At 31.6% G+C, this 72,089-nt stretch overlaps 3 protein-coding genes across 3 annotated transcripts; 2 read left to right on the top strand and 1 right to left on the bottom strand.

The window, feature by feature from the left end:
- Positions 1–721: 721 nt before the first annotated feature.
- On the bottom strand, positions 722–1,450 carry LOC149908414 (uncharacterized). Its single transcript, XM_090102272.1, has one exon. The coding sequence runs from the start codon at positions 1,448–1,450 to the stop codon at positions 722–724; it is 729 nt and encodes a 242-aa protein (XP_089958398.1).
- Positions 1,451–23,159: 21,709 nt separating this feature from the next.
- LOC149908413 (uncharacterized) lies at positions 23,160–24,611 on the top strand. Its single transcript, XM_090101634.1, has 2 exons — positions 23,160–24,078; positions 24,196–24,611. Exons 1-2 carry the CDS (start codon positions 23,160–23,162, stop codon positions 24,609–24,611), a joined length of 1,335 nt encoding a protein of 444 aa, XP_089957760.1.
- Positions 24,612–39,687: 15,076 nt separating this feature from the next.
- On the top strand, positions 39,688–70,835 carry Scr (homeobox sex combs reduced). The gene is made up of 3 exons (XM_090102271.1): positions 39,688–39,881; positions 44,285–45,198; positions 68,629–70,835. Exons 2-3 carry the CDS (start codon positions 44,439–44,441, stop codon positions 68,931–68,933), a joined length of 1,065 nt encoding a protein of 354 aa, XP_089958397.1. The 5' UTR covers positions 39,688–39,881; positions 44,285–44,438; the 3' UTR covers positions 68,934–70,835.
- The last annotated feature ends 1,254 nt before the right edge of the window (positions 70,836–72,089 follow it).

Below are 72,089 nucleotides of genomic sequence, written 5' to 3'. Positions count from 1 at the left end.
AAATTTTTTGATACATTGGAAAATACCGCGGCAAGCGATTTGTCTAGAGCAACATAATCTGTGCTGAGGAAACTATCATTCAAGCTATTGCTCGAACTTTTTATACTATAAAAGGAATCACTGCATTCGCTATCACTAATTGAAGCAATAGTTGAATTTAATCAATATAATTTTATAACTAAATAAAAAGTACAATCGTAATAAAATAAAATTAAAATAAGAAATATATTTAAGTAAATAAATAATAAATACGTGTATAATAAATATATTAATAATATAAAAATTAAAATATATATATATAAATAGTTTTCCTATAACCGCCAGCAGCGCATGGAATAATGAGTAAATCACATTATAAAAACATACAACGGAACGGAACATATTATTAATTATTAAAAATGGCAACATTGACAACCATGATTGACAAAACTGAGTTTGACAACTTTGACAGTTCACAATCAAAACAAAACAAAACATTGAAATGTCAATTGACTTATTTTATGATTGAAATTAATATCAAAGTCAAGAGTGAACAAAATACAAAAATACACGTGAATAGAGGGTAAAAGAATAAGGAGCTATAATACCACAGCTTAAATAGAATTTTGTGAAGTGAATGAAATAAACAGATTAATAACTAGAGTAACAAGAATGAAATAAGAGGAAATATTATAGTACGGGTGCCGTGGTATAACCTCACAGATTTGAATCACCTTAAATTTCACTTTTTAACACGCTTGGGACGTGAGCCGGCTGTAGCCTTGGTGTCTTTAGCATTGTTGGATGCAGCAGTAGATTCCTCCGAGCTATCACAGGCGATTAAGTCAAGATCTTCGGATGAAACTACTCGGTGCCGGACTCCATCGGAGGTCCGGATGATAATACTCCCCTCATGCGTCCAACATCTTGGAATACCAAACTTTTTGCGTGCAGCCATAAAAGTGTCATGTCTGGCCTTTGTTAGATACTCCGAGACAGTAATACCAGTGTTCTTGAAACAAGTTTTAGAGAACCAAACATGATCCCTCATTGGCAGACTTTTAAATTTGACTACAATAGGCCGGGGCTTGTCGGTATTGCCACGACCCAAACGATGACAGCGACTAAAGCTTTCGGGTACAACATCAGGTTTTTTAAGCCGGTCAGCGAGCACTTTGGCGACCAGTGCAGCGGTATCTTCCTTTCTCTCCTCAGTAACTCCATGCACAAGTAGCATTTTGCGGCGAGATCGAGTTTCCTGCTGGTCGGATATTTTAAAAAGTAACTCAACTTGTGCGTGCAAAGTCTTCAGCGAGGTCATCACAAAAGAGCGGAATTCATAAAATTCAGAAGACACAACATTTGAATTAGGTGAAGTTGGTGCTGTTCCATGTAGGGTTTTTTCAAACTCTGCCATCTTTGAGGTGAATAATTCAGTCATCTCTGTCAGTGATTGCTTGATAGAGTCCATTGTGACTTAGTGGTTGATTAATATTTGAAAGTTGTGAAAAGTTTTATAAAATAACTTAAGGATATACGTTGCTGGTAGGTATAGATCTTATTCGGCCATAAATTCACACTTATTAAACACTTTAAATATTAAATATACAATTATTTTTGAGAGCACAGAAAAATACGTTAATCTAGGCACACACCTACCCTCAAAAAAACGTAACGGTATTGATGTTTAATTATAGAGAGCGACCCTAGTCACTTTTAGCGTAATGTTTTGTTTGTAATTTTTCAAGTTTGAAAATAACTATTTTATTACACTTTCACACTTTCATGTTTGAAACAAACTGTTATAAAAGCAGTGATTAATGCAACCATTATTATATTAAGATGGGGCTTGACAGATGTAGGTACATAATATTAATATGGTATAAAATACAGTCAATGTAGAGTCATCAACATTTTCGGAAAAGAAACTTAAAAAAAACTTATTCAAGAACAATTACCTAAAACGTAACTTCACGTAAGGTATGTTTACGTAAATGAAGTAAAACTAAAATGATTACCCAAATATCATTTCATTTGATATTAAATATTCCTACAATCATGTCTCACGAATTAAAGTACCAATAATGTAGGATTCTATTGGTAAAAGATTTTTTAATCGGTCCAGTAGTTTCGGTGCTTAATTTATTCAAACAAACCAACAACATTTACGAACTTGTTAGCATGTTTCACAAGATAAAGTCATATACTAAGGTATTTATATACACATATATCTTTGAACGTCTTCGTTACGGAACCAATTGTTCTTTTAATTATGAGAAGATATTATATTACAATCTGCTTTTATGTACATGCAATTAAAATCTCTCGCATCGATTAACCTGTCATACGAGCGTTCCAAAAGAATACCTTACATGGAATCCAGTAGGAATTCGTGTTTCGGTGTCACGTAATCTTCGACGAAATCATCTGAGTATAAATACATGATTTACATATAGATACGTATCTGTTCCCAAATGAGGAAAATGTAATACAGGAATACGGCCCTGGTCGAGAGTGGCGCCCCTTGCCCGCGAATGACACTGACGGATAACAGCACATTAGTCATAGTCGAGACCTCACCCCCCGCGCCCCTCCGTGCCTCCATACGTACCCTGTTTATTTACTTTTTGTAACGGTATTGATGTTTAATTATAGAGAGCGACCCTAGTCACTTTTAGCGTAATGTTTTGTTTGTAATTTTTCAAGTTTGAAAATAACTATTTTATTACACTTTCACACTTTCATGTTTGAAACAAACTGTTATAAAAGCAGTGATTAATGCAACCATTATTATATTAAGATGGGGCTTGACAGATGTAGGTACATAATATTAATATGGTATAAAATACAGTCAATGTAGAGTCATCAACATTTTCGGAAAAGAAACTTAAAAAAAACTTATTCAAGAACAATTACCTAAAACGTAACTTCACGTAAGGTATGTTTACGTAAATGAAGTAAAACTAAAATGATTACCCAAATATCATTTCATTTGATATTAAATATTCCTACAATCATGTCTCACGAATTAAAGTACCACAACGAACGATCCGTGAAATCTTATAAAGATGCATCACATTAATTGAAGCATTATCGAAATATTAATGATTATGTATTAAGAAACAAATCCTCGCTACCGAATCATTAATGATTTACATCTATCAATCATTAATTCTCCATCATCGCTTACCTGAGCCCTCCCTTACCTTATCACATGACGGAGATAAATGACTCCAGCCTATCTGTTAATTAAGATTTTCGCAAGCTCTCACCTACGACGGATGCTCGCAATTTAACTTAGATTATTTGATCGCGTTGAGTGTATATGATTCAATTAAGCTGATTTAAATGAAAAATTAATGATGCTGGTTTGTAAATAATAAAAGTTTTGCTTGTAAATAGAAGGCAGTAATTAGTGTTAGGTTTTCACGGACATATTGTCTGTGTAGGTTTTAGTGCTAAGAAAATGCTGCGATACGTTCCATGTAGGTATGTATATGGATTTTTTCTATAATTTAAATAATGCTCGTTAACTATAAATAATAATAATAATTTTATTTCTTTCTTTCCAGAACATGTACAGTTTTCAGATAACATTAAACAGGCAAACTATGTCCAAGCTTTTACCTACTCTTTTTCGTATTAACTCTGGAATATTGGTTATAGTAGAGCTCTCAAGGTAAATGTCACCTTCGATTGAACTAAATTGATTCGAAGTGATAAGAGCGAGATTACCATCTTATATTATATCCCAAGGGCTCACCTTTTTATATTTCTGATTTTATAACTTTACAAATGCCTAGATACAAGAAGGTGGCATTGACATTTGCTTCAGAAGTACACTAGATATTATTTTTAAATTACTCTATTTTAAATCTATTATATTAGGCTTTAGAGCCACTAATTCATCTTCTTGTGCAATAAGAGAGATTTACTTACATTCTGTGATACTTTGTAAAGGTTAAAAATAATTTATTTGGTCTTAGTGAGGTTTAGGGAAGAATATTTTCTTCATAGGCGAGTAAAATTGCTAAGAATATGATGCGAAAGACTACAAAATGAAAATTTCATATTTCTTATTAAAGGAAAGATTTAAGTTTGATACTTATAACAGCTAGGTATATGATTATTAAAGAATCAAAGTTACATAGATTCTTGCATGTTTTAAGACAAAAGTTAGAAAGTATGTAGAGCCAAAGTATGATGTACGATAGTGAACTAGCATCAGGTCAGTGGTTATTATTATTTTTACACTTAAAAAGTAAATACAACGGTCAATTATTGTACTTACTAAAATATCCATAAATAAAATCAAGAAACAGTTTAGTGTACCGATTTAGCGGCCTTACAACTTAGTAGTGATCTTTCCAAGGCAAACTTTTAGCGTCCTAAGAGCATTTATATTGCCTAGCTATGATAATTTTTCTACACACTTTTACCAAATTTAGCAAAAAGTTCTACAGAATAGGTACTACAGAAAACTAAAACTAAACGATCTCATGGACATTGTTAATCGTTTACCTATCGTACACGTTAACAGCAAAGACTGGAGCAGTATTTTTTCGTCGTATTGCCAACTCTTGTTGGAGGAGTATAGATTACCTTGTAATGTTGATTGCCAAATGTAAGAACTGAGGTTACACTTGATACTTCGCTGATCACCGATAGGGGGCGGGCTTCGTGGCGATTTGTCAAGAGGACTCTCATTAGGGGTCACTCTTGAATCCCTATGGGTTCTAAAATCCATTAGGCTTAAGCCTTCGTCTTTAAATACGTTTCTGACTGAGGAAATGGGTATTTTGTATTATCAACGACTGACAACATTGCTTTAGGTATATGGTTCGTAACAAAAATCTGCGTTATCGTTATCCTCGAATGAACACATACCTATACATATAATGTGTACAGGTGCACCAATTATTAATAAAATTCATTAAAAAAAATAAGATTTCCCAATAGAAAACGACCCATAGGGCGTCAAAATCGTATGTTTTTTCACAGATTTCTATTGTTTAAATAAACATACATATCGTGAATTTTATTACTATCTAGATTCTAGAACACTGCATTTTCATCCACTTGTTATCATTTTATTTCATACAGCTTCTTAATAACCATTTATGTATGAAATTATTAATGCCGCTGTCTCAAAACATGTAATTATGAGAGTGTTCCATGTAATACACTCTTTGCATGTAATTTAAGGCCGGTGAAAAAGACTTTTTCGAAAATCACGGGAAAACTGAACACTGCTATTATAACAACATTAACTGATAGTCACAAACTTATCGCGACCGCCAATCAGAAACGAGAACTCGAAATAAATCGATGTTACGTCCAATCATTACTCTACGTCAGGATCGACTCAATTAAAATATCGTTAATGTCCGAAAACTATACAAAATTGAACCTTATCTGATAACTGGTAAGTGGTGTTTTGCGATGTTATGCATTTACCTTGTGATGGTCATTATGGTAGATGTAATATACTATAAAACCACGAAATCGGCGTGTCGGAATCAGAATAAAGGCAAAATAAACAGTGGATGAAACCGCGGTAGGCTAGGCGTACGTTTAAAATGAAATAAGGTTGTCATTAAAAAAATATCAAGCTGAATATGTCGAAATGACAACCTTTATTTACATAATCGTTTGTATTGAGGACGTGGAAAATAAGGTTCAAATTTGTGTTTTGGCTCTGTTTGAAATAACATTTATTGTATTTATGCTTATTCAAAAATCAATGACTACTATAATGCTTTGTATCTTTAAAGATGCTCTCAGCTTTCATTGACAATCAAGTTAACTGAGTACAATATTAGGTATATACTTTGCCAGACTAAGATTTCAGCTTATCGCTTCGTAACATTATTGCGTAGCTTGTAGTGTTTTAAGAATAGCAAGTCTTTGACTAGTTTTAAATAAGTCGTCTGAGCTTTCACAAAAATTTTTTTTGCTTCAGTTATTATTATTGACATAAGTACCTAACATTAATCTGATTTAAATATTTTACGTGTGGAAGTTACTTTTTTATTTAAATAAACTTAAAACGAATAATGAAATAAGGCCTGAGGGAGGCTTTCGTCCCACGGCTGAAACGACGACGAATAATATTCACTACACCACAAGCATTATCACATTATAATAACGTTACCCTATAATAGAAACCAACATAAGTATTCCTACTATAAAACCCGCGTATCATTGTCAGTACTTGATAATTCAGTACATATTCAAGATGTTTGCTCCTCACCCATATATATACGAGCGATAAATTATACGTAATTTCGTACACATATGATACCTGGGCAAAAAAACACGAGACATAGACGTCTTGGTGCGTCGCAAATTACCATCATCATCTTCTCATCAGGGTCTTGGGTAAGCGTTGATGTATGGAAGCTGCAAAGAGTAAAAAATATAGATACGTCGTTTTTTTGGTCCTTGGAATGAAGATGTGATTCGTGCATGTTCATGGTAATGTAATGGTTGCAGGTTGCAGATGGTCCTTTGGAAATTATTTTTAATATAGTGGCCTAGCTGAAATATAATTTAAGGTATAAGTAGGTACCATAGTATAAATCTATTGTCATAGACAATAGTTTAATAATATGCATTAAATGCATAGGTATGTGTCTTTTCCACACGATATTTAATAATTAAGTTGCAATTCTATAGTGGTACCTTTCAGTATAATTGAAAGAAACCGCGATAGTCTTTATGATATTATGTAGTTTATCTCTAAGAACTCACTAGAAACTTTAACTCATTTAATATTTATATCACGCATATTAAGAGATGTGATGTATGAGAAATCAAATAGATATCTAAAATGAAATTAATAAAATCAACCGAAAAATATTAAAATGCAATGATGTAGCATCATAATATTCTTTGAAAATTAATACAGCGAAGAGTAAACGCGCGCACAGTTTTAAGTTTAAACTCGAGTTCGCGTAATGAAATAAACAAATGACTGGGAAATGAAATCTCCAAGTCGCTGTATATACGGTGTTTATTATGAGAATATAATGAATATTCCGCTTAAATATTATACCTAGAGAAAGATGTGATATTTTTTGGGAAATTTGTAACTAATATCTACTAACTTGAACTTAATAAAAAGGTTATCAGTTTGAGAAAATTTACAGTAGGTAGTGTTCTTTCACTTTTTAAACAAAGAAAAAGTCTTATGTACAATAATTTTATGTAGGTACTTATCACAAATCTGCGATCTGTTTACGATAAAAATCACATACATTATGAGGAATCAATTATTACTTATAGCCGCCTAATATTAATAACCCGACACTGTCGATAGAAAAATTGGATTATTAAACGTATTGAAAACATTGTTTTTCATAAACATTCAGTTTTGTTATTGTTTGGTTTCTAACACAAGCACTTATTTGAATCAGAAACCTTAAAAATCATTCTCATAAAGAAAAATCCATCAAATAAATTAATTTTTAAAATGTAGCAAACTTTCACAATACGATATGGGTTTTATATTTGGTTACATAAAATAATATTGCGGCAAAAGTTGATGCTAATGTCTTTTAGGTAACGACTATTGGCTTCCACTAATGATGCGAGGTACAACCCACTTTTTTACCTTCAATCCACTTTAATTTTCTTTCTTCACGGTTCTACTGGGAATATGAAATGGGCGATTACAGAGCTATTATAGTTTTTGTGTAATGTAGCGGTATTAAAAATATATCTACTATATGAATGGTAGACCATTGACTAATTTATACGATAAGCTGATTGAATTTTACATTTGATCAATAAAAGTTTGCCCATTCATGTTTATACAATAAAGTCGTATAAATAAATAAAAGTATCTCAATGATTCCTAAATCCCCACTATCATGAAGAAACTTGTCTTAGCAAAACAGAATAATTCTCACAGCCTTATCTTAGTTGCGCTAGAGTCTTCAAAAACGATTATTTGATGTTCCATAAAAGGCCGAATTACTCGCAGATAAAACTGAAAGCGTCCTAGATTAAAACACCCATTGCTACCTCTGAGTACCATGAACAGTTGCTTAAAGTCATTCCAATTGGACACGCATGCGCAGCGATTAGTTACCGTCACCCGTTCCGCCACTGCCTTTCTAATGTCCAGTCAATCAAGAAACAAAGAAATATATTTATTGTAAGAGTTTCTTGAGATTCTCTATTGCTACACCAATAACAAACTTCGATTGAATAAAAATACTTCAGGCGCTTCTAAGTTAATTGCCCCTTGAACATAATATTATGGCCATTGAGATGTTAAAGTCTTTAAAGAGGAAAACGTCCAAATTTGATGAATTTGAATGGTACAGGCTATTCTGCTCTATGCGGCAAAAATTAACTCTTGATATTTTCTTCTAATTTGTCACTATTCCAATACATTATGTTATATTCATAATATTATGCATACTTAAGTAGTAAACCTCTCGTATCAATAACGTTAAGTAATAGTGATTATTACATACACAGTCGAGTAGAAATTTCAAAAACAAGTACACACAAATGAAAGTGCTACACGCTGTTTCAACCACAAACAAAACTCTAATTTTATAAGTGATTATAAAAACAAAAGAACTAGCTAATAATAATCACCGTACGTTGATATCTTGTAAACACATAAATCATATTGGTGACACAATGCTCTTTTTCTACTCGATTGTACATTTTTTCGCAGTAAAGTAACGACAAGCTGCTAACTAATATTTACTAATAAATGAATAATATTTTCAAAATATTTGTATTGCTTTCGACTACCACTAAGTTATATAATATACATGTATAATATTAATGACATATAGAAAATCACAGTTTACTTTAAACCTGAATACATCCTAATGCAGCGATTTTTCCAAAGAAAAACATCTTGAAGGGTTTTGATTGATCTTCTTGTCATAGAGAGACAAATAGCAGACGTTTATCTTGGAATGATCAATCATACACATGTACATAAAGTATAAATGCTAATAAATTTGTGTATATACATGTTCTGGATAATGCAAATAAGTATTCTTTTACTGGTGAAGTTTATGTATGCTGTAGTTTATTTTCATCAAATTAGGAAGAAAAATGTGTGGAAAATACGGAAGGTACTTTTATGTAGGTACTTGTATTTTAAACACAAAGCTTTACCAATTGAAACTACTTCTAGTCATCTGTATGCACTCCAAATCCCTGCTTTCCTTCTAATAGTATTCTTAATAAGTTTTTTTATGAAAAAAACCGATTACAACATAATCTGAATTTATCACTTCAAATTGACAAACACTTCCTGTCCTATTAGTATTTTTTCTAAGCAAAAATATTTTATCCACATTTCGTTATAACGAGCTGACAGCACAGAGTTGTTAGCCAAATGCGAACCAACCCGAAAATCCACTTAGCCTGTCGCAACCGTGGAAAGTAAAGGGTAGAATCAACCCTGTCGAGATAAGTGCTTTACGTACTTAATTGTTGAAATAATTATCAAAGTTGTGTACGGATTATTGGTTGTATGAATTTTATTATTTCGCTAAATATGTCGCTAATATCATATTAAACAAAAGTTCTCTCGCTGTTTATAAAAACTTCAGTTTTTGTCACTAACTCCCAATCGCCTCCTCGAAAATCTTATGTAGTGAGAACAGCCTCTGAAAAAGTATGAAAGTTTTCTAATAAAATTATTATAAAGGATGCCTGGATAATTAACAATAATTTACTAGATCTAGATAGGTAGTATTTTTTTCCACATACAGGCCACATAAAAGTCAGTCAGAATGATAACCAGCACAATTTTCCTCTTCCTCTACATTGTATTTGCTTTTCAAATTAATCTACTTAAATTCGTCGTAAAAGTGTTTTCTGAATGGGAAATGTTCCAACTAGCCTTATGGATCCAGATTAAAACAAGTATGAAGTGATTTCATACAAGAATAATGCTAATATGATATTTTGATAATACTAATTACATATTCGTGTTGGAATACAATTTCAGATTCTATCTTTATATACCAATCAGTTTAAAAGCTTTTATCAAACAAAATTTTCGTAATCCAATAGATAAGTTAAATTTACCTTTAGGTTATGATAAAATATGTAGATAATTTTTTGTTACTACACAAAATGTAGGTAACATTTTGTGTTAAATAGGTAAATAAGAAGTTTAATCTATTCAATTTTATTGTATCAATAAAACGTATGTATGTACATGCGTAATTTGAACTTTATCCATCTTATATTGTTTAAACATTTATCAGCCTTATGAAATATAGCCCCACACCTCCATCGATTTTATTGTTCTATTCTAATTAAATCCTGAATACTTTATTCATCTTGATTCTCGACAAGACCGTTTCATTATTCCAGAAAATACCACGCACGTTTCATAAAACACTTACATAGGTTTTCAGGCAATACGTTACCCTGATTGGCGATTCGTTGGCGCGACATCAAAATGCTAATCGCCTACAAACTACGCTCAGTTGAAATATACTACATTATGTTCGGATGCTCAGATGTTCAGTTTTACAGCTTGGAACAATCCTCGCCTAGGGAGTGCGCGCAAACTTTTAATTGGCGTGCCATTAGAACACGAGGGAAAGCACTAAGCGATTTGTGGTGTACCGGCCTCCTCTCTTGAGCTTTTAATTTCTCACCTATAGGGGTATCTTGATTATATATTCAGTTACTGGATTTAATGTTTAAATGTTTAATCCTTTAGTTAGCGTTCGAGCTACAAGAGTGATGGGTAATTTTTCACTTCGGGTGTATGACGTATTAAGTATAGAAGAGAGTTCTGATTGAAGTCTTCTTTCTATTTTCTTAAATGAACTGATAAGCAATACGTTATTTACTAAGTAACTTGTGTTACGTAATTAAATAGGTATGTTTTGAATAATTTATTTCTGTAAAGACTATGTACGTAAAGTAAAACTTACAGAGTATATACTTTTAGAATATTATGGCAATTAAGTCCCAACAATCGGCAAGGACGAACGTGTTTCTGTTAACGATAGCTCGTTACAGCCGTAAATCTCGTACATTACAACCTATTAAAACTCTAAAACTTCACTCCTCTTGCCATTTTCTCGAACAAAAACTTTCTTACATCATACAGATTAAAATTCAAGTCTCGGAACGTTATTGAAGTCACGAAATAATATGTGAGTCTAATAAGACAAGAGGAAAATGGGTTTTCACAAAATATATATTATATAAACAGAAAAGTGTACTTACTTACTTTGTCTTTATCTAAGATAATAATATTATTATTATCACTAAAATACGATGTTTAATATAATAAGTGACAACAACAAATACATCATTATGTTTTATTACCTACTATAAATAAATATCATAAATCTAATAAGTATTTTTTTTTATTTTAGAACTATATTACAAGATAACCCGTACATTTTTTTTTTCATATAAAATCATAAAATGGCGTACATTAAAACAGTCTACACAATTTCGCAAGTGGCGCCTTTTCGCAGTTTTTCCCTGCAACCCTTAGGAGCTAAGGGATGAAACTAGTTCAATGAAATTCCGCAAGATGGCGGTAGTTTAGCGGGTTTCAATCACGACTTTACTCAAACACGATACAGATGGCGATGAAAGTCATCAGTCAATATTTTTTGATAATACATAAATTGAAAACTATGAATGTTGTGTTTATTTATTAAAATTGAATAAACGTGTATGGAAAATCAGAAAATAAAATGCATTATTTACTTAGTATTAGCTCCTCCCTATCAACCTTCTGATATTTTTCAGTGTTTATAATGGTATAAATATAAAATATAGATCAATATTTATTTTATTTATCTATTTATTTTTATTTATTTATTTATTTATTTACACATAGAACTAACTATCATTACAGGTTAACCTAATTCGACAGAGTTCTTTTATAAATTAAGAAAAACAAACATATCTCATAAAAATATAAAAATAAACACGTTGTAACACAATAATAGCCTATTAAGCCTCAATAATTCATAAACTTAACATTTCTGACCAGTATGAATATGACCAGTATGACTCTACTACAATGCCATTTTTTTTAATTTATAGAGATCTATGATTTACTCGTAAAATATAAGCTCTAAGAAAAACTTTACTCTAAAAAATAGTTATAAGAGTTTGCTGAAACATACATTTGAAAAGAGACATATATTTTAGATTTTATTATTTGATGGATTTTATACACATACAAGGCTTCATGTTATGGAAAGAGTATCTATCGTAAAATATTAGGTACAAATTGTAAATATTCGTATACCGATTTTAATGAAAATTTTGTGTCGTCAGTGGCTTTTTATTTACAATACTGTACGAATACGGATCCGCGGACAAATGGACAGTTCTAAACACTTTAAACAACTTTTAGATACTTACCAATCCAAGCCTAGGATTATAGAGCGCACTAATTAGATATAAGATTAAGTTATATGGGCACTCAAATATTTTCCTTTGTGGCATTCAGATGTATAAGCGCGCACCGGCTGCGGGAGATTAGCCACGCTAGACGGAACAATTTTTTAATATCCCCAAACAAGGAAGGCGATGTTTAAGCGTAAGATTAATGTGGATATATTTTAAATTTCAATTTTCTTTGTTATTTAAGAAAATATACCCATATTCTTGAGGCTTTCACTAAACTAAGAAAGCATGTGCTATTTAATTAAAGTTAAATCCTGCTCTAGACATTGAGGTATTATTATAGAGAGGACACCACGAACAAAATCTGTGCAACAAGCGCAGCGGCCGCGGCGCGGGCTGGCTAGTGAGTAGGCCGGCCACTTTGTAGATATTCTGCCTCTAATTACTTATCAATTAAAACCAATCAATGTAACAAAAAAATGGTTTGAGACGATTGACTCTAACTCGTGGTATAAACAGTGTAGTAGCGATGTCCTCTCTAGTACGTAGTACATAGTAACTCAATGGCTCTAGACGATTTTTTTCAGCTAAAGGGTTAAGTAAACTATTTTAATAAATAAATATTAAAAGTCTCAATCGAATTCAAAATTTATAAACATGATAGGTATTTCAAAACTCTAGAGACAATATTAATTAAGTATACTAAGCACCTTACAAAAGCACAGGTTTACCTTCGATGTAACCACAAGGCGTATCTACATTATGATTTTCAAAACACATTAACAGTGTTCGAGTCTGACAGGAACAATTCGTGTCACCGAAATTACCATACACACTCGCTTCACACTTGACGCTTTGCACAAATACTATTAACGTTTTAACTTACAAAACAATTTAAACAAGCCTATATGAAAAAATATAGCCAATATAGGGCGACTTTTGTTACAATTGATTAAAAAATCTGTTTAGGTTTCCTTGAACTTAAAACGTCGTGAGTAGATGGCAATAAGTGAATTTATTTATCAATTTATATATTCAATATTGCTAAACCAACCAGAGAAGGTTTACACTGAGAAAATGTAATGATGGTTACATCTACACCTATACCTACATGGTAAGGGTGAATTATCCTTTTAAAATTATGCCTAGTATTGTCTCAAGGCATATTAGGCTGTTTATTATCCAAACGTCTTGCATTTAGCAAAATATAAGTACATAAATGTATTTCTTAATCTCAATTTTTTAAATAAAATTTAAATTGAATCCGGTTTAAATTTTACTGAAACTATTTTATCCAAGCCATCATTTAAGGTAATCTTTGTACCCTTTGTCCCACATTTAGCCTATCGATAATTCATTTCAAAACAAAGTAAATCCTTTGTAAAGTTTAATTTTTAGCAACAAAAGCCTCAGGAAACGGGGAGTGGTTTCACAAACACGGATTTCCAATTAAGTTAGGGCCTGATTGGCAGGTCGTTAGTCAACGTTGTACTGTGAATGTACTCCTCACTCTGCCTTTGATGGTTATTGACGACTGATAGCTAGGTAACTCGGCGTTAACTGTTCCAAATTTACGGTGAAATAACGTATTATAATTAATTTGCATTTAATAGTTGTAGAAAAGCTTTCAAACAGCTTTTATTGTTGTTAGGTACATCTTGTTGGAAACGCTTACAAACTGGTATCTACGTATATAGCTACTTAAAATACTTCACCGATAGTTATGATTACATTTACGGAATTATTAAACATCGTCTTGCTTCGTTATATCAACGCCAAATCATCAAAATGATATTATATTCAAGGCGCTGAACATTTTTTATCGAGAACTGAAATTGATAAAAACACAAAAGTTTATGCATTATGGAGCTACGATAGCAGACATGCATAAAGACAAATTATACGTATACACACTTCAAACCTTTAACATTTTGCATAGAAAAAAGTTAATTTCCCACATGTATAAAGCAACTAAAATGCCACATATTTATGAAGAACTAGAGTCGTTAATTACATAGTATATTTGAAGGAACTGTCTCCACATAAAACATGATTGATGATCGATAAAGATATCGCGAATAGAGAAACATTAAGTGTATTCCTATGTCGGTTGTGATATCATTTTCATAGGCCCGTCAAGGTTTCTGCATCCCCCTTACATCTTGAACAGGAAAATGAATGGAGACAAATACAAAAATACAAAAAAGAACATTAAAAATTCAATGGTATATGTTTGGTTTAAAATATTATTAGATTAATAATAATTACATGAACTCCAGAAAAAAAATATTTTATATAAATTAAAAACAGGATCCTCCCTTTAAAATTCAAGAAAAATTATTAATTGGTTACAAATACTGAAAATAGAAAGACATATTCCTTCTATTTTAAAATTATTTTTACATTAAATTTATTGTATTAAATCAAATACATTTAATGCCACCTAAAAGCTTAGAAGGAAAGCTTTTGGTGAAATAATATACATAATTAATTATCTTAAAAAAAATAAGGTGAATAAGTACTATTCCATAATCGTAATTTTAATTAAAATTGTTGTGCCTGCCTATGTAGTATTTTTAAAACTTTATTTTTCACATTTTTCAGATCTACCCCACTTTTGTGCTGAATATATGAAACATCAATGATATGCTAGCAGTAAGGCAGTGGGAAAAAACAGGACGATTCTATCGAAGACTATCTGTCTTCGTCACTGTCCGCCAATTGCTAAAGAAATATGAAACATTTCTGAACTGTATGTATACTTACTTACATACACACAGTTTTAAACTAGTACAGAATAGATACTAGTAGAATCCTAACTTTTTAAAGATTAAAAAGCTTTTTTCTTACGTATCATGAATTAAGGTATTCTGAAAAGTTTTTGTGACATTTTATAACAATGTGTTTAACATTTTTATAAGTAAATATTAAATGAAAATACCGTGAAGTCGCAAATATCTTTAAACTTCCTTATTATTTAGTTCTGAAGATCGCAAATACTTCGAGTTACTCCTAAATAAATAGACGAGATGAAGCCACTTCCACGCATTTACACAATCTAATCATTGATTTATGCGATGTTAAGTATGCGAATGTGTGATAATTTTATATTTTCGAGATTAATTTTATTCCTGGCTACATTTCTTAAATAATATTGTCTCGTAAATCAGTCGGCCCATGTTTTTCTTGGAGCGAGCGAGTCCGTCGTGTTTTGTTTAGAATCACGCACCCCGTCTTCGTTCTACAGCAAATGTGATTTAGTAGTCGTGAATTGTCTAACTGTATCATTTAAGTATTTTGGTATTTAGAACAATATTTGAGATTGCAAAATACGCGTAGACAGCGTAAGAATAGACTGCACACATTTAGACTTAGACAAGGATTTCTGTATAGTTTGCGTTTGTTTTAAATGTTTAATAATTGTGTCATTTGTTTCATCATTAACGTTAACTTTGTACTTTTTATTAACAAATGAAATAACTGTTTGTTCTTGTATCAATATTAAATATCCTGATAATATAATAATGTAAAGTTCAATCTTAATTTTTTTAAAGTGTTTGTACACTTTTATATTACGGCGACATATTGATTTTGATAAATTATTTACATATAGATTAATTTTATACTTATCATTATTTTTATTTTTAAAATTGATAGTTATTATAATCAGCTGCTTTTGCATTTAACATTAATTTACATTTATTAAGTTTGTTTTTAATTGACGCAATAAAAATAAAATTTGGTTCATACTTGGCGTAAACAGTATGATTAAGTGAAAAGTAATAATTGTTATTCTAATGGATTGTACGCGATTCCGAGCATGCCCTTTTGTAAGAAGTCCAGGATCGAAGTTCTGATTAATGATTGTGCAAGTGAGGGGCTTGTAAAGGTCACCGCTCAGTACGGTAACTTTTACTTCAAATAAATTTTACTAAAATTTTGTATTGGTTGGGTGAAGTTAAGTTTTCAGTATCAGGAATAAAACAAGTTATTAGTTGTGATGTAACTGTCGTATCGTAAGTGTACTATTATTGAAAATTGAATTACTAATAATGTGAAACGTAAGTTTAAATTAATTCGTTTTAAATGCCATTCAGTCTATTACTTTAAGGGCCGATTTTTCAATGCTCGGATAAAACTTATTCGTCGAATAATGTATAAAACTACCATTTTAAAAACGTATTCTAATTGCCCGTTTTTGACAGTTTACCTACGTGACATTTTAATATTATCGTGTAATACTTTATTGGACGGATAAGTTTTATCCAAACATTGAAAAATCGGCTCTTAGATACATGATATAGTATAATGTATATATTTGTTAAATATAAAATGTTTAACAGGCTTATTCCTTTTTTTATTTCGAAAAGTATGATATTTTTTGTTTTATGGCATTCAAATGCTTTAAAAATATAATTTTTTAAACAATTAACAGAATTAAAGTCGGAATTAAATTGGAGGCTGAGTTGATGATAATGGCGTCGCTCTGGATTGGGGCAAGACGCGGGTTCGAATCCCGCTTCTTGATCGAATTTTTGTATTTTTTTTTTAAATATAAAAATTTATTTAAAAATTACATACATTCTTATAAAAATATACAAACATTCAGCTATAATGGATCATTGGTATATTTCCTACCTACAAATCGCAAGAATCTACCAAGATATAGGTAAATATTACTCCGACTTCGTACGTAGAACCAGTTAAATATACCTCCATGTACCTACTTTATGTTTTTTTTTTTTCATTTATTCCAACTTAATACAAATTAAGTAGCGTAAGGTATAGTTTAGTTCGAAATGAAAACTACAATCGAAATCAAATACCTATGTGTTATTTCAGTGTGCGCGTGTCCTTAGTAAAACATTATAATGCGGCAGCGTGAGATTATGTGCACAGTTGACCGGCGGTGTTTACCAAAATCGAGCTTTATTAGACCTTTCTGAGTGAGATGGACACGTTCTGAAATAACATTACTAAATTCATCCTTATACCTAGCCCTATTGTTCAGAGCATACATAATAATCATAAATATAATATAATTATAATAATCGATCGTAACATACATCAAAGATGAAAATATTTATACTAAATGTATTTATATTTTATGTACCTATTTATAACATATGAACAGATCAACCTTTGAGTATCAGTTATTAGTTTGTACCCTGCAAGAGTACCCTGTTTTATATTCACTGCTACTTTTAATTGCAGACGTATTTTATACGATTTCATTGATTTATAATTGATGACAAATAATCTACTGACAGACATTTTAAATATTATTTTAATATAAACCAAGAAGCTTATATATATAAACTAATGCGGGCTTAATCGTAGAAGTAATAGATCTAGTTAGTTTTCTGGCTGTTCATAAAGTAGACCTGTATGTAAATTATATTCATAGTAGCTTACCGCCCGCGGCTTCGCCCGCTTTGTCTAAAACCTAATAAATTATATACTAAAACCTTCCTCTTTAATCACTCTATCTATTAAAAAAAACCGCATCAAAATACGTTGCGTAGTTTTAAAGATTTAAGCATACAAAGGGACATAGGGACAGAGAAAGCGACTTTGTTTTATACTATGTAGTGATAAAGCTTCCACTCGTTTTCTAGATTTTTTCAAACTGTTAAGCTACTGACTACAAAGTTAAATTGTTAACGGTTCAAAACGAAATTTGTTATGCATTTCACTCATTATCAATGGCATTGTTTGTTAAAATGCATGTGAAATTGTATGGAATGTTGACAAACAAATTGGTACATGTTTTGATTTGACTTAGAAACTGTATAGAAAGGCATACAATATACTGAAAAACAATCGGTACAGCTTTTTATATTACATAGGTAAGACCAAGTGTTATGAAATATATGATGATTTTCCATAGGTCAGATTATATTCAATAAGTAGCAATAGTCCTCAATCGGCCGTATAGTTCCTAAGGTTGTAAGTATACCTACGACAATCGTATTGGTGTTCCAATCGAATCCCATCCAAAAGGACCTGCAATCAATTTATTTTTGAGTCTTACTACATTATTTTATGTTCTGTGTGTGTCTATAAAACTCCAAAAAATGGACTACAATATGCCAAATTAGTAGCAAAACGGGAAACATTTTGAGAAAGCAAATAACGGGTAATTTTGCAAAAAATCGTGACACCAATCAAAGTGAAATCTCTTTTGCCTCTGCCGAAATCTTATTTGCAATTGTCTTTTTTAGCAAACAACAGGGAATATTATTGTCCTCAAATTATTACTTAAAAGCTTAAAAAGTCAACACTGTTCTAAACAATGGTATATTGAAATATAAACAATGGCGGTATTTTTAAGAAGCAAAACATCTCTGTTTACAGACAAAGATAAGGATTTTTTAGATTCTGCGTCCTTTGTGAAGAATAATAGGAGCAATAATTGTCGATTTACTTCTTTGCATGGTATTTAAAAATGGACACGCGTCTTTCGAAGTGACGGCACATAGAACCTCACAATTTTTTATTATTTATTTTCTACAACCAACTCGAAATAAGGTCTAGACGATTTTCTTCCACCGTCTGTCGTAAACGTCATTTTTTTTAATTTGGGTATACATGACATAATATAATAATTTGGGTATACATACTACGTACCTGACTAGGTTTCTATAAAATTCATCCGCCTTCTGTACAATTTTTTATCACCTTCGATCTTAATGCTCTGTCTTGCTGGTTAGCTATGGAATTCAGATGCGAATTCAAACGCAAAATATTGCCTTACCGTGCCCTTGCCGTGCTCCATGTTTATCATCCCGCAAACATTATTTAATTAATATTTTCAAGGTACGAAAATTGTCATCGCCAAAAATTATTAACTGAACAAAAGTTAGTTAACTAATATCTCCAGCTTTAAAAATATTATAAAATATTTTAAATTTGTCAGAACAGTTTGTCTTCGCAAAATACATTGAGTTAAATTTTATGCGCACTTTAACACTCACATTTATAATAAGTAGAGTTTTAAATACTTTATTGTTCTTAAATCTTATCAATTTTACTATAAATTGCTATAGATTCATTTTAATAATAATATTGAGATAAAATTTGCAAACACGTGCAGGTAAAAAATTGGTCGGCAAATGTTCAATAGGTTAGCTCAAAATTTGCTAGAAAGGCTTTTGTTTTACAACACCAATAAAAGCTGATAACGCTGTTTGAATAGTTAAACGTGCCGCCTTCTGTTTTCAACTATCGGAATATTTGAAGTGTAATAAAAATATGCTACTTAAAAAAGTAGGTACATATTTTACTTGGTATTATAACAAAATCCCCAGAACTATGTTCTTTGTGTTCAAAAATACCGCGACAGATGTCAATTTTTTTAACCAAATACTAGATTGAGAAAAAATCCAAAGTAAATATCGGGATAGGTTCATGGCAAAACCGAATACAATATTCTGAATAAGCCATCGATTGATTTCGCAAGATTAATGGTTGCATATTGTCAGTGCCATAGTATGAAGGTAGGAGCCACCAAAATCAGTTTTATTTTCTGCTGTATAAGAGCTAACAAATTCATTTTTGAAATGCTTTTAGCTTCCGAACGAATATACTATTAACGCTTAAATACATGGGATTATAACACATTTCGCTGGTGGAATAGAGATTAAATTTGATTGAAAAGATATAACTGTTTTATAATCTTTTTCGTTCTATTAATATTTTCTATAGAATTGATTCAGAAATCTGGTGTGAAATTGAAATAAAAACTTTGCACGCGTTTTGGTCACTTTAGAACCATATCAATTTAAAAAGCCATTTCAATTTGTTTAATTCAACAATACAACAATGATTTTAATTTTGTTTGGTTAATAATATTTATTATTTACTGTTCGATTAGAGGTAAAATATTTGATGTTTTATCATTTTATGGCAAGGGTTAGTTAGTATGTTGATTTTCTACAATTTATGCTATATTAATGCATTATATTTATAGCTGTGATTAAGGGCCGATTTTTCAATGCTTGAATAAAACTTATTCGTCGAATAATGTATAAAACTACCATTTTAAAAAGTATTTTAATTGCCCGTATTTGACAGTTTACGTGACATTTTAATATTATCGTGTAATACTTTATTGGACGGATAATATCCAAGCATTGAAAAATCATAAAAACACAATAAAAGTTAAAACCTTTTGAAAATAGAACGTCACATTTCAAACATACTGGAACATTTATACTGTGATTTACCTATAGTATAATTGTACTACTACCTACTAATTCATGGATATTTTAAAAATGGATGTGATTTTTTGTGATTAATATATTTTAAAAATCATATCTAATGGTTTACTGTCACACTCCTCAACTCTACAACACTTTATCCAATAAAAAAAGATCCAATTATTTTATCCAAAAATTTAAGTCACAATTAGACCGCTAAATAACATTTAAGTACAATGAATAAATTATTATTAAATTCAGTATGTACGTGATTTATGTACGTACACAATAGGCGACGGTGGGTGTGTGTACAACAGATGTGACGGGAGGTGTAACAAAGAATGCATATGTTCGCATTGGTCGATCAAATGTGCACACGTAGTATGATCTGCAAATTTTGGTCGTACTAATATGTACTCGTAGTTCAAATAGTGAAAATTGATATGGGTATAGGAAAAAATGTAGGTATGTTATAGTTTGTATTAAATTATACCTAAGTAATACAATTAATTAATAAAATCAAAATTGAAGTTTAAAAATATTTTGTGCAACCAACTTCGCCTTAACGGCACCGAACTATAAAAGGAAAATTCATTCTGAAATGTACCATGTTAGAATAATATTATGTTTATTTTCACTTAACTTGTCTGAAAAATTTGAAGTGAATTTTGGTGCATAATTTTACTCGATTGGAAATTTGATTTATTTAAAGCATTTAAGGCAATACCCACAGAAATATTGAAATAGAAAACTATGAAAGGATACATTTTCAATTACTTACCTACTTAATTTATACTTTGCTTTTATTGAAGTACATGTACCTACATTGTTTTCAAAAATAAAAGTAATACAACTTAGTTTGGTCAAGTTTTAAGAAACATTACGTCATAATTCTTTGAATTCATTCATCGATTTAAGAAACTATTTTGATCCGAAAAATACATTTAAATTAATAACAAGCACAAAATATCTTGTATTTGGTAAAATAAGTAAAGTTACAGGACATATTTATTAAAGGCGATAATTAATTACATTGCAGTCTGCGTCGCACGCGCATAGCATACTGCGCTATTGTCGCGGCCCCCGATTGAACTGTTGGACGTGAGTTATGTGCTTTATTATACAGGGTGTTTCAATAATAAATATTTCAGAATATTTTTTCACACACGGCACGATCTGATCCCATACTAAGCTTTCGATTGTGTTATGGAAACCAAATGGCTGATAAACATACAAATACAATTTTAATTAAATACTTATATAGATAATTAACTCCTAGACACAGAGCAAACATCGATGTTCATCACACAAATATTTGCCCTGAGTGGGAATCAAACCCACGACCTCTGGCTTGGAAGGCAGGGTCACTACCAACCAAAACCAACCGGTCAGTCAAAGGAATGATACATACTTTTTTTATGAAACTATGAGTATGGAAAATTGAGCAGTTTTAAATGCTTGATTGAAATAGCCTGAGTAATTCAATTTATCCAGACAAATCTATGTTATGATTTATTTGACCTATACATACGATAGAAAAATTTTAATTTTAATAACAGTCAAAAGTATTTATTGTAGAAAATATTGTATTAAAAGTTAAAACGTTTTTATTTTCATGTAGCTTTTCTTCATAAATCAATCAAATCAGATTAAAACAAGTTGCTTATACTTTTTTGTTTAGAATAAGCGAAAGTAATAAAAGATAACATTCGTGGTATAATATATAATACAAACTAGCTTAACGCCCGCGACTTCGCCCGCTTTGTCTAAAGCCTAATAAATTATACACTAAAACCTTCCTCTTGAATCACTCTATCTATTAAAAAAAACCGCATCAAAATCCGTTGCGTAGTTTTAAAGATTTAAGCATACAAAGGGACATAGGGAAATAGGGACAGAGAAAGCGACTTTGTTTTATACTATGTTGTGATAAGTAATAAAGTTCACCGATCTAGCTTATTAATTGTAAATTGCCGAATTAAATCATTTTTTTAATATAAACATAATTTTAAATAACTCTCAGAAAAGAATAAAGTATAATTCTTTACTATATAATTTGACAATATTATTCAAAAATATATCAAATACAAAACATCCTGTATAATGCAATCGTCACTGCAGCACAGTGACACACATACGCGGCTTTACACTAAACCAATAATAGAATAAAATCAATCTATACACCCTCTCACACGCATACTAACAAATCGCAATCAATGATTTCCCTGTGTCAATACACGCACACAAGCATAAAGTATTGGAAATATTGGCTTTATAAACATTTATAGAAATTTGCGAAATATATTCCCCTAATATTCCTTCTATTGCTATCTCCCTCTCACTCGACAGACAACCCGTATTAGATAAGAAATGAAAGGGACGCACGATCTGGTTTTACAACTTTGCAGAGGGACAATAGTGACGCTATTGTTGTAGTACCCCAACTTTTTTTAGGTCACATAAAAGTATTACAGTTGTTAGGGTCGTACTTTTGCTGCATTCGTTTCGCAGACAACCTAGAAGGCAGTGCACCTACGCAGTCCAGTGGAAAAAGTGTAATTATAAAGTGTTAATGACTAAAATATTTTTCGTAGTGCTAAAATGTCATCCGTAGCAACAACTAATCGTGCAAATGATATGTGGAACAGTGCGAGTGATGTGAACTCTCAAAGTGCTAAACATACATATGGGTATGGTCACCAGTATCCAGTTGCGCCTAACTTCTATAATTATCCACATAATTATCATCAAAACAGTGAGTATAATGCACAAAATGCAAATAATAAGTTATACGAAACTGTCAACCAGAACTGTGTAGTGAAGTCTGAACCCATTAATTGGCAAAATTATTCAATGAACTACACGAATCGGGATAGTCACGCGAATATGGAAATGATAAATAAGTGGAGGGAAATGAGTTACTATTCACAACAGTACGAGAACTACGAATATCAACATGGCAATGGCAATTTGACAAATAATGCTTATTTGGAAGCACGAGGAGAAAGCGCAAGACCTGTTAATTCTCCTAGTCAATGTAGTATACCTGATACATGCTATGGATCACCACGCAGTGCTTCGAGTGCAATCAAATCTTCAGAAGATGATGATTCCCCGAACCTAAGAGCGCTACTTACAAACCCTAATACAACAAAATCTCATCCATATTTCAATAAATATAACGACACATATACACAAGAAGCAATACAAAAAATGATGTATCATGCAACTGATTTGGAGAAGTGGGAAAAAAATAATGATGTGAAAATTGAAACAGACCGCAATTTGCCGCAATTTCATGGTGAATACAAAAACAGTGTCGATGATCCTAAAATCAGGAGCAAAGAAGTAGGAAAGGCGATTGTAGATTGTGAAGGCGGAACGACATCGGCGAGTGCCATAGAGAACTGTCAGAACGTGACGAGGGTCGAAGCAGGCGGTGACAATGAGGATTATGCAGAGAACAAAATGGCGACTGCACCCGAAGCGCAAGGATATTATCCATGGATGAAGAGTATTGGCAGTACGTATTGCATAATATGTATATAAACATTATACATACATTGTATACCTATTATATTTTAATTCTCATGGATTTTTCAAATGCAGTTTATTTATAATAATTGTTGTATTTCAGGTGACGATAAGAAGGAAGGATCGAAGAGAACGAGGCAAACCTACACCAGATTTCAAACACTGGAACTAGAAAAAGAATTCCATTTCAACAAATATCTTTCGAGGCGACGAAGAATAGAAGTATCCCACGCGTTAGGTCTCACGGAGCGTCAAATCAAAATATGGTTTCAAAATCGTAGGATGAAAGCTAAGAAAGATGGGAAGTTAACAAATTCTCCCGATCCTTATGGTTTAGATGACGTCGGTGCAACCAAATTACCTAATATGTCTGAATATATGGATACTAGGCAAATGCCTGGTCTCACTGAATATCCGAATTACAATCACATGGCTCATGGTCACGCATCTCCTTTAAATCATCCCGTAGGTAATTTACCTCCTAGTGGCTTGCCTCCGTACGGAATTCCAAAAATGTGACGCATATCACGACAATAGAGTATATTTAATTATAGAGTCAATATAAAAAAATAAATATATTTTGTACAGACGCATAGAAAATATTTTATACATATCATGTTGTACCTTTATGGTTGTAAATAACTATAGTAGGAATATTTTTAATACTCTTTCTTATACCGGACTTAATAAACATTTGAAATTGCGCTACCTCCTGCTAAATAAGGACATTATGCTCAAGTTAGATAGATAATTATCTTTTACAATAATATTATTTAATTATAGCTATCTTTAGATAATAGTTATCAATCAGCACTTTCATTGTCTCATTAATTCGATAGGCTTTCTATTTTTTAATCTAATTCTCGTTTTTTGTACAATGTAACAAAATTACTAAAAACAGTAGCGTTTATACTTGCAGTAAATTATAAGATCGTAGTTTTATGTTATGTAATAGGCAATAATTTTATCTTTATCACATACCTATCAAGATGTAAGTAGATTAAAATTAATAAGTGTACATAATATTATTAAATTTACAATAAAAATTGTGTCAAACCAACAGTTCCTATAGTTAGAAATTAAAAAGCTATGTATTATAATTAAGGTTGATTATTTATAACTAATTATTTTAATACTTCTCTAGTCAATTAACATGGTCGCTATAAATAAAGAGGAGTTGTGATTCGAACAATTTTATTATTTACCTTATTAACATACTCTTTTTTAATAACAATTCACATTACATTATCTTTATTTTAACTAAGGTAGGTACCTACTTAAATATTGGTAGAGAAAATAGAAACGCTATTTATTTCGATAACTTTTTTTTTAATTTTGATGCAACATTAATAAAATGTGAAGTGATCATTTTATATCGACCTTCACTACTAGTATCTTACGGCTTACCTCATACGTAATAATTTATAATGTTAAAAAATAAAACATTACCTAGGTAGGTATTATCATTATTAAAATAAATTTTCGTTTTGCCCTAATAATACCATGGGAAAAGTTCAACATAAACGTATAAAATATAATTTTTGCCAACAAAACTGCAATACAATAGCGATACGATACCTATTCAATTTTCCGAAAACACTTCTTCACGTAAAACAGAATGTTTCACAAAAGCGTTGATTCAGAATATTTGTAAACAATGTTCTAATTGCCTTAACTGTAAATATTTTAAACCCTTTCGCGCCGCATACATTCAAGGGGCTTAACTTTAAATACTGGGACCAAAGTACTCTCTGGGGACTGTCGGTAAATGTGCAAATGTTTTCAATAATTTTGACGTGTTTTGACTACTTATCGGATTTGCCCGTCATCACTGGAAGTGGGATTTTGCTTAGTAATCCTTTTAATGGTTTTGTGCTACCTGGTTTAATAACATTGTGTATGAAAAAATATTGTACAAGCCAAGCATATGCCACACAATGGAAGAATAGAGTTAGGTATGTACCTACTTTACATACGTGATTAAAGATGATTTTTTGCATCTATGAATAATTTTATACATATTTTTATTTAATTACTGTTTCTATAGGTAATTTTAATAAAAATTAAATAAGCATTTTCCTTGAATAAGATTTTTTTTATACCTATTATAAAAGTGTACAATTTTGAATTTTATTGTTTGAGCTTAAAAGGAGTAGAGTATTGAATTTTACATACTTTGTACAAGTAGTAAATTCTTCTATTAAAAATCAGAATATAGATAGGTATAAGGTACCTAGACCTACTTAGTAGATACTGATATTTCATTTAAACTTAAGTAATATAATTTAATTGTTGAAATAATTTGGAAAATCCAAAAGTGCACGCCTCATAATTTTTTTTTAATAATTATTTATTAATTATTATTTTTGTTTATTTAATAACAATTAAACCACATCGAATCAGACCCTGAAAAATGAAAGGGTTCTATTCCTGAGCATACTCAAGCGTAAGAGAAAAAAAAAAACTCGATTAGTAAAGTATTTCGGTCGCTATCGTGTTAACAAGAAAATCCTCCGCACATACAGGCACACGGACGTCCAAGACAGAACTTTTTTAAACTGTTTTTTAACTAGTTTAAATAACAAAAATGACATCAAAAATATCATGAATGTTAAAAATAGTGTTTTTTCTTAATATGTGTGTGTATGTAATATATGTATTATCTTACAAGTGCAATGTATGATACATAAAGACATTTTAAGTTTGAAAAATTAGATGTTTTGCGCGAAGTGACAGTATAGTACCCACCTCAACGCTTCGCTTATGAGGCGTGCAATTCACCAGTAATGTAAACTTAAAGCTTAAGTAGGTATGCGCTTTTGACATTATTTTCAAGTTATCAATATTGTTTGTTTCTTCTACAAAGTGTTTCGCTGCTAACTTCACTACGCTCAAACAGGCCCGTGGTACAGACAATGATGCCAAATAACAATAGACATCTCTGAAAGGGATGGACAAATTATCATTGCTAATGTTAAAACAGGACAGAGATAAACCATCCCCAAATTCAGGGGTGAGTTGAAATGCGCAAGTGCAGCCGACATTTTAGAAAGATGGCTGCTACTGTTTAGGTTGTGCTTTGTTTATTTTTAAAATAAAATAAAAACAAATATAACTTATAGATACAACTAAATAGATAAATATGTTATGAATATTATAAACAGTGATTTACGCATATTGCATAAAGAGAATAAGTTGTAAGTATAGAAACTTTTTTGTTTTCTTTTACATTTAATTTTGAAAGCTGGTAAGTTGGTACGAAAGTCTAAATGTCTGACATTATTTTTTTTAAGTATTAACTTATGTTATATTTTAATAAGCATAACCAGTTGTTTCAAATAATACCGTTAATTTAATGTGATCGGTTCTTCGTCTAGACATTATTTTATCGAAAAAATCTTCATTTATTTGGTAGATATTATCATTAAGGCATGAGTATAATAATTTACTATATTATATTCGTGCGATTTGTTTATTCAATAATTTCTGAATTATGATTAGGTATATATTACTTGATGAATGTGTTCACAAAATAAATGAGACTGGATATAACATACATTTTCAGCGTAGGTAAGTAACTTTTTGAGAAAAAAATAACTAGATTAAATACGTACTTCGTACTCTTGAACATGAAGGTACGGAAATATTCTAGAGTAAAATTTTAATTAAGTGCAAGTCTACAAGCATTGCAATATTATTATTTTTGTAATTGATTAAAATAAAACATTCATGGTCTTACCACAAAGTCTATGTGAAATACGACAAAACCAGATTAAATAGAACCCGCGCTTATAGTTAAACCCTGTTTAAAGTTTTTTGTAGTAAGACAGTAAAATTATATACCGATTGACGGCTTAACATTGGATAACTTAAAATTTTGAGCCCTTTGATGAGCCCTGGAGGGAAAGTATCTACTTGAAAAGCTCGATATATAGCAAATTTTGCTAAAAGGAGACATTCATTTATTTTTTTAAAAGAAATAGAACTGCATTCAAAGATTTTCGAAAATTCGCCTGCTTCGACCGGGAATAGAACCACCTAAAAATTAAAAAAAAGTTGTTATTTCATCCTTCAAATTGACACAAATAGGTGATAAACTAGTATGCAAATATTATTTTTATAGTTATTATTAATTAGGTACATAATTATTATAATAATACATAGTGAATATTTTCATTTTTATCAATGGAAGGCCCATTGAAAATTTCCACCCTGTATATAAATTCTATTATTAGGTATATATTTACACGATAACTTAACTTCATTCAAAATTAATATTAACATAGCCGAGATTTTTTTTTCATATTAGTTAATGATGTAGAAGTTAGAACTACAACTACGATTCTTGAAAATAATACTACATAAGTACGTATAAATCTAGTAACAGTAGGTACGTATAGGTAGTTTAAAATAATTAAAACAAAATTATTTCTTTCTGAATACAATACTTTGAATTCAACTCGTTTGAATGGCAGCTCTAATTAATCCTAACGCCGAGGGCACCTTTATTAAACTCGTACCCAAAGAATCTTATAATCGACATTTGAATATATCATTCGGTACTTATTATAAAAGGTATGACGATTTTTTCGAATGAATCATTCTCGTCTGTCGATTACCGTATCATAGATTGAATGATTAGAAAAATGTTATTCAAAATACTTGTGGACAAATGGAGCATAAAGCACAAGCATATACATTTAAAAAACGACATCGTTATAGAATTATACTTATGATCAATTAGCCAGTTGAAAAAAAAAAGATTAATTGTTTATTTTAATTTTACCTGAATACTAAACATCGTAAGTAAACCTAAAACACATTCTATATAGCTTTCATGATTACTATAACTACAGACGTAAAATGTAGAATATTTATTGCTATAGATTTTCATATATGATAACTAGATTCGTTTAAATATAGAAATATTATGAAAGAATGTAATTTAAAAACTGTATTATCGGTCGCGTTACCACATGCAAGATGCAACAGATGCTTTGATGTTTCGTCTGATCAAAGAGATGACTTATCGTGGCCATAAATTCTACTCTCATTATGATAAGGTGGATTCCGAACGGTTGAGAATGTTTTAATTATATGAAATTATCTCTCGTAGCATTTGATGTACGAATACGTAAGAGCCTATTGATAAACGTTCAAAGATGTAATATTAATATGTAATTATAACCGTGCGATTAAGTGCGGATGCGTGGTGTTTATTTATATGTACTTTGGCACGATATTAGTCTCATTAAATCAGTACAATATTGAGCCTAGTTCTCATAAGTAATAATGAAATGTTTGATGAATTTGTACCTTTAACTATATAGCTAGTATTGGTAGGTAGAAATGTTTTGTTATTCGGAAAGCAGCCGTTTTCGGTAGTGTTACATAATTGTCCGCTGTCGGATCACGGACGCGTCACGTTTACAGAAACATCAGTGTCCATACAAAAAGCGGGACACACAAAAGAATCTGCAGGGCGCATTGTCCAGGGTCATTTATCAAGAAGCCTTGGCTGCCATCGGTCGAAAGCAGAGCTGATCAATGCTGTAGTGAGATGAGGGTGATTTGCTTCAAATTTTTGTATGATTTTACTTATTATGGGTAATAATTAGGGTTGGATTAATACTATACGCTACAGATAAAGTTACGTCAACTAGTTTTATAACATATCTCTTATTTTAATTAAATATCTATGTATAAGTTAAAAATAATATGGGAAATTAATAACAGTTAAAATATTAAAATTATACTAATAACACGTATTCGTTGCAATTGAAATGTGTTAGGCCCTTCGCTCATGGAGCTACTCAAAAATGACTGAACCAATCAGTAATTACGATTACAAACCAGTTACAAATTGTATCTCGCATACAACGCTACTCAAGTTATAAGGTTTTAGTCACTTGTCAATGTTTGCTCGTTCATTTTTATCATAAAAAACAAAGAAAATCGGGAAACCAGTAGCTTGGAGAACGGCACGACGCGTCGCGCGTGATTGGTTGCTAACGCGTTACTCACCAGTTAGTAACTAGTCGCGTCGTGTGCGAATCTCCATAGAACATGTATGGGCTGTGACGCTCAGGCAATTCGTTAGTAATTTGAGTTTGTGACTAGTTCTTTTTGAGTAGCTCCATGAGCGAAGGGCCTTAAAGTACATGCATTAAAGATCGCCCATATTAGACCGACCCTTTCTATTGGATATCACCTGCGCTTCACTGCACGCAAAAAACATGCGTTATTGCAGTAATACGAATACAACGAAAATGTATGTATCATAGTGAAATTATTTACGAAAACGATCCAATGCGTGTCCATATTTAAATTTTATACATAATAATAAATATTATGTTTAGCAAATTGCTACTAGTAAATTATTTACACACATTGTTTACACATGAGGTAATGACGAAATAATTTTGCAGTTTCTATTACTCTTCTCTGCATGAATAATTAAAAACACATTAATTGTATAAATTAATTTACAAATTAATATAACACATGATAATATAAATTAATCTATAATCCTATGTACCTACCTGTAGGTAACCCACTTTCGTATTATGAATTGCGTATATTAGTTGCCTCGCTAAGATTGGCTATTAGTACGATAAAAAAATACAAATTCTATTAATTCCAGACCCGTCTCGGGCAGTAAAAATCAAAACACACGTCACTTACCTGGGCATAACCTTACATGACGTGGAGGAAAATCTGAACTGACCTAAAAGTACCAATATAATTCGAGCCCCGGCGTTATTAAGTAATAAGCTATTTTGGTTGGATATTTCTTTTAGTGGTGGATATGGCGGGGGTCAAGTTTGTTTGGTCTTGGCGTCAATGTCACTTACGTGTTTAACCCGGCGAGAAGATGGAGGAAATGATAGACGGCGTTGTAACGGGGCCGATGCTGAAACGCGATCGACCTCCTGGGAATTGTATAGAGCTGTTAATTATTTTGTGATGGCGAATTATTGTAAAGTATAGTAAACATTAATAGACAGTATGGAAATTTGTCAACATTATTTCTTTAATAAATTGTTAATGCAAATTTGAACGTAAGTTTTATATTCATATGTCAACTTCAACAGATCATTATTAAACGTGATTATCGAAATCTTAACATATTTGTTACCTACCATTACACGTATTACTTTCTCCTTTTAAAATCTTTATTTCGTATCAAATATTACTACTTCAGCCAAACAATTTTCGTAATAACAGCTCTACATATTTCTAACCTTAGTCTATATTATCCTCCGCCGACCCTCACCAAATTCCAAATTGTTTTTGACTGACAGCTAAATGTAAGTTAGCGTTGTTTGAGCGACGCACCGCAGCCTTCGGTATCCCAGCTCTTTCTATAATTATTTCTGTTCTGCAACTTTTAATATAGTCCTTGGAATCTGGAATATTATAGATTTTAGATAAGTACTGTATTGACAGTAAACATAACATACATATAGGATTACAGTTCATATTGATGAACTGTAATCCTATATGTATGTTTAGGGTCAAACAATTATGGTGTTTTACTTTGTAAGTGTCGTATGTATTTTTATCAGCATGCTGTTGTAAATATGGAAGAGCAAAAATTTGTTGTTGAATTTACGTCAGAGATATTCATTTAAATGTAACAATATAGGTTGTAACATTATTAATGCAATGTAGGTTCTGGTGGTAGGTATAGGTGTACTTCACATTCGTTTTACCTACTTACTGGTCTTATTTTATTTTCAGATATTACTTTGTATAATCGAGTTTTTTTTTCAATCCAAGATTGGACCAATGAAATTAATAAATTATTAACTAAATGATAGGATGTAGACGCCCTAACCACTATTGATGAATTTTTTTTAATGATAGATCATAAATTATACTTGTTGACAATTATTATAATTTATAATTATTGTTTAACAATTTATATTTAATTTATTTTTTTCTTTACAGGTTCAGAATGCGAACGTGCAGAAGAATCGTTTTATGGAAAAAAAAGGAAACACATTTTTTATTATTTATATATTATAGGAACAAAAATTTTTACATATATAAAGCAATAAATTACATACCTAATATAAAAAATAAGGTGTTTTATTGTGTCTTGTCCTTAACGTAGCTGAAGTTATTCGTGAACAAGTTAGTCAAAATACATATAACTAGTAGTCCCTAAGGATACAAATTGTACCTATGCCTCTATTTATAACTCGCTAGCTAAACCTGCCTACTTAGTTTTTGAACCTTGTTTTAATAAAAGACTAGTTTTTTCAATTATCTCCATATAATACTTTCCTATAATTAAAGAAGTTACAGTGTATATTACACCATTACATAAACAGTAATAGTGACGAGTATAATTATTCGAAAATTGAAGACTATAGGTATAGGTACAAGGAGTGTCACTGATTACAGTTATGTAAAGCTCATTATCATTTCCTTTGGTATCTGCAATCAAGTCAGACCACCCTGCATCAATGTGGTCAATACAATAATTACGTGAAAAATTATGTGACCCGAATACCATTTTTTTTTTCAACTTAAGTATATAAATGGCTTAGTTGGTAGCATCACTGTCTTCGAAGCAGAGGTCGTGGCTTCGATTCCCACCCAGGACAAATATTTGTGTGATGCTCATCGATGTTTGCTCTGTGCCTGGGTGTTAATTATCTATATAAATCTACTATATAAAAATAAGTCGGGTTTTCCTTCCTGACGCTATAACTCCAGAACGCACGAACCGATTTCCACGGTTTTGCATTCGTTGGAAAGGTCTCGGACTCCGTGAGGTTTATAGCAAAGAAAAGGTGTCTCTGGTGGCGAAACGGAGTTCGCCCGGTTTGCTAGTATATAATATTTAAAATTAAATTAAATTAAATATGTTTATCAGCCATTTTGTTTCCAAAACACAAGCGAAAAGCTTAGTATTGCATCAGATCGTGCCATATTATGTGAAAAATGTCCTGAAATATTTATATATTTTTCGAATCAGTGGTCATTGTTTAATCTAAATATTAAAAAATATTATATCAATTCGAAAGTGCTTTTATAAGAAGTCTAATCGAATCAATGAATGTTTGAGTTTAATTTTGAGTTTACATGAGCTTTTGTTTACGTCAAGCAGTATTATGAATTTATTATAGCTTCATAGATTCATACGACCGTAGCTTAGCTTCATAGGAAGTTATGTATAGGTATATCTAGCGCTGATGTGGTTGTCTAATGAATTTCACGATAAAGCTGTAATAACATGGATAATATACTATGATGATACTATCCTACCTGGCCTATATAAGTACTAGCTAACCAAATTAAAATGTATCAAATACATATTTATAGTACATTCACAGGCCACGAGGTGAACGCTTAGTGAGTTAGGTGTCGAAAGGGCAAGTTCACATTTGACAAGGGGCGACAGTTTGAGTAATGATTGTGAACGTTTACTTTCTTAGCTACAATAATACTCCCTCTGTTACGCAATTTAAGTTCCAATATGTGGAATACATTGAACAATGTAACCTTACCTGCATTGCTACAATGTGATCACGAAATTTTAAAGAGACTTGAAGGCAAAACTGAGAATCGAACGAGTGTAAAAAAGGTGGTGAGTATATTGAATTCTGAGATTTAAACTAAAAATATTTTATAATTACTCATCAATTTGTAGAATAAATGAATAATGGAGGGAGATAAATACGAGGGGGATATATAACATTAGAGATACCTTCGAATAATTTTAGGTACTTAAAAACTAGTTTTTAATTTGTGGTGTACCTCAAATTTTTTGTGGTGTACCTAATATTAGGATATAGCGGTTGGTTTTAACTTTTAAAGACTAATTAATGTACTTAAAAATACGTTTTTTTTAAATAATAATTTGTGCTATAGTTCGTCTCAGATACTTTTATATCGCAAATCGATATTGTAATATAATAGTAGCTGATACGATCTATCTGCATTTCAAAATATATACCTACCTGAATGGCACAAGCACAAATAACAACAAAGTAGACAGATGACTATAATGTTATAGTTATGTAACTACAGCTATTTTATTTGTGCGCCATCTAGTGGTCACTGTGAAGTAAGTTTTGCCACGCTCTTGTTACGAGTTTTCACCGTGAAAAGTATTTGCTCAGTGGCGCCACTGCGTGACAAACTTTCAAGTTAAATAGTTATAATAATAAATCGTATAACATTGTTTTATTTTGTGTATGGTTCCCGATATAACTTGTTATGATTTAAATAATAATGTCGAATAATAAAATATATTTTTTGTATTTGCACCTGACGTTCATTTTATTTTTACATCTCTATCGAGAAAGCTCATAACTTGTGGAACTTTGTAAAACTATGAAATCAGGTGAAACTATGTTACGAAAGATTTGTATTGTAACAGATTACCTATATCATTTCTTTATTTAGATTTTAGAGCCAAATTTAATCCAGGTATTATATTATATCAAATAAGGTGTCAATCCCTTTAGTATATTAATTCTTCTGTACCTACCTATAATAATAGGTAAAGAAATCTATGTTGCAGTTTAAGCCTTTTAAGGCTACCACTTGACTTATCCAGTGGTAGCCTCATGAAGTATTTAAAACATAATTGCAAATAAATATAATATTATGTAACCACTAACAGCTAAACTCAGTACATCTGGGTTTGAATTTTAATCTTTTTTGAAGAGATACAAATTAGATAGTTTATATTTGTATACATAATGGCACATTTTTTCTACTTAGAAAATATATTTTCTTCTAGTAATGAATTCCAAAATCTAATTCAGATTAAGCCAGAAGAGACAGCTCAAATACAATATTCTTGTAAGTACTTCAAATTTTCAGCAGCAACACGTCGGTAATTTCAATATATTTTAATGTGAGTCTAAAAAACATATTATATATATATATATATTATAAAAGATAATTTGGTAACAACATTGTATCGCGATGTACAGTCGATATGTTTGCAGATGCATTTTACACCAATATCTCCCTACTTGTTAATGTGTTTGATAGTAGACATTATCATTGAAACAAACACCACATCTCATATTACTAAAGAATGATGCCTTATTATCTACCAAAACAATTTATTAGTTTTAAAATTGAAAAAAGTCTGCTTGTATTTTTTGAAATTGTGAGAGCATTTGTTTTATAAAAAAGATAAATTGATCGTGTGACGTGTCTTTACGTCAATATTTATTGCAGTAATGAGGTAGGTAGGTAATATTTTTATACAGAGCATAATAATATAGGTACTGTGATTATAGGGAACGAATATCCGAATATTTAAAAAGTTATGAAGATTAATTAGGTGCGGTCTAGGTATCGGTGCGGTATAGGTCATATGGCATTTCCTCTCTATGTAGCGGAATGTAGAGTTTAGTTTGAATGTGGTCAGTCGTGAGAATATTTTCTTATACCTACACCAACGAGACCCACCTAACTTGATTGATAAAAATATTTATTTATTGCTAAGATTTATTGATAAAAAAAATCAAAGTTTTCCGTTTATTATAGGAGTGGATATAGCCTAGTCGTAAAATTTATATATGTACCTACTTAATTTCTTATAAGCAGGAAATATTCGATTAAACAAATCGAATGTTTCGGTATACCTACCTACCTAAGAAAATGTATCAGCAAGTCTTATTGGTACCTATAATTTCTAGTTAAATAATTTGTTAAATCTTATATGCCTGCAGTCTTGTTCATTCTGTTCATAACTTTTTTGTAACAAGATAGTTACTTAACACTCTTATAAGTATCTACCAACTGTTTTAGTGTTCTAAAGCTTTATAAATTAGTAGAAATAAAATTAGCATATAAAATTAAAATATCTAATTAATTCGCTATAATATTTCAGAGGGATAGTCTACACCTAGAGCTACATTCCTCTGTAAAAAATAATTTCTACGAAATTAATTTTAGGTCAGTAGATTTAAACGATGTCTAAGACAAATCTACAAATATTTATTCTATCTTAAAAATATAAAAAGTTGCTGCACAATTATAAAATAAATTCCTGAATTATAATATTAGATTAGATATTTTACAGCCTATTTTAATAATATACCTAATACGATTATTTAATCCGATCACGATCTAAAAAAGAAAAGGGAAATTTGTATAATTTTAAAAGTTTTCCACGCTGAAACATCAAGTTTCAAATACATTTGCACCCCTCTTTTCCGAGTGTATTCGTCCAATGAAAGGCTAAGAACCGCGCAAGGGGCCGCGCCCATCGCTGTTGCAACGCGCATGCGTCCACTGCATCTACACTATCTCCATCTATCCGTCTCTTTCACACTCATACTAAATGCATCCGTGCAAGAGTGACAACACACACATTTTCCGTTACATGCAAATTTTTTATTCAGTTGCAAATTAAGTGTTGAATTAAGTAATTATGTATTATTATGTGAAATCAGGAGTGTTTTGTATAATGGGATGAAGTGATAGTGACGCTGTTTTTTGCGTTAATGCAATATTATTAACCTACCCCCTGTGATTTAAATATAATCAGCCATTAACACCAAATTATGAAAAATAATAAGAATATTTCAGCTTTTGTACATGTACATTAATGTTTGTTTTCTTACATGAATCAAAAAAAAATCTTAAATAATATGCAGCTGTACAAGTTATAACATATTTTTTTTTTTAATTTGAATTCGAGTTATTTTATAAATTCATCATAATTATCAGGTAGTAACTTTGTAAAAAAGCCTTTGCAATTATAAATTAAAAAAAAATATTTTCAATAGAAAGTTTAATGTAACTATCAACAGGTATTTATTACCTACATTCCAATAAGAGCCAAATTTTACCAACACACAACTCTATCTTACATTTAGGGCAAATTCTAATACGAAAATAATACCACAATAAATCTTAACCACAATCTTAACTGACCTACGAACTATTCAAAAAGGAATGCAACCTCAACCTCGTTACAATTAAATACCAATAAACGATTTTTAAATCAACAACAATTCTGTCTCTATCTAATTGTACTAGTTAGTAAGGGATGGTAATATTCACCCTAGGTCGTAAATTACAAGAATAAGCTAGCATGTGTATAGATTGTCGCGAGCCTGTTCGTATTAAGTTGTAATAAATTTAAAACCCATGGGATAGTGTATTGGGACCACAATAAGGTGATGTATGTTTTCATTGGTTATAAAAAATTAAGTCCTTAGGCAGGGAGATTTTCTTTGTATAATTTATTGGATTTTACCAAACCCAATACAATCTTTGGTAGAGTTTCAAAGAAATTGTCAGTATGTTAGATAAATATTTAAAGAATATTTAATTTAAAGAAGAATATTTAAAGTCCCGGCTTCGCCCGTGGTACCTAAATGTTTATTAAACTATCCTATCTCTCAAGTTGGATCGAACTGCACATGGTGTGCGAATTTTATCGGAATCGGTTAAGTGGTTTAGGAGTCCATTGAGGACAAACATTGTGACACGAGATTTATCCTATTACTATTATAAAGGCAAAAGTTTGTATGGATGTATGGATGTTTGTTACTCTTTCACGTAAAAACTACTGAACCGATTACAATGAAATTTAGCACACATATAGAAGGTAACTTGGATTAACACATAGGGTAGGTTTTATCCCGGAAATCCCACGGGAACGGGAACTATGCGGGTTTTCCTTTGAAAACGCGGGCGAAGCCGCGGGCGGAAATCTAGTATATTATATTAAGAAGATGTCATGACAGGCTGCTAAATTCTGCATCGTTATTGCAAATACCTATGGTAGGTACGCTAAGTAAAAACTACATATTAGGTATATTTAACAGACTTATTAATATTTTATGTGATCATTTGCGAAATTATACCCGCGTCACAAGGAATAGAGAAGAAATGCACACTGTAGGGCGATATACCCAGTGGTGGACTGGGACATCTAGGAGTTATAAAAATTATGTTCAACATACTTAATAGTTTAAAATCTGCTAGATATTAAAAATAATATAGGTAACTAATTTTATATCTATTTGACGTGATGACTATGCTTAAGAATTTTAATTGTTAATTTAACTAAGGGTCATGAACCTAGACCAACGAACATAATATAATAGGTACCTACGTATAGATATAAACATAAACTCTTCTCTTCTCTTATAGGTATAGCATCTGTTTAACAACTCTTCCAAAAGAATATAAAAGCTTGAAGTTAAATAAATTGCAGAAAGCTCTAAAAGCTCTAAAAGCTCGAAAGTTTCAAGTGTCCCCTGATTATATGGTTTTAAGTATTATTAGTATAATCCAACAATGTTTATATAGGTGAGCTCTGACTTCTGAGCTATATACATAAAACCCTTTGCATATGTAGGACCTACATTTTGGTATTTTGGTACTTCTTAGCGGATATTTTTAATTATTTGATCTTTGTTCAAAAATGCTATATTGTGAATTAGGTAGTTCAAATAAGTATTTATATTAAAATAACCAACTTAAAATAATTGAAACATAACATTAGCCTCGTAAACAAATATGTAGAGTTGTTCACAGAATACAGATAGAGCTGTTTTAATGTTTCCAGCTATATTTGTTTTCTTCATATTACGCACATTCAATCATCATACGGGAGGTCTCATTACAAAGACGGTTATAATATTGCATATAATTATATATCATAGAGTACGCAACAAATATATTAGGTACAGCCGAGAACGGAACATCGGAATACATCACCTGCATGTAGAGTCGTCAGAACGCAAAATAATTTCTGTATTCTATGCGATTTTTCACATTGTCATAGGGTGCATAAAAATAGATGTTCCAGTTTATTATGAGGAGTAGCCAGTAATTTTTATCCCTCAGTGAGACGTCATGTCACGTCACCTCTGATGCATGGAGTATGTCCGTTCTTTTTGAATGGTACTAAGTGCAGTGGGACTGTATTTTAATACATTGCTTGCGATGTTTGTCATTTCATGTCCGACAAACGGGCATTTGATTTGTTGTTAAATTTATGTAAATATTGCCAAGTCATCATTTAGCAATATTATTTTTTTTATCATAATTAAGAAGACGAAGTAGTCAAAGAAATTATATTTTCAATATAGGTACATACATTGTGAATAAGTTCTCTATTAGAATCGAAGTCGAAACATGCACCGGTCGTCTCTATCTCTACAGCTACACGATCCCTTTTCTTAGGGATCGTGTAGCTGTATATGAAATTTATGCTAAACGGCAATAATTTAGAGAGCTCACAAACCTTTAATATCATCGAGCATAGATGTTTAGCAACCAACAATTTGGCATAAACGTAAAATTGCCACCTAAAAGGATAATAATATCAGACGCAAACGCATCGATTAGCATAAAGGGAAATCAGAAGAACAATTTACAATCAATAATCATCAATCGGTTCATTGAATACGGGCCATAATTACGCGAAGTTGGCGTCGAGAGTTTAGCGTGAGCGTGTAGCGTGTAGCGTGAAGCGGGAGCGGAGAACACGTGGCGGCGGCTCAGGTGCGCCCCGCCCCGCCCGCCCCGCGCGCCCCGCCCGCAGCCCGCAGCCGAGCCCGCTCACCTTCCTGTCAGACGCGCAGTGCACTCGACGCTCGAACGCCGGGAAAACACGGGCCGTTTTCCGCTGCGAACTCCGCACCAACTTCGCCGCGATATTCGAGTACGATCGTTTCGAACGCTCCTTCGAAAGTTGTTTTGTGAAGTGAATTTTGACGTGGGATGTTTGTGAATTTTCCACTTTTGTGTTTGTCGAGTTGAGCTTTCGTCACTCTGAAACTTATTGGAGTGAGTATTTGCGATTTTCCTTACGTGACAATAAATAGAGAGGGAAACTTTATTTCAAGTTTTACCTTTAAAAGATTATGATCATTAATATAGCATTAAACTTAATAAAATAATTATAAAAAATACAATGTGATAATAAAAAAAATAAGTTAATATTTATGTAAGTAGTTAGCTACTTATTTTCTGTTCACTTATATTTAGTTCTCTTCGATACAATTTGAAATTATTAATATTTAAAATTTGCTCTCCAATTTTATCAACTTGATAATCACAAACGAAAACGACTTTTATTAATATTAGGTATTGCGAATGTGTCTGAACAAAAAAAAATTATCTACTTAATTTAATAATTACACACAGTTTGACTCGTCTGTACTGCATTAAACGGCACAAAATAGAAAATAAACATTCAAACAAAGATATTTACTTAAATCATAATATACAATACTGAATTTTCATTGTATTTTATGACAACTACTGGTTGTAATAAAAAACTGATTAAAAATCCATAGTCGCCTTAAAGCGAAATAATAATGGTAAATTGGTAAAACGTGCGCTCTACGTAGAGTTATGGCAAATTTTAATCAATAGATTTTCTCTCTTGCTGATTTGAATTGAAAATAAATTCAACATATTATTAAAAATTATCTACTCATTGAAGTTTAAAAATTGAACTTAAAAGAAACAGACAAGCTTTTCCATAAAAATTAAATGCCAGTAAGTTGAGTTTGCTCAAACTTGCAACAATAAGAAAATCTCATAGATTTAATTATTAAACAATTTCAAATATTCCCACAAATCCAGACACAAGATTAAGACAAACATATCAAAGGATGTCGGTATGTTAGAAATAAAAAATAAAATGAAAAGCAATGAAATGGTTCGGGCCATTTAACATGGACCGGACGGGAGTGACAAAAATCTTACTGAAATAAACCACACATGTCGCCCAACCATCACATGCTGTAATAGGGATTCCAAATTAATAATTTCTCCAATAATATTATTAAAATTATTATTTTATCTGTTCTAAAACCGTAGAACATATGTATATAAAGAGAAATAAGAGACTTAAATTCAAACTTTTTATCCACATAGTAAAATGTAATCTTAGTATACATACCTACTACAGTATGTTATTTATAGTATGAAATGATTATTAATTGAATAAAGAATTTAATAATATACCCAGCAGTATGATACAAATAATTATTTTGACTGAACTTACAATAATTATTAGAACTACGTGGATAACGAAGCGCAAACTTTTTCCTACAAACGGAACTTTGTAATCAGATAAGCTTATTAATCATGTTTTAAAAATCGGTAATATGATATATAAAAATAGTTTGGTGGGTAATTTAAAATGTTTATAGGTATTAAATAATTAAAAAGCTTGTATTAACAGCTTTTTAATCGTATAATACCTATTAATATTTTAAATAACGCAATGACTTTCCATATCAATTACATGTACTTACACCTATGTAGGCATATCTACATTTAATATGATTTATTCAAAAGGGTGATGATAATAATTATCAGATTATTAAAATGTTTTAAAATACATTTAAAGCGTCTTCAGGTTTTTATTTTTCGTATACTTCACGAAGAAGGTACACATATATTTTATAGTTTCTATTTAATATTGTGTCTATGTCTAAAGCAATTTCTGTGTAAGGAATAGCGATACCATAGACAGCTTACAGGGATAGGCACAAGCAGCTACTTAGAAAATAATAACTTTCAAGTACTTCATAAAACATAAAACATTGGATTACTCTAGTATATCACATAAAATGTTTAAAAGATATGGATGCCTTTATTGATGTCTTTCTTTTTTAATAAGTTAGTAGGTGCCTATAGAAAAATAAAGTTTGTTAGTATTTTTAAAGTAAAAAATTTTAAGACTAAAAGCATTATTTAACGATTTATCCTCATGCTATAAAGTAAGATGGAAGCAAAAATAAACTGATAAATTGTTTGCTCAATAAGTACCTACCTACTTATGACAAATAACAAAACTGCACTGAAATTTATAAAAAATACAAATAATATATTTCACAGTGCATATTTTTAATAAATTTAATTAATATATTGCAACCTTTATAGTTACAAATGCATAGGTAATAATTTAATATTTCTCAGTAGGTACCTACTATCAAAAATAGTAAGGTGCGCACTGCGCACCCAAGTGGATATCTAATGTAGGTAATTATGTATTATTCAGATGCTTAACAATAATTAATTAATGTTAATTAATTATTATAAATGATAATTTTTAACGCGTTGAAAATCTGATAGTTTTATTATTATAAATTTATTTAAAGTTTAAACATCCAAATGAGCTTTTAAAATTATCACTAACATTTAATATTTAGGAAAATCATATTAGTTGGATTAGTTAGATAGTAGACGATAGTAGTACACAAGTTTTGCTATTCTAGTAGATATTGAGAAATTGTATCAACTATATATAACAATCTTTAACCCTTAGCTGGTATCGCCTTTTTTGGCAACACTACCGGTATCGTGGGTCAAATTTTACCAATACCAAACAATCTGTTGTAGAACGTTGATTTTTTATAATTTGTATAAAATATGGTTAGTTATGAAATAAACAAATATTTTTTTACAAAATTAACTTTGTTAAATTTTAGAATATAAAAAAAATATCATGTTTTACACGCATTTGTAAATAACCTTATTTTTTGGCACTTTTTGATTAGTGTGAACTTAAAACATAAAAAAAAATAGAAATGTAAGAAAAAATTTAATTAAAAGATATTTATGGCACTTCTCATATCTTTATAATAACAAAAAAATAAATTACTTCTGAGATCAGCATAAAATAAAAAAAATGACAACCAAAACCAAAATGACTTCTACCATCAACCATCATCCTCATCTTCTTCGCTCTCATCTCTCGTATTTTCTCTTATTCTCGTATTCTCCTCTTCGTTTTCAATGTCGTCAGAACTTACTCCAAAATACAAGTCACAATACAGCCTTCTGAGCAACTAACAGGTTAGGGACTGTCTCGATCGTCGTCGATGATTTCGTCGTCACAAAGTTGGGTTATATTTGGTGTCCTTTCATTTTCCGATTCCAAATCATCATTTAAGTCGTCTATATCAATTCCTCGATTTGTCTGTCGTTCAAAAAGCCTCTATTATAGTACAAATAAACAATAAAACAAAAAAAAGTACGTAGTTACACTCAGTGAAAAAAGTTACTTATTTGGTATCGTGGGTCAAACGTGACCCAGACAGCTACTTACCTCCACTCCTAAGATAGTCCCAGCGCTGCACTTCCACCCCCCGCCGCAGCTAGTGACGTACTGAGAATACGTAGAAGTGCACAGTCGTTGCATAAATATTAAAAGAATTATAACCGAAAATGTTCGCTTCTGGGTCAAATTTGACCCACGATACCTGCTAAGGGTTAAAATCAAATAGATACTAGATAGTCAACTACATTATTAAAAATAAATTAAATAAAAATAGAGCATAAAGAAAAACACATTTTTACAACAAATTTTCAGCATATTTGTGTATTCATAATGCATTTATAACGTGAACGAAGCACCGAATAATAAACACTTCCATAAAAACATCGCAATGCATCAAAATTATAAAATCTTAACAAATGGACTCAAGAATTCGTCTCGCATGACGCGCGCATCCAATAAATCGCGCATACGCATCAAATGCACAAAATTACACGATGTACAGAAAAGTGAGAACATTTGTCATTCGTTACGCGACAAATAAATCGAATACACAATGACTACTAATTTGCTCATAAAGATGTATGCACCGGCGAAGTTCATAAATCGGCAGAAGTCACATTCTACCGCGCTCGCATAAACCTCGGTAGACACTTTTATAGCCCTACCACGTGGCGGGGACAAGATTTTTTCCGCACTTGACTTAACATGTGTACCGCGCTTAGAATATCCCATGTAAATTTATTGTTTCTTAATAGACCCCCCGTGTTACGCAAATGATCTTTTGTGGAAATTGTCCCGAAATATTGTTCTTATACGTATTATGCGTTATTATAATGCATAGCGGTGTCATAGACATAAATTACTGTTAGTTGTAACGAACCAAAAGATTTCATAACATTAATTTATATTATTTTGTACTAAATATAACATTCTAATGTATTAGATAGAACAGAAGTTATTATAGTCAAGATATTTTGACTTTCAAATAGTTCTTAAAAGCAAAAATAGATACATCCTATAGTTAATGTCATATATTTAAAAACTTTTAGTGCCCCAATTTATTCATCAAGTGAATCCCATTAAAATATTATTTGACATGATCTGTACAACCATTCGTCACTAGTAACGAGGCGTCGCACTTGACCAACTAATGTGTTTCATTTTATCACAGGTCCATCAATCAAGCTCCACTCTCAGAGGACAATTGAACTGGACCGCGAACGTTTCAGCACTTAACATGTCCAACTGAACTATTCAGCGGCCATCAAAGCATGACAACCTAAGATTAAAACTTCAGACGAGAAAGAAATAATAATCTGTTATCGATGAACGACCTAAATTATAACGCAGGAATGAGTTCCTACCAATTCGTCAATTCGCTAGCCTCGTGCTATGGGAATCAAGTCCCAGGTCGCACGGGGACACCGGTGGAACAATCTGGACATCCGGGGCTGCCGACACCGGGAGCAGATTACTACAACCCTAATGCAGCAGCTTCTGCATATCCGAATACATGTTATTCGCCGCCGCAAGTTGGGCATCACTACCCACAACACCCGTACGCGACACCAGCGAGCGGTGCACACATGCAACCTCAAACTATGATAGATTACACACAACTGCATCCACAGAGACTGGGAAGCACGGCGAGCCATATGCACCAACATTCAAATCCGAGCCCAGGAGCATTATCACCGAATTTATTATCAGCTGCTGCGAGTCAAGCTGCAAATGCAAGTTGTAAATTTGCTGATTCTACATCTACAACGGGTGTTGCATCACCCCAAGATTTATCCACATCGTCAGGGCCAGGACGGACCTCCCCTGGGTTTGGTGTAGGACAAAATACAAGTGGAAGTACTAGCACTAAACTCGGACTGACTACGCCAATTGCCTCACCAGTTGAGCACAAGGCTAACATAAATCAGAACATCTCAAGTCCAGCATCGAGCACATCGAGCAACGACAGTAATGAAGCCAATAATTCGAGTTCAAGCAACGCTAAAAACGCCAAATCTTCAGGAAATACCCAAGCTAATCCACCGCAAATATACCCGTGGATGAAGAGAGTTCATCTAGGTCAAAGTAAGTAAAATTTTATTTTGATAAAAACACGCTCAAGCATCCGCAGATGTTAATTAATAAGTATTAATGATATTCGGTTTTTATGTAGTAAGTCCATTAAGCTTCCTTCTAGAAGCAACATCCAAAACCACGCCTATTCATAAAACAAATATTTCTGCCTAATTTGAAAACTATTCATCAATCGGATGCCAAGGTGGAGACAAAATAAATTATATATCTGTTTATAAAAGCATTAGCATGCGTTAATGTAGGATCGATGCGGCAGTCTGATGGATGATGGCCATAATAAGCCATAATGGTTTTGTTAGCGGGCGCTAACAAGTGAACACCCAGGATTTTTTCTTCTTAACGATGGGAAAAATGCACCATCACTATGACGTGTAATTTGACGGCTTCTAACCTTCTAGTGTTAACCTTAAGGTTATTAATTTCATTTAAATTGGTTCTAAACGCACGTGCGAATAACAAACAGCTTTTACATTAACCGAAAAGGTAACAGAAATTAAACAAAGTCTGACACTTATAGCAAATGTCCCCAAAACACGCGACATTATTGCGTCTGGTAAAAGTGTTCTCACTTTTTTAGGGAAGCATAGCTAGGAAAAGTTTTAAGCTTATCTAAAAAAGTTCGTTTTAAAAAAATACTTAATAGTCTTTTATCGGCAGAAAAATGTGATACTAAACCGTCTATTAGAAAATTTATAACTTACTAGCGGTCCGCCCCGGCTTCGCCCGTGGTACATATTTACGTCTTCTCTACATAAGAACCATCCTCGTACTTCAAGGAATATAATAAAAAAAGAATTATCGAAATCGGTTCAGCCGTTCTCGAGTTATGCGCTTACCAACACATTTTGCGATTCATTTTTATATATATAAGATAAGGCAGGTAATACAATAAAGTCAAAAAATTTACTGCAAGAAAACGCGAATAGGTCACTACAATTTTTGTTAAAAAATTAATGTGTCTTTCCGTATGTATTTCACATCTCTATTTTTCATTTCGTGTTACGGATGATCGCAATATTTATCAATAAAATTTCCCATCATTTAAGTAATTCAAAAAATAGCCAGACGAGCCTAAAAATATGAAAACACGATCACAACACAGCCGGCCTGTCACACGTTGTAGATATCCCGAGATAGGACAGCGCACATGGTGCACTCAATTCTTCGAATCCATTGTTTTTACGTACATTGTCTGGCCTTGTCAAGGTTCACTAGTGTCACTAGGTGTCACAGTTAATTGGTGTCGGGTACATGACTTCGTTGTAGCTTCGCGACATAGTTTTCACGCGTTTATATTAGGATGGTGATACATCGCACGCTTGATTTTCGAATTGGGTTAGTTCAAATGTTACATGAGACGTGTGCATTTCTAGTTTCAAGTGAATTATTACATGCTTTAAACGTCTTTCGAACAAGAGTATATTCCTGATATTTATCATTTCTTGAATTAAATACCTATTCAGGTTTGAATGCTATACCTATTTGTAAGTCATATCCTAAAACAATGAATGCAATACAAATTCTTAAACTTATAGATATTAATTTTCGTAACTGGAGTCCCAAAAGCGGCATTTATTGAAATGTCAATTTTAGTTGTACAATTTATTACAACAAAATACAAACATTTGTTAATATGTAGTACTTGAACATTGACTCATGCATTCGATTTATAATAAAGCTTACATGAAAATATTAAAGACAGAGGTCGGAAATCTTCCATGTTTTACTGCAATAACTCAAGTGGAATTAGACATTGCTATGCGTGTTAACTAACTTCTTAGTTCCAATATTATTTCAGCTTATTAAGTACATCATGTGAAGCTTATTTAATTTGTACTTATTATTACCTAAGTCTCTAGCTGGTTAATAAACCAGTTTTATGGTATTCCTGATCACATCTCCGTATAATTGGCGTTACTTTATAATTAAAAATTGATAATTAGGTATATATCGATCGTTAACTGACCCACTGTACCTACTTTATCTCGAAATAAGTTGAATTTAAATGGACGCACATAAATAATTCACATTTATAAACTACTTCATTTTCATCAAAACTGTTTTGCCGTTTAGTAATAGAAGTATATTACAGTTATACACAATCATTTTTTCAATTAAATTAAAAGCTATCCCTTAAGGCCCATTCAAAGTTATATCTTTCACCAATAAACAACAACGTAGTATCAATATCCTCAAGTCATTAATTATTTTAATAACAACTTCAAAAAACTACAACACTAATGCTAAAATTATTGCTAGAGTGTTTCATAAATAAATCAAAGTGTTTGCTTCGACGGTAAATTATGACTCAAATAATATTATGCTAAAGGTATACTTGAAAGGTTTTAAGGTATATTCCTTTTACTGTTTTATTATTAATCTATGGAAATTGCAAACCGCATTGGACTTTTATTACTGCTTGGACATGAATTTACTTTATAATGAGCCTGAAATGTTAAGTATGAAATTTGTAATGAGATAGATGATATAAAAAATTAGGCGTGGTCTGTTCAAGATATTGTTGCGTGAATTAAAAACATGATCGAATTAACTGCACGCAATCTACCAACATGTCGAATTTTATGGAAACATACATATTAAGAACCAAAATTATTTTCTGTCGGTCGACGATTCTTTTAAAGTTTGTAACTGTGTATAGTAAATCTGTAAACAGTATGTTATCTACTAGAATGATACCTACCTACGTACTAGATACTACTACATTTGAAAAATATGTTTGAAATCGGCAGGTATACTTAATAAATTTTAGCTGTGTTTTGTTAAAAAATCCATTTTCAAATTAAATTCTAATTTCGGTACGCAAACGCATTTGCACATTCGAAGTGCATATTTATCAAATTCCGCTACCAAGATGAAAGATACGCAATCAAGTTCTAGAACACGTGCATCCAGCCGCATATGCATACGAGTAAATAAAAATAAAAGGAACTGGTTAAAATGAATAAATAAAGTGGCATGGGGATTAGTGAACGGACGCTGGTTGGTCGGCGCGTAATGGCGGCGATGATTTGCAGAATTCGCTCGCGAAACGGCCTCGTATGTATTCTCTTACTATAGATAAATAAGGAGCTATATGGATAAGGCTATCGGGTTACAACGACTTAACCGTATAGACAATTATTAATTAATAATTATGAATTTAATTAACATATTTCTAATTAACTGTACTGAGCACTAAAATATGTTCATGCATCTTATATTTACAATAATAAAGTTCGTCTTTAAATCAACGTATTAAAAAGGGTGCAATACATCAATCGCAAGCCACGTGAGATTCCCAAAGTCCTCTGGGAGGAAACAAGTTCAAATATTAATGCCGACTTAACCTCTATAAAATATAGCGGTGATGCCGCATTTCTCATGGTTTGGCTTTTAATGTAGTGTCTGGTATGTTTTTACTTGTAAGATGTTAAACATTTATCATTATTGTAAAAACGTAGAATTTGTAATAAAATACCTTATAAGTTATAACCCATTATAACCATTTAGACTAGACTAGGCATATTTAAGGCCAAACCCTTTTTTATAAATTTTATGATTCTCTTTCGTAATACTCGATTCTATATATAATAAAACTTTCACTTTAAACCGTCTATAAGCCTCATTAAAAGTCATATAAAATGTACACATACAAAATAGATGGTCACACATGATTTAACATCTAGTATGCTCATAATAATACAGAGAAACAAACAATATTAATGTGTTTGTATCTAGAATGAGGTAACACTGACATACATTTACCAAGTATGGTATGGATGCCTTTGTCATTATCAAGTATCGATGTCTATCTGTGAAGGAGAGATTTTACGCTTGATTATCCTCGCTGCCTACTAACTTTCGTCATAGTTATTTCTCTATGAATATTTAACATTAAAATTATTAAATTGTGTCATTGCCATAATGATATATCAAAAGCTGTCGTAGAATGATTATGGCATAATATCTAAAACATTTAAAAACCGACGTAAATATTTGAAACATTTTATGCTTAATATATTTTTAAGTTTTGGTTTGTTTTAAAATAAATAACAGTACGATTATATACTTCATAAATTATTAAGCTTTGCAGATTTTTTTTTATGAATCTGGCAGGTAAAGGATACTTATCCTACTAAACATTATCAAAACCAAATATATTATAGGTATAGCGGCAAACCTTCATACGCTTTGCGATTCAAACAAGAAACAAAGAAAAGGTGCGTCTTATTTACGCTCAATATGTGATAATTTCTAATCTAATTACCGTTTAATCTAAAATAATATAAATAGTAAATTCTAATCTAATTAACTTCTATTTTATATGCGATCAGTGCTAAAGTAAGAAGCTCACTACCAAGTGTGCCCGTAGAAACTATTCTCCACGTGTTTTTTGATCGATCCATCTATCTACATTGTTAGTACCAACATACAATTCTGCAGTATTGGTTGTTTCTGAACAGGTTCTGTAGTATTCATTAAAACCATTACAGCGATTAGTAGACCATTTGCAGCGCCACGTTTTTATTCCAACCATGTCGTTATTTTAATCGTTTTAACTAGAGAGTACAGTTTTGCTACAGAAGGAACATAATTATATGTTATTCGTTCGATGCTTTTAAACATGTTTATTGCTTGTTAAAGGCTTAATTATTCAATTATTAAGGCAAAATGTGTATGTGATAGGTTATCTTATTTATCGTTATGTTGCAGTACGCTTAAAATGTTAGTTAATTATTCACAGGAATATATTTTATCTTCAAAACACCACTGGAAAAATTATTACCTACCTATTTTAAATGTTAAAATAACGAAATACGTTTTAAAAAAACATTTTATCACTTACCTCTTCTTTATGACTTTACGTAGGTATCTACAGAAAAGGAAATATGCAAATATGTAATTACGAATCAAGAATTGAATCCAAAGTTCATTAACCTCGAAATAAAAACCTTACATATATACTGAATTAACACATGCAAAATAAAGGCCGTCTGAGAGGTTTAATTCGTTTTCAATAGGCCATGTCGCCGACACTGATTAACATCAAGGGTTCTTGCACATGCGCCCGCGCATATTGCGTATTCTGAATTAGCATAGGCATCTCGGGTCGTTACTCAATGCTATCGCGAATAAGTGATTGTGTTTGTAAACGATTGGAATCGGAAAATTAATATTGTTTCCTTTTTTAACTGCGACTTAACTATTATGATGATTGAAAAGGTGTTTTGCCATTCAATTATGAAATAAAGTGGTACCTATAATAAGTGTGTACGTAATCAATAATAATTAAGAGAAATTACAGATCAATAAAATGAAATGTAGAGATTCAATAACCATGTTTGTTACTTTAGATACCTAAGCATGTAAACTGAAATAGTAACAATCTTAAATCGACAGTCGAATAAAATATAACTCGGTTCATTTTAGTATAGCTCTTTCGTAAATTGAGGAAGATATTTCTAAGAAAAATTATCTGACACTTTGTATTGTCAAACTGCGTGTAACTGTTAAAAACTTAAAAGCGTCGTACTATATAACAATATATAAAAACGAAAGAATTTGTCTTAAAAAGCTTATAAAGCAACATTAATATTCAAGTATACTTTGAAGACAGACATATATTATGATATGCCACATTTATTGTTTAAATTTGCCGGAACGACCATTCGGCTGCAGGGAACACGGGAATGTTTTAAGACGAAAATAATATATTGTTGGCATAAAAACAGACAGCATATGACATAAAATATTAGCTAGACGATACTGTTAATTATTGCAACAATGATCAATTAAAATGATTAAATCTTGGATATAATACTAATTGGATATAATTATAACGTAGCCAGAATCGTAAAATAATTTCTTTGTTTTGATTGTGAATAAATTTTTTATAAAAATCATGTATCGCATAATATTTTGAGTATGATAAAGTTGTTTCACATGTGGGTAACTCACAAAAAATTACGGAAAGGTTTCCGATACAGTTCACTTCGAGCACATTGCCCTTATATTGTTAAACGAAGGAAACGACTTCATCCAGGAGACAAAGCCAATAATACACTTATTTCTGTCATATTTGATATAATACTAACACTACAATTGTTTTCGAAGCCATAAATAACTTCGTACAAAAGATTCGCGGTTTACTCAAAAGTTAAACGGACTGATAAACATTTTTTTTCTTCCATCTCGAGACCGAATTTCCTGCGGCGGTACGACTATAAATATTAATACAATCAAATGTTTTGACGTGGGCCTTTTTTAAGCTTTTATCTTGTACCTTCGCTTATTTTTTATATGGATCGATTTCGTTTTATTTAGTGTTAATTTGGGCAGTGAGCGTCTTTTAACAGATCGTAAAGTAGAGTCGAGTGGGGCGAGCTTTGGCGCCAGGTGTCTATTGAAATTCTTTGCAAATTTTTGTGGGGTCGCACTTAATAAAATCTTTGCGAATTTGGTCAAACAACGATGAGGTATTTTATGATGTTCTTGTAATAAAGATGAATAAAAATATACATAGGTACTTTTAATGGTAATAAATATATTCTTTTTCCGTTTAACCTTTTAGCATAATTGGATAATATTTCCTTATCACAAAGTGGCTCAAGTAAACTTAACAATTTGATGAATGGATGTTATCATTTTTATTCGAGCAAAAGAAACTAAAAACAAAACTGCTATCGTTTAAATATCAATTAACTACGCACTAGAAAGATGCTTTAACCTTTATAAGATATTAATTTTATTTATCTTTACGACCTGGGCTTATTTCAAATTAGCATAACGGTGATTACTCACACTGTATCATTAATTCTTAAATAAAAACATAAATCTTGAGGCTGACTTTAAACGCTGTAGAACAAACACCCACTATTTCATTAAAATGCGATCAAAATTAAACCTTAGCTGAACATTAATAGAAATTAAATAAGCTTATATCATCGTCGTAACTTCGGTTTCGACAAGATCTGATCAAAGTATCTAAAATGGTCACAGTTAGTGGGTTAACCACTTTAAATTGTCATCTGTCTGATTTATTTCTGTTTCTTTTGCGGTCAACACATTTTTGTCTCCGTCCCGTCTTTCGGATGTAGAAATGGGAATGCTTTCTTCTGTTAAGTATTCTTTTTATTTGGATTATCTAAAAAACAGGATAGGTATTTCATAATTAGCAATATTATATTTCATAATGGAAAGCACAGTTAAATATTATTACATTAGCTTTAAAGCATTTGGTAGCTGTGGCGCTCTACATAGACACAATGCGTTTTATTTGTTTCAATAGAATTAAACTTGTTATTTTGCATATTTTTAAAAGTATTTTTGCACGTGTTATAAGTTATGGTTTTACTATTATTGTTATATTGCCGCTACTGGAAATTTATTCCATCTTGTTAACCAAGATCGATTCAGAACCAATCGTGGTATCTGGTAACCAAAAGCTTCAACCAAAACAAAACATAAAAATTTATCCATGTTTTTAACATTTGTTAAATTGTATTAAAATCACCACGGAAGTGTTTCTAAAGAAAATAACCCGTCTTGCGTATCGGGTCCAATATTTATAGACCGCTCAAACCCACCGCAGTAGTTCCACAATTTCTATAAAGCTTTTCAATTATCGATGCATAATGACACGATTTTCCCATCCCATTAAGGGAACCACTGTTCCGTCCACGCCAACGGCGAACCGAGTCAAACGCTCGTAAACTATAATCATTTGCGGACTCCATAAATAATTGCGTAGTCGGAACTTCGAACCAGCTTTTTGTCGAAGCGGCCGCGCAGGTAATATAGTCATAAATTTCCATAACCACCATTCGATCTTATCAAACATGATTTTAATTTGATTTTGTAACCACACGTGTTGAGAACGATCCGGGCGAGTTACGATCGTAGGTATAAGCAATAAACACACAGTTTAGTAGCACATAATAAATTTGCGAGAGCATCACATAAAGCATTTTAATGTCCGTGGAATACTAATTTTATAGTTTGTTGAATTTGTAATTTTTTTTTATTCGTATAATTTTAAAAGGTGGCTTTTATTTCTCAGTTTGATCTTATATTATATATGCAATAATAATAATTTAAAATTAATGCACTTACTATATTGTAATATGAGATTTGGGAGCTTTTGAAACACTTGCAAAGATACATTTAATCCCTGTTTATTACATGCACGCTCTACCTAGTGTTTGTACTGACTTGTTTTTTATGTAAACTATGAGCTTTACCACACAGCTTGCGAAGGTATATTATTAAAAAAATCAATTAAAAGTATTCTATTTCAAACTATGGTAGGTACTTATATTAATGCATAACAAATTTCAGACAAATCGGCCCAAAAGTTTTTGCGACAAACTGCAACAAAAAACTCCATAACATTATTAGTATAATTAACTCGTATATCTAGCTAGATAAATCATAATTAAGAAGCATTTAATTCCAAGGTAAATTCATCTTTGTAGCCAAGGTGAAAGTAAAGCTTATAGTATGAGCATCGACCCACTTCACACGAATATAATGACGGTACAAATTGTCAAAGGCAATCAATAAACTATCTCAATAATAACACGGTGTTAGTTCATCACGTTTTTAAACCTCTGACATGCTATATGTCACTTAAATTACATAATACTCAGTGGATTATTGTCTTTGATTTATAAGCTCGAGCTTAGAGCTTTTTGCAAGAGCTTTAAAATTTTGTTCACTCTTACCTACTACTTTAAGGACGTATTATATTTGCAGCTTTTCTTTGATAAATACCTACATGGTAATATTCGCAATAATCTACTGGGCAGGTGAGGCTGATGCATTTATATTATTAAAAATGTGTTTAACTTCTTTAAAATATCATTCACAATTATTATAACAACTAAGGAGCAGTTAGTACAAAACTGTTCATAGAATTCCTTATACTAAATGCCAACAGGTTACACGAAATACTGACCGCTTATGAAATGATATCCACCTACGTGAACCATTATCTAGTATCAAACTATAATCCATTTATCACCGCTTTTGTTTACGAGGCTCGCGTATCATCGACTATTAATTATAATGCGTTCTTCACTTCGAACTTTGACGTTCTCGCTGTGTGACAGACCAGAGATATAGATGCTAATGTTATTTTATACTGACTGTACTTCACTCTCTAATTACCCAGTCGAATATGATATCTGTTACAACCGAATAAAGCACAAATTAGAGCTTTTTTATTCAGCGCGCGGGAGTAACAGATTTCTAACCGTATGACTTTCGAATAGGGTTGACTTTTAGATAAACCATTTCAAGAATTCGAACACCTTTGTGAAGAACAGAGTTGAGAATTTTGATGGATGTGGTTATAATTGTTTCTGTATCGATTATGCCATTGATAAATATTTCGACTATTGCTCATTTTATTAATGACGTGGAAGCGGAAACGTCCTGGGCGAGTCGGTTGTGACGACAGCGTGACGTAACAATTAATATTGGAGCTGTCAAAACATCTGTCAGCGAATGTTATACATCCTTTATTTGACGTAATCCAATTTTAAAATCGTTGCTACAAAGATAATTGTTTCAAAACTCAAGGCTGTTTTTGGGGATAAAAATTATCAACTACCAATTAATAGAGTAAAATCAATAAACATCCAGCCTTTATTTCCCTAATGTAATATTTTGGAAACATTAAATTTAATTTTCCGTTAGTATTAATTTTATCGGGTTGAACCTTGTCTGCCCTTTCACACCCAGCCAGCCATTGTTCAAGATACAAACCTGTAGTTTAAAATCGATATAATAAATCTTTTGTATGTAACGCTTCTATGTATCACGCAGAATCGATCTAGTACGTATTTTCAATTAATCTAAAATTAACGGCTCCGTATAAACCAGGAAAGCAACGAACCGGAGAGGAATTTAAATAGTCTGTAGACGACTTTAGTGCCGGCACTCTGATCGTGCGGAATCTAGGGGATGGTTAGTGGACAATCCATTTTGAACCCTCGATTAATGGTTTAGAGTTCAAATTGAAACAAATCAGAATGTAGGCAAAATCATTAAAGTTACAAAACTTTTTTGAAATCATCAATGAACTTTGCCACTCTCTGGTCGGATTTGTTATTGTTAACTTTAGAATTTTTATAGAATACATTTAAGTTAATACCAACATAAATACTCTTATTACGAATATAGTCTTAATATGTTATGTGTGCTACACTGTGAACGTGAAAGTTTGTGAGATACTGACCAGATGTGGCTGAAATTTTGCATTATAGACTATATATTTTGCAAAGTCTATTACAGAAAAGAAGTAGGAGAAGAAGATAGGGAACTAAGACTACAAATAATATAATTGTTCAATTTCGCCATTATTGAATGCTTAACATCCTTTAAAATTTAAGAAGAGCTATAAAGTATGTATTTGCATTAAAATCAGATTATTTATGTCAAACCAGATAATTTTTTAGGAAAACCAACTAAGATAGTAGCTATTTATTTTCGTAGGTATATTGCAAACAGAAGCCAACATACCAAAGGTCATGAGAACACGGCTTGGCGTGTGACGGGGGTTGACATACCCACTTCATTAATTCTTCAAACTCCTAATCAATACCTTATTGCTACAAAGACGTGACTGACGCTTTTCTTGCGAAAAGGTATTTCCAAGTGTACCTAGCATGAGTTTGAAATATTTATTCGATTGTCTGGGAGTAAATATGTAGGAGGTTATGGATGGAAACTTAGGTAAATCATTAATACATCAAATTGTAAACCATTTTCTGCAAATTTTTGTATTATTATCAATTGTTTTATAATTAAGAACATTAACATGTCAAGATATTTTTCAAGCTTACGTTAGATTATTACAAAATTTGGTAATCAAATTCAAAAATAATGATAAATAACTATTAAAATGATATCGTATTTTAGTCTGGTCGAGAGAACAGTTGTATAAAACTACCCCAAACCGCGCTAGGACTGCGTCAAAGCTACAAACTGACAGATATTAATGATTATATGGAAAAATATCGTTGCGTTTCCTTTCCCTAGCTTTTAAAGCGTAATAAACAATGTGCAATTAAAACGCCAATAGCAGATTGATGGATTGATTAATTTGTCCGTTTGTTACGGTATAATATTTGGTATATTTTTCTTTTTGGGTGTCTACAAATCCATTGGTATTTCAAATAACATTCAAGTCAAAAGTAACAAAAATGAAAAATAATAACGATAAATTCCAACTTTATTGATTTCGTTTATGTTCATAAAAATAGGACCATACTCGAATTATGGAAGAAATATTTGCAAATGGCATACCAATAAAATCGTACATTTATGACCTCGTCATTTTTAACGTGAAGTGTTAACAAAGATACAGTAACAGCAAAAATCAATTAAGATTCATATAGAAATAGGCTCGTCACAATTTTATTAGGTATATAGATTACGAGTCCATAAACACTAGTCACTAGCTATGCCTATGGCCATTCGATGACTTAATGGTATCATCTTAGGAAGCTTGACGTTACCAATTATAGAATAGAAACATACTGTAAAAGGAATGATTTAGAGCAACCACTACGGATACTATGAAAATCTTTTATTTATTACCTAATGTGGTAATATTATCTGTTAGACATAGAACATTTATTTTAGATTAATGTGCCTTCAAGCTGCAAGTGACAAAATAATATAGGTATAGACTATAGGTATAGAAACAAGATAATGTAAGTGTCTGTTCCGACAAAAATCCGAAACGGCTCTACCAATAACAAAAATGACTAGGTAAAGTACTAGCTAGAGTCGACTGCCTTAGGAGAAGCCTATGTCTAACAGTGGACGGAAAAAGGCTGAAGAGAGAGAGAGAGTCGACTAGTGAAAACATTCACAAAATAATAAGTATAATTGGATTTGTTAATAATTTGATTGTACTTAACAATTTCAAATGCCTCCTTAACGAAAACCAACTCAACACTCCTATCTTTAAAACTCAAAATGCCTTAAGGCTTAGTAAGTTCTAACTTCTACGCCAATTAAAGTACCTATCATTCGCATCCACCTTATTAGTGCCACAACGATGTAATCACTGACAGATTTATATATCAATGCATAGCAATGGAGTACCAATTAAAACGGTAGAGATAAGACGTCATTTTGTAATTGGTTCATTATAATCAGCTGCGTTGGGCGGGGCGGCTAACATACCTACATACCTACTTATGCATATAAACACAGCCTTCAGGAGACTCCAAATAAAATGAACACAAAATAGAACATGCGTGATAAGCTATTTTTAATATTGTTTCAAGTTCAACTACAATGTATTTATAGAACTGCGTCTGTGTTTTGCATTAAAAAAAATATAAAAAATCGCCATGGTAACTGTCCGTAACGCAATTATTCTGATTAATACATACAGGTTTTCGATATTAACGTTACATTTTTCTTTTTAATACTAACCTGCAGCAAGCATGCTTATTTCAGTAATTGGATAAATGGAAACTAGTAAGGATGTGGTTATTATTACATTTGGAGATAATTCAATTGAAAATGAGTTTTGTTTTTTCACCATGATAACTAATTATTCGGGAAAAATTCTTCTTTATTGCTTCAGTATATTATATGGATCACATTCGATGTGATAAGACGATAATATATATACGTTATAATGTTTTATAGCACATATGGGTGTGTACTGTGAACAAAGTATCCACTAAGTGAGCTTCAAAGCTATTTAAAGAATAACCCTTTTACATTGAATCCTTTCCTTCCATTAATTTTTATTAAAATATACGTATCTATGTAGAGAAAGTCTTGCACTTAATGGCTCTCCATCATAATCAAAACTATCCTAATATCGAAGAATAGATTTAAAGAATCAGTTGAACACATGCTATAATCCATACTTAATTAATCATCCAACAACTCATCTTGCTATTAATAAAAGCTCACTAGCCCAACTAAATCTTACGTGTTATAGTAAACAGTGACGTGGGCAGTCAAAACAATAATAAACATTATGGAAACGCGAAAAACGTTCGAGCTCACGTAAATACTGACAGTTTGTTTTGAGATGTCGTGAGTGACGCTTGCAAGCCGCTCGGGCATGTCACGAATACGCCCCCGGTTAACTAGGCACTAAATATGCATGTAAACTGTGTACTAGTTAGGTAGGTACCTAAGTTAAATTCGATCCCTCTGATAGCTGTACCTAATGCTATAACAGTGCTATATTGTATGTGAGATGTACGATAAAACATGAAGATGGAATCTGTAGGTTGATGATAGAATCTGATATTATTTATAATCGAATAGAATCTGCATCAGATTGAGAGAAACCTTGAAGAAACTGATTAAATATTCTATGTTAAAAAATATTCGCTAAAATTTTGTACATAAGAAAAACATTTAGACATCCATACTTATTCATAAAAACTTTATAATAATAAGCAATATAGTACTGTAAACGTGCTAATTATAGTTCACGCAAGCCGCAGGATTGTTTTATGTAAACATATTATTATAATTGTACCAATTCCTAGTACATTTAACTCAAACTAGTGTACCTATTGATTGTTTACCGTCTATGTAAACCAGTTTTCTTAACTATAAATATCTCCTACTTATTAATATAACATACTAATATAGGTACTAGGTACGTTTGGTATACTAAGTTTATTCTATTCTATTCCATAAACAATTATTAACTCATCAAAGAAAGAAGTTCTAAGTAAAAATAACCAATTCTACTTCTATTTCAAGCACCAAACAAAAGGCATCAATTTTTACACGCATGTCAATCTCTGTATTAATTATCTGTGATTCAAATTATATTTATACTCGTGACTCGTTTTATTGCAGCGTTGAACTAACATTTCCTAACGCACTGTCTCAGTTCTGAAGCGGCGCGCGAGTGTTCCCGTCACTGGACAAGCTTGCTCCCAAATACACCCAGGATTAAAATATAAATCCCTTCACTAAGATGAAAAGTCGTCATAGAGTAGATGTGATACGAAATAATGATTCTATAATCGTCTCTGCTTAGCGGACGATTAAATGATAGCTCTATTAATTGATAGAAACAGTGCTAATGGTGCTTGAAGGATAATTATATAGTAATAGTTGCAGTTAGTTTTTGTTGTGTTTACGTATCAATGACATGTAACAATTATCAATTGTATGCTTTATTATTTTAAAATGGAAGGAAAGCAATGCAATTAACAAGGTACTAAATGGTACCTACCTTTATAAAAAGTTCAGCATTACCAAACATCGTAAAAACAGCCTATGCAAGATATCCTATTTACAGAATACAACCAAAAACTATAACCGTACGTCTTGTCTATCTCCATACCACACGGCACTCGATAGAAACGTAAACTCACACCACATATAAAGATGATACGTTTGAACATAAACCATCTCTGCCGGTTCATCAGTCGGCCAACAAATTAGTCGGTGTCACTACAATAATATACAATAAGCGTAAAGCGCCGTACTTCAGGCTTGTACGTCGCATAAATCCTTCAACAAAGCCGAGTAATGTTTTGTATGGAGATTTCTTTCGACGAAACCACCGGTTGCCGTGTAGTGGCCTTTATCTAGTCGTAAATTAATTCTTGATATTGATAAACGCTAGTTTCTCAGTCAGCCGCCGACGTATCTATGTACCGAGTTAATTATGCGCAAGTGTACAAGGCATTTGAACGTTCGACTACTAATTATAATTTAGTGTTTAAAATTTTAGACAACGTATGTGTAGGGTAATGCCTGAGTTACTTATGAAAGAAGTAATACATAGATATATATATATATATACAAACATAGTTGTTCTAGAAATAGATTATTGTTTGTACCTGCAAAATCTCACGTAGGTAATTTATTTTTGGCAATCTTATTGCACGCCTCATAAGCGAAGCGTTGAGGTGGGTACTACTGTCACTTCGCGCAAAACATCTGATTTTTCAAACTTAAAATGTCTTTATGTATCATACATTGCACTTGTAAGATAATACATACACACACATATTAAGAAAAAACCCTATTTTTAACGTTCATGATATTTTTGATGTCATTTTTGTTATTTAAACTAGTTAAAAAACAGTTTAAAAAAGTTCTGTCTTGGACGTCCGTGTGTCTGTATGTGCGGATCCTTTTTCTTGTTAACACGATAGCGACCGAAATACTTTACTAATCGAGTCTTTTTTTCTCTCTTACGCTTGAGTATGCTCAGGAATAGAACCCTTTCATTTTTCAGGGTCTGATTCGATGTGGTTTAATTGTTATTAAATAAACAAAAATAATAATTAATAAATATTTATTAAAAAAAAATTATGAGGCGTGCACTTTTGGATTTTCCAAATTATTTTATTGCTCTTGCCAATTTAATTACTTTAAAACATATATATAGAACAAGAAATAGTATTTCATAACTTATACAAATTAATAAAGGCATATAGCTCTATCATCATTTTTATTAATTACAATATGAACAATATATTCAATTATAATACCATAACAACGCAACTGCATTCCGTAGTACACGCCTTTTATGATGTCATCCGCTATATTAAGCCTATTCTATTCTCCCTTAGACAAACAGTTTTTGGTGTTATATTCATTGACATTTATATAAAAAAAATAACTATGCTTATATGCATATTTGCCAGAGGTTTTCCTTTCAACCCTGTTACAAATTCGCCACAAGCGGTATTCAAAAACAACACAGCCTAACAAAACCTACGGTCAATAAATCAAGATTGCAAAGTCGCCAAATGTTGCAAAATTCGCATAATGCTCAAGGTCTTTGCATTGAAACTTCGCCAGACGTCTATTGTAAGTACTTTCTTTGGAGCGCTCCAATTAATCTCCTAATGGCCATAAGGGGTTCTATTATACTTTTACTCTCCTTCAAAGAAAGCAATAATGAGTGACATATTTGCATGGCCGGACCCACCGCGGGCAGGTAATGTCTCGTAATCGGTCGATTTGTCTTATTGTCAAAGATGTCGTTTGTTTATGTTCGGTGACCGCGACTGGTGCCCGAGATAAAAGTAATAAATTACATGAAACGGAAGGTGTTTGTAATGCTTGCCGCCAGAGGTGTGGCATTAGGAGACGCACGGTAAGAATAACCAACAGCTTTGATAAGATGCACTATTTTCACTAAAACGTTGAAAATACGATACATAAAATTATAGAGAAATTAAGCATAATGCCATCAGCCAATATTTAGTTTAGTTGAGGCACCACCATTAATTATTTCAACTGATTTATTCAATTCATCTCTTGCTATCATGTAAATCATAATAGGTATTATAAAATAAATTATTTTAACGCACTACTCTATTTATTTATTATTTATTTATCATAAAACTTTTTGTACGTTTACATCACTATTAATAGTAAACGTACAAAAAGTTTTATGCTATGCGGCCTTTTGCATAAAAATATATCGTTTTACCAATACAACCACTTACAAGATATTATGTACTTTTAAAATACCAACTTTCAAATATAAAAACTGGCTTGAAATGGAAAGGATGCACCTAACCAATCTCTATACTAAATTATACATGAAACGACCTCTGTAGACTCGTTCAACCAGATTTATTTTAAAATTAATATTCAATTAGCTTTCCGCACATGATGCTGGGCGTGCGTATTATTATGTTTAATTTATGGCATCATTTGCTGGACGATTTTTAAATTATTACCCGTTTTAAACGGTTCGTCGTAATTGTGATTGCGAGAGAAAAGATTGCTACATGGCTTCTATGAAAGTTTTAAAATAAATACAGATGAAATTAATTGCAAAATATATGGAGGGGAGGGAGTCAATTTTCAGACAGTCAACTTAGTACTAACTGTTCTTATCTCAACACTTTTTCATTAATAATATATTACATCTACTATTACTACTAACAGAACCTTTTTTTTTAATAACGTAGGTACTTTACATGTAAAAATGGAGAAAATTTATTTTATTTAAATTTGATATATTTAGATATCTGATATGAGTAACCTGGCCCCTGGGTCACCTAAATGGATTTTCCATTTGAATTCAAATATAGGAGAATTTTATGTTTATCAGCTTCTTATCAGCAGGATGTTTTCTCAATTCAATTATTCTTATAAAATGATTTCATATCAATTTATAGGGAACTTGAACACAATCAAAATGTAATAAGTAGGTATGTATGAAAACAATAAGCAATACCTAGTATCTATCTATAATCTGTGGCAATACACAGTATAGCTAAATTTCAAAACAAACGAAATTTTGTAATGACAATTAATTTAATTACCTTTATATTTCCCCATTCTTCGGGTCCCAGCTACCTTGGAATTTACCTACTTACCGGTCCGACCACTTATGGATACATTAAGCAATTTGTCTTGCTGATAAACGATCTTAAAGTGTGTTACTAAAATTAACTATGCGTATTATATGTCTTCACTCGTTTGCTATTAAATTATGAAATAGAATGATTTTACTGATGACCAATTGCCTCTTTTTTAATATTTTACCCACATCGATGGATTATCGCAATATTATGTTCAAAGATATTTATTTCATATTTTTACGTTTTCATGCAATATAGTAAAGTTATTTTATCCTATTATCATTACCTACTAGATTTTCCGTAATGTATATATTATATTCCATTGTCAAGCGCCTGCTATTGTACCTACTTATTTTTTTAAAATCCACACATAAGTAGGTATACCTTATATATAAAATTGACCAAACAAAATATTATTGTCACATAAATACAAAAACTTGCCCAACATCGAATTAAAACATTTAAATTGTAATTAATAAATCATGCATATTATTATTTTGATTTATCTTGATATCAGATCAGTTTAGAAGTCGTTAGCATTTGAATTTTAATAATTATCTATAACTGGGTGTTCTGATTTAATTTTATGGGTTTATTAATCATAATTTTCATAAATATTACAATTTGACTCGAATTAACAGCTTTGCATATTAATATCAATATTAATAAGGAATGTTTATGGTATAAATTATTAGGTACTTCATAAAAAATGTAGCTACATTTGACTTTCTTTCTTATGAGAAAATGTGTAAAACACAGCAAAAATTATGAAATGAAATTATATTTAATTTCCTTTTCAATTTAAATTCATTTAGGTATACTAATAGCTTCTAGATATAAACTCGATAAGCTTTATCTTAAAAGCACAAATATTCCTATTGTGTAGGATTGAACTTTATGTCTCTCTAATAGTATCTTATATCTTTAGATACTCAATCTGAGTCGTCTAATCGCATAGTTAGTTTAGAGTCTAAAACAAAATGGCGCTCAGTTTTAGATTAAGACAGTCGCATAGAAATAGACGATCAAAAAGTTGTAATAAGAATTTATCAACGGCGCCGTCTGCTCCCGTGCATAGATTTATTGCGTGTTATGTAAATGTGTACAAGATATTAGCGTCCTTAATAATTCTATGTCGGTTTGAGATATACTGTATTAATGCACAGCCTTTGGCCACGCGGGAACCAATCGGACGATCTCGCCTTTTATGTACCGGCTGAGAATAAACTCGTATGCGATTCGAATTAGTATTTTATTTTAGTATTTGCAATGCGATTTAATGTAATGCGCAAATTGATAAAAAAGATAGAAATTAACTAAATAAAATAAATTTATTCTTCTTTGATTTTTTTCTTAGAAGATTTATTATTAAATAAGTTATGTTAAAACAGTAAATCATGATGTATGTTCGAAGTTAAGTTTCTCATTGCACCTGGAAAATTTTATGCAAAAAAATTCCCCAACATTTCGTTTTCCTCATCGTATTTACATACCTACGGAAAATTCCGTAGCTACATATTAACATAAGAATATCTCAAAATCGCGACAGATGATAAAACATAATTGCTCTTAAATAATACATAATGGACGTTCCAATATCATATTTTATAGCCGATACCTTTAATCCAGTAGCACTTCATAAAAATATACTAAATTCAAAGCACTATTTGAGTACTCCGGTTTATAATCATAAGGCAGTGCGCCAAACTGTAAGTCAGTGCGACTAAGATGTGACATTTGATGTAACTAAACATGAACTGTGGTTGGCTGATGACATAATTTAAAACACGCATGCTCTGTGTTAAGAGGATGTTGTCAGTAGTATCTATAGAATAAGATAGAATGATTAATAGCCACAGAGTAGTATGATTCAGAGTCTCCTTGGTCGTGTTGTTCATCTAATTATTCTCTGAATGTTTGAATTTGGACGTGTAAATGGAAATTAAGTGCGAAATAAATGCCAACATTTCAAAACATCAAGAAAATGAACAATAATCTCTAACAGAAATACGTAGCTTCAAAAAGAAATACAAATAAACGCCCCTTGCCTGAACTGAAGGCAAAATTCCGAACCCTGAAACACAAAATTCCCACAAACCTTATCACATTATCAAATGAACATAATATAATTCCTACATGAAGCCTCCAGAGATCCCAACTGTAGCTAAAAAGAAACAAACTAACTGAAAGTAATTCAAAAGTTTTGTAAAGAAGCACCGCGGGACAGCTTAACACATTGCCGCGATAGCTCGCGAGATACTGTAGTAAAAACAAAAAAATAAAAGGTTATACCAATGAAAGCGACCACGAAGCGCAGGTACCTTAAGTAGACTCGTGATAGGCAAGCGACAAGTTAAAATAATTACCCCACAACTTGCAATAAATTAACGCGGAATTTTCGTTTTGTAGTTCTGTATGGCGTTTATATGCTACTTGGCTGTGGTCTTGAATAGGGTTCCGTATTTTTAAACGAGAGACGTATGGCAGGGACGAGGGCTAAAGAAGAATATTTTGTTTTTAAATACTGCTGGAACTTCACAAACGAATCAACAAAAATAGTATTTTATCCTAGTGAAATCAGTGATTAGAGAGATCCTAATTATTTTTAAAAACCAAAAAATATTTTTGGGAGCTCAACGAGCCTAGACTAGAAGTCTTATTAGGCGAATGGCTTATTTGTCCATAATTTAATCCATACTAATATTATAAATGCGAAAGTAACTCTGTCTGTCTGTCTGTCTGTTACTCAATCACGCCTAAACTACTGAACCAATTTGCATGAAATTTGGTATGGAGATATTTTGATACCCGAGAAAGGACATAGGCTACCTTTTATTGCGAAATATGTACCACGGGCGAAGCCGGAGCGGACCTCTAGTTTCAAATAAAATCAAATAAGATTTATAGATATTATCTACCTTTATCAATTAAGAAACTCAATGGGTCTCGAGATACCACAACATTTTTTTAATCTAATGCTATGAATCGCGATAGGTTTAGGTCTTGTTAATATACCTAATCATAGAACCATAATTCATTTATTTTAGAAACCGTTGCAGATGACGTCTAGAAAACATCTAGGTACAAAACTCTAGCTCAAAATTCAAAAAATCCCCGTCTCTCATGATTAATGTGTTTATATTGAATATTGTAGGATGACCTGTTTTGCGATGCACCGCCACTGCTTATAATGGGCAGATGTTATACATACACCGGGTTAAACTCCATAGCAACTGTTTTTTTTGCTAGTAATGTGTCTATTGTTTCTATGTGTGTAAGTGCTGTGCTTTTAAGCATTCTTACTTATATCAAACCCTTTAGAGATAATTGTAGTTATCTATTTTTTCTGTATAAATAAAAACTAAATGATGTCTTTATGTAAAAGATACAGTCCAAGTAAATCACGATATTATCGTCTGTTCATGGGCATTTCATGGTTCATTATGTTTAAAATTTATTTTTAAATCAAGTAAAGTAGTGTATATCGGAACTGTAATTTTGACGGAATATAATTCTACTTGATTAATGCCTTGTCCTACATAAATTTATTCTTTAAAATCCTTAAAAATATCGCTTATCGCGTATAATTTAAGAGCATCATGCACATTACCAATTACAGCAGTTAAAAGCCAGACCTTTTACGGATTAAGTGTTGATTCCGTACTCTTTAGCATCGTTATTCTAAAGTTTATCTGTACTATGATCGTATATAATAGCTATAACTATAAAAATACATGTGACACTTTTATTACATGTATTCCGTTTTCATCTAGATATCATTAGTCATGTTTCTTTGATGTTTTATTGCTAAACATTTTTATGTTGGCATATATAAAAACCCCATTTTATTAAGTATGTACCTTCGATGATAGAAAGATATACATTCTATCGAGAATTTTCGAAATGGTGTAAAATGTTGTAATTTTTCATGTATGTATGTGCTGAAAAAATGACAGATCTTATTAAAATGGGTTTTTATCTGAATCTTTGCCAATAATAAGTAGGTATATTGAAGGTTATATCGAGCTACATCTAAATCAGGATATCACCCTTCCACAAACAGAAAAATTCTTTATTATAAGATTTTTTACAAAAATCTTGAAGAAAAAGGAAAAGTTCATAAAGATGGATAGGATAGGTTTTATTAAATATCTCATAAATAATATAGGTAAAAATGGTTAAAACCAGGTATTTGCGAAAAATAGGGGGCATGTGGATACTAGTGAGGGTGAAGAATAGAAAATAAAATATAACTACATATTTGTTAAATCTAGATTTCAGTTGAATCTATCCAAGTCTAATATATGCATTAAAACATCAAGATCGTTTCCAGACATAGCCTATTTTAGTTTTTAAATTCTTAGACTCATCCATAGGTAATACGATGTCATTCGTTTAAAATTCGACCATGCAATATGTCTAGACTCAAACGGAATATAAATGGTCTGTGACCTAGAATTACCTATGTAAGATAAAAAATAACATTTTTTTATATTTTCGCAGAATATTGGCACAAACAATTTTTATTTCACATTATAATATTGTTGTGCCAATCTGCATGAGAGGGAAAATTCTTTAAATTATTTACTATAGATACTCTTAATATCTGTAGTGTTAATTAAAAATAATTTTAATAAATTATTTGGCATAATGTCCAGATGATAGCAATTTATTTTTCGTACATTTTGGACTTGGTTACTTTATAATTTTTCTGCGTGATTTTAGGCAAAATCATTAAAAATTTATTAGGTGTACATCCACAACAATAATTTGTGGTAAAGTAATTTGATTTTTTTATTATCTTCAGCTTTATTACACATATAAAATATTTCATCCAGTATATTGTAAAAAGCTTTATTTGAATCAATAGCCACTTATTAATTCAGTGACACTTGATGTATTACAGAATAATGTATTAAGCACCGCCTGTCTCCTGTGATTTATTTCATATACCTGTTCTCATATTTTTTGTACCACTTTATTCATCTGCACTTCCTAATGATATCTAATTCAAATTAGGTTATTGATGTAAGCGTTTCATCAAAATCACCATATTCCTCAATACACATTGAAATTCATATAGCCTCGTATTGTGTCCCGTCGTTTCGTCTCTGTACAAGGATTATGTTAAAATAATGCTTCGATTCCGTTGTTTGTGCATCGCGCTGTCACTAACATTTCAATCATAAGCTTTTTGCCGCGGCTCCACTTGTAGGCCCGGGAGGACATCGAATATTTATAGTTTTTAAACATCTTTATCGACGCGGGTTTGACATGTCGGACAGGAGCGAAGTATCGAACGCTGCTGCTGTATTCATTAGGCTTGTGTTTATTTTATTGATCAATTCGGTATCGATTGCATTATTCTGCATCGTAGCTCGTGAGTGATGATCGGGTAGGGTTAATTGTTGAAAATTTGGCGAGCGATTAATTAAAGTGGTGGTTAAAGAAATGAAACAAATGGTTCAGTTTAATTTGGAAGACAGGTCGCATATCGATCACGAGCGGACTGGCGCTCGTCCAAGCCATTCGGTGGGCTCGCTATAGACGTGCCGTGACAGGTGCACGCAGCCCACGACTTTGTCGCTTCACACTACTTACTCCCTCTGTAAATTACTCCACATATCTAAAATATTCCATTAACCAATTTCTGTAACCAGACTCGCAACAAATTATGCGTAATATTGTCCAATCGATTATTTAAATACATTGAGAAAATGGTATCTAGTTACGTAAAAGGTTCCTTTCAATAAATAATAGTCATTATACGTGTTTCATTAAACATTAATTAAAATCGTTAGCACTTTCAGTACGAAAATATAGCGTATAAATTCTAATGTATTATAAATTGTGCAGCGCTTTATAAAACCTTAACAGAAATCTTGTTCGGAATCGTGCGCATTGCCGCAAGCTGTACATCACAATCGAGCAAGCGTGGCACGAACTCGCTCCGACCAACTATTCATAGCCGCTAAAACGGACATTCAGCCCTTAATATCAACCTATCGAGTATTCCGATCGGAATAATTAATAATGTATGATACGGTTGACATGTATTTGATATATCGAATTTACTTTTCAGGTACGGTGAACGCGAACGGGGAGACAAAGCGACAAAGAACATCGTATACGCGTTACCAGACGCTCGAGCTGGAGAAGGAGTTCCACTTCAACCGGTACCTGACGCGGAGGAGACGGATCGAGATCGCCCACGCACTCTGCCTCACTGAACGGCAGATCAAGATCTGGTTCCAGAACCGCCGCATGAAGTGGAAGAAAGAACACAAGATGGCTTCGATGAACATCGTTCCGTACCATATGAATCCGTATGGCCACCCGTACCAGTTCGACCTTCACCCCAGCCAATTTGCGCATCTATCCGCATAGGATCAGTGGAATTTTTCGAATAGTGGATAACTGATTTATTAAAATTTTCAGTCGTCCGTTGCGGAACGGAGTTGTATGTAGCAACAACTACGAAGTTGGGTGCTATAGCAACTAGACTGAATCAGTTATTCGCTGTTCGAAAAATTTCTTGGACGGACATATTTGTTGAAATTATTGTTGTGCCGTGAACAGTGACTTTGAGTGGACAAGTTTAGTGACTCATTGAGGAAACTTCTGGACAAATAGCCAACACATCGAATTGAAAATGCCCAGTGGATTCTACATGAATACGTAATTAAGTGTTGTAAGATGTTTAAAATGGATTCGATATAATTTTCACAAGAGCAGTTATAGGAATTACGTCACTCCTCGCTAATGTCATAATTGTGTTGAAATTTTAGTAAAAGATTACCTAGTCATAAGCTTATTGCTCGATCTACATAATTTTTAAAGTTGTAAGGTGGAGAGTAATTGTTACAAATCTAGGAATAGTATTAATCATGATGGCTATATTAAATGTTAAATGATTTAAGTCCTATTAATTTATTTCTATTAAAATTATTCCCACACTTATTACAAATAAATGGTACAATAATAGGCATGTACAATTGTACAGATCAGCCATCGCTTTAACGACAAATTCGGAATTGTACAGGGAAATGGAAAATTCGAAATCTCAGAAATATAATGTTTTGCTAGGTAAGCGATTTCGTAAATCTTTTAATTAATTGGCAAGGGCTTGAAAGAGCGCTGTGAACTTTGTACGAAGTAAGCTCGGTTAATTTAAAATTGTGAATACCTAGAATTTGTTTCTATTGTAAATACTTTGAATATCTTGTAGGTATTTTGAAAAGTTTAATATATTCAATGTAGAACCTTGTACTTTTAAAGAACTATTTTATGTTCCTGTCTCTAGTGTAAATAACAAATAATATTTATAAGTTAATATTCATAAATACAAATAGTGTAATGTCATTACTTAGATAAATAAATTATAATTAATTGATATAATAATAATCTATGATAATCTACCAACGATACCAATTAATTATTTCAATTGAGGTCTAGATTTAGACTCACTGTCGTATTTGTAAAATGTACTTAATTTTAGGCTTAAAATTAATCTTCCTTGATTTGTATAAGTAATACTGTTATGTTAAATTTTACTTTCTCCAGTTTATGATTTTCTTAATTTGTTACATCTCATTAGAAATGTCGTGGTTAACTGTGATATTTTGTTAAATTTATTTTTAAGGAGATCAGAATTTGAGTTTATCGATTTGTCTGATTTTTTTATGATTGCAATGTTAAGTACGTAAAGACTTTCAATATATTCAAGGGAAATAACAAAATCATCGCAGCTAGTACTTATCTATTCTACTTCTACTTACTTCATTTAATTTCGATTTTACTTAAATAATTACTAAGTATAGCTATTTATATCTATTTAAGAGGAAAAATATAATGAAAATCAATGAGTGGAATTTTGAAATTCAAAAACATATTTATTTTATAAACTGAATTTTTTAAATCCTCTGTAACTTGACTAAAAACGCCTCTGACTATTTCTCTTTTAATCCTTCTAAACGTCACTTCCTTGACTGGTTCATTTGTTAGTTTATTTATTGTTTGTAAATATTTAAGCACTTTAGAATAAACGAAATGATAAATGTTAAAACGCATAGTATAACAATAATTATTATTAAAAAGTACCTACAATTCACTTTGTAAATTATTCTGTGCAATAGGACGTGGCCTATTTTTCATTCTTTAATTTTGTATAAATTGTTTATTTACTTGTGTTATTTTTTTGTAATTAATAAAATGTAAGTATCTATCGTTCATTCCAGTTTAAATGAAAGCTCTAAGTATGCTACATGTTCATTTAAATTATTGTATTGTATGAATAAAGTGTATTAAATTTTGAAAAATTGGTGAAAAAGATAAAATAAATTATAAAGATACTTTTGGATTTTTTATTGTTAGCTGATAATATTATCTTAGCATTGAACTAATTGAAAATATATAATTGAGATTTTCAGAGTGGGTATTAAAGTTATCTAAATGTGAATAACAAAAGCTATATAAGTTTCGAATAAGACGAACTTATAAGAACAAGCTTTTCAACAAACAAAACAATATCTCTAGAACCAAACACGCGAGCTGTTCAAAACAGCTAAAACGATTTAGCATAAAATTGCTTCCGAAATGTGAATATTAAAACAATTTGATCCATTCTGTACTGCATCCGCCAGCTCGACGCCATTCACTGATGTTCGTATTGAGTGATGAAAAATGATCGCTACCGATGACATGACAGCCGAAGCTAGGGGCGGCGATGTACCACGTGCCAACAAAAGAGTGTACGAAGGTTGCTTAGTTTGTAGGTCGCGAGTGCGTATCGGAGGCTGTAATATCAATCATCCTGACGGAATATTACGTTTTGTGAAGTTCGTTTTCGAGCGGTCCGTAGCTATGCGAGTGGCAGACACCTGATGTTTAGAATCTAGGAAAATAGTAAAAAGCTTGAGTTAAGCTGTTATGCAGAAAACTATTGAATTAATTATTGCATTTCTGGAAATTATATTTTCTTATTGGATATTCAGGATAATAAGTGTTCGTGGCTATAGAGTATGGGTAGGTACATCGATGGATTTATGATACACACATAGATGATAGAATGATACACACAATGTATGGGAAAATGAGAAGAAATAAGAATAGATTCAATAAATATTTTGAGACAATTACTTCCAAATGCAATTATTTCTGCATTGCAACATGCAAACAATCTAACCAGTGACTTTTGAGCAAACGACACAATAACTTAGACTACCCTCTATATTTTGAAAATAAATTTGATATGTTTGCGGATTGCGATTGTGTTTGCTACGTATTACCCTATTAGTCCATGGTATTACAAAAGACTCGTTTTTCTTCTTTGTTATAAAATTAATTAAGAAATTAAACAGGAGAACAGTAGGTAGGAAAAATAATATAATCACTTCTCAAATATTATGATTAGTTATAATAAGATGTTCATTCAAGTGCCTAACGGAATAAATAGTATGAAATTTTTGATGATCTCGATGGTATGAAATCGTATCTACATGATATCATGAAACATCGTTTGACTGACCGGTTGGCTTGGTTGGT

This window comes from Colias eurytheme, chromosome 5 (genome assembly GCF_061535395.1).
Source record: "Colias eurytheme isolate Ceu_HAF_F1 chromosome 5, ilColEury1 Martin Lab GWU primary, whole genome shotgun sequence".
Taxonomy (NCBI): Eukaryota; Metazoa; Arthropoda; class Insecta; order Lepidoptera; family Pieridae; genus Colias; species Colias eurytheme.
This window is presented reverse-complemented; position numbering and strand designations above follow the sequence as displayed.

Excerpts from the sequence above, each read along its gene's own strand:
- LOC149908414 (XM_090102272.1), bottom strand. The coding sequence starts at position 1,450 with ATGGACTCTATCAAGCAATCACTGACAGAGATGACTGAATTATTCACC.
- LOC149908413 (XM_090101634.1), top strand. The coding sequence starts at position 23,160 with ATGTCATCCGTAGCAACAACTAATCGTGCAAATGATATGTGGAACAGT. Across the intron at positions 24,079-24,195 it reads TCCATGGATGAAGAGTATTG|GTGACGATAAGAAGGAAGGA; the intron begins GCAGTACGTATT and ends GTTGTATTTCAG.
- Scr (XM_090102271.1), top strand. The coding sequence starts at position 44,439 with ATGAACGACCTAAATTATAACGCAGGAATGAGTTCCTACCAATTCGTC. Across the intron at positions 45,199-68,628 it reads GAGAGTTCATCTAGGTCAAA|GTACGGTGAACGCGAACGGG; the intron begins GTAAGTAAAATT and ends TTTACTTTTCAG.